Source organism: Oncorhynchus clarkii, chromosome 14, assembly GCF_045791955.1.
Source record: "Oncorhynchus clarkii lewisi isolate Uvic-CL-2024 chromosome 14, UVic_Ocla_1.0, whole genome shotgun sequence".
NCBI lineage: Eukaryota > Metazoa > Chordata > Actinopteri > Salmoniformes > Salmonidae > Oncorhynchus > Oncorhynchus clarkii.
Window position 1 is genome coordinate 24788764 of NC_092160.1, and position 72089 is coordinate 24860852.

A 72089-nucleotide genomic window follows, 5' to 3' on the forward strand; every position below is an offset into this window, starting at 1 on the left:
CGGAAACGCGATATTACAATGATAACCTGCATCTAGTAAACATCCGTGAAGGTAGCCTTCTGCCTTCCACATTGCGATGTGTAATTTCTTATTCATCAGTTTTGAATTTAGAAAAATATAACACGCACCAACTGTAGGCATCTTTTGGAGGTTTAATCATTCATGATGGGAAAATTGTTCCTTTATGTGCAATAAATATTGATTTAGAGCTCATACATAAGTGAATGTGCCGAGACTTCTAGAGTCCCCACACCACCCACATTTTACTCTGTTGTTATCCACTGCTGTCTTTCACAGCTAACATAGCATTGTTCATTTTCAGGAATTACCTCAACTGGATTTATACACCTTTATACCCCCTTCTTCCTGGGCTGTTGGAGTCTAAAACTCTCGCATGGGGAGCCTAACATCTTCCTGCTCCATGTGAAAGCGTGCTGAAGTGGTGACAGGAAAATAGCTGCGAATGTGGGGGGCTGTGGCGCACTTTCATTGTCATGTTTTACTTAGTCTTCAGGAAGGATCTTTCAGGTACTATTTCAGGCGGATGTATTAATAGTGCAATTCAGTGATTATTGATGCTAGTAGAATCTTTCAATACAGTTTAATTATGAATTATTTAGCCTTTTATAAAGGTTTTATGAATGTTGCGTACAGAAGTGTGCCAACAGTAAAGTGTTGCCCACTTGTACTCATACAGATGCACCAGTGAGGAAGAAGTCACAACATTTAGAAATGTCACACAGTTCATAATTGACTATATCCCTGGGGTAACCAAGCGTATAAATGAGACTAGGTCCACTACACTAGCTTCCAGTTGTCTTTAGAGTCAAGCGATTCAAAGGTGAGACAAAGTGAGAGCATGGCTTTGTCTCGTCCGTTATCATCAGATCCGCTCCCAGGTGACTGGGCACCCCAGGATCCTGCTGTCATTTTTATTTGCTCTTTTTGTTGAGAGTTTGTCCTGCACGAGGTGAGCGCCAATGAGGCGCAGCGGGTATGATGGATTCCCGCCCTGGCTCAAATGGGGACACTGTCATAGATTGGCACAGACATTGCAGTGAGCCTCAGAGGCCAAAAGAATACAAAATCACTTACGCCCATAATGTACTACCTCCAAATGGACCTATTGCTATGGATAACGCTTTTGAGTAACATCTTAACAAAGTAAAAGTATGATTCTATCATATGTTAGGATCTCTACACCAGTTCTCTGCCTTGAATTAGTATCCAGTCCCGAACATTGGCTTCATCCCCTAGCATTCTCCAGAGACTAAACAAACCAAAACGTCTCAGACAGTAGCCAAGCACGATTTTGAACATCAGAAGTTGGCATACAACCAAAGCACAGCAAAACACATAAAGAGAAGAACACTGTCAGTTGTGTTCCTTCATAAACCCACCATCTATAAGATTCCCTACCTTTCCGTTGGTACACGGGTGTAGCACAAGGGCATTTAGCAAAATAACAAAACGGTAAACATTACAGGCATCCAGTTTTCTAAGGCCTAAACAGTGAGGCATGGTTGATTTCGCAAAAGTTTCCAGCAGCATTCTCGTACTTCCTTTCGAGACAATCCCAAAAGAGCCACTGTTTCTCAATAAGCAGAGGTACCAGCTGATTGGCCAACCAGCACTCTTCGACAGCAATCACCTGTGCCCTGGCTGCCCAATTACCCACAAGTCCATGGGGTCCTTCGTTACCCAGAAGCCCCAGGGCTCCTGTGCCAATCTCTTAATGAGCATGCCAGACCTTTTCCCAGTATGGGCCTGTAACACTTCAGCCTTGGACTGCACAACTTTACAAAACAAAGTGACTACAATATCCTGTTAGGAACTGAAAACGAATATGATTTCACAAATCTTCCATTTCTGTGTCAAAAGTAAGTTTACCGCAACTTTAATTTCTTATTTTATTCACACTCTGTCTTTCTACTATTTTCTTTCTTGTAGTTAACGTGAAGTAACCTGTTAAATTCAAATACTGTAGTTAATGTACAAATATATTTAAAATGGATATTAAGCCGAATAGATGAACTTGAGTGACTTTGGCATACATAAATACACTATTTTACCCATCTGTTGAATTATCAATTTATAACTTTAGCAATAAACAGGAGAAAACACAAGACTGAGATATGAGCAGAGAGAGAGAGAGAGAAAGCGAGAGAGAGAGTAATAAGATAGGAAAAACAAATGGAAATATGTCATTTCCCAGCACGACTTGCATACAGTCACTCAAGTCTTGCATTATTTAGCATCATTTAAACTGCAACATGTCACACTCTCTTTAAGGACCAATCTACAGGCTCTGTGACAGATGCCCATGTCCACTGTGACCAGACTGTCAAACCTCATCGTTGTCTTGACAACAGTAATCACTACTGTGTAGCTACTGTCACAAATTGTCTCATTGTGGTGCAGTTATGGCAAGGATGTTTTCATAGATTGTTGTCACAGCTGTTGTATGTACCAATCCCACCATGGCTGCCTGCTGCAGGGCACAACATTGAGGAGCGCCAAGATAAACGTGCAGACCCAGATCTCACCCTGTTTACAGACTATCGTCATGGTTGTTGTATTTTGAAATGGCTGTGTCATCCAATGTCTTGTCGGTGTTACGGAGTGTTGAGAGTCGAAAATGTGTGTCTCGGCTCGGAACAGCCAGTCAATACAACAGACTCCCTCATTCCCCTTACCCTCTATGTGCAAAAGTAGAACCAAATGTCTAGCAATAAGTCCCCACGCCATACGCCACCATGCAGTGAGAGAAAGTACTGTTCAGAAAAGTGCAAAAAATGATACCACGAGGAGAAGAAAGGAAGAGAGAAAGATAAGGGAAGAGAAATCAATGGAGGGAGGAGTTGGGGGGGGGTATTGAAAGAGTGCAGCTTCACATGGAACACATTATCATCGCAGTACAAAAGGCCAAATATATTCAGTGCCTTTCAGTGCCACAAAGCTGATTAATGCAAGGTAGCCCCATTGTGAGGAAAATCTCTTCATGGCTGTAAAGCAAGTGATTTCATATCCTTAATTTAAGATTACACTGTAAGTGCATAATCAGCTGATGCTTAATCATAGGCATGGTGCCCTCCATGTTTCCTGCAACCTCCCTGCGCTCACAGCAGCAGAAACAGGTTATGAAAACCACTGAAAAGCCTGCAAGAAATCTCTTCCAAAGTAATCGTCTTAAACAGCCTCGTGAAGACCGTGGCAATACTAGGGGAGTGGACTGTTCAGATATTATGTTATTGCAGTGCCCTGTTTCTGAAGAGCGGAAAAGGGGGAGAATAAGATTGGAAGAAGTAGAATGAGGCAAAAGAGGATGAGCTGGTGGTAATGAATCAATTCTGAGAAGGATTTTTAGAGTACATCTTCAGTTTATCGTTCCTATACTGTAATCATATTACCAGGGGGCCATTGTAATGATCTTGTCATGGATAAAGATACATGCTTCGGATTCCAATGTAAGTGGAAAAGTGATAATTCATTTCTTTTCTGTGAATCTGTAATGTTAGAAAGAACAACTTTGTAAATCCCATATAGTCATTTGCCCTAGTTTTTATAGTAGTTAACAAACTATCCCTCAGCAATTGTGAATTATTAATTTGCTGAGAGTTTGCATTGTAGTCATACAGTTTCAGGTAAACAAGGTGCAGCACACATACAAGAACTCAACCAGCAAGGAATGGCTGGCTTCTAAAGCCATGTGAATATTTGAAGCAATGAGTTTGACTCCCAGGGAACATTAGCTCACATGTTTTATTTTTACCCACCAGGTCCTAAGAGGCCCAAGGAGAAATGTGTAAGTAGACATATGAAAACCAGTAGTCAGATTTCCCGTGCTTTGGAGGAGGAAGAGGCAACCCAGCAGAGTGGGAGATAATGGAGAATTTATGTCCTCTCCCAAAGTTGGAGTTAATTCTCTTTAGCGCAACACTCAGGCGCTAACCTGCACAGTGTATGAAATCCGGACGTGCTCCAAACCAACAGATGCATAATTAATGAATGGAGCTTTCCACCTCACGGCTGGGCATAATTGCTCTTAGCACTGTTAATGTTTTATGATTTAATAGTGGCGGCATCCTAACATTTTGCTGAGATGCCTACCTTTGAATCTCTGAAAGTCACCGTTCGATGCTTTTGTCCATAGAGAGGGCGGGAAATAAAAAGGAATGCTCATGCTTCAGTGACGAACCAACATAGGCCTATTATACATGTTCTGCTTTGAAGAGCAGAGATGAAATGTGTTTTTAAGAACTTTGCTACCGGGACTCGACGGGTCGTCTGGGGACACGCACGCACAGGAAAAGCTAACACAAAGCGTACTCATCAACCACGACTGCAACAATAAAATGTTAAGTTGGAAAGAAATGAACTCAACTACATTGATATTGCTTTTGTCATTAGCATCTATAAACTACATCAATGTAGTTGAGTTTCTTTCCCTCCGACTTGACATTTTTCTGTTGCAGTGGTGGTTGATGCATACACTTTGTGCTATTCACATGAATCACTTCCGAGTCAGTTACTCATATGTGTCTTTAGCCTGCGCTGATTGGTCTATCTAATCATCTTCTCACTTGACTACAGCAACCAATCAGCAACCAGTCATGCTTTGGAGCTTCCAATTAAATTCTCCTTTTTTGGGGGCTAATGAGGGTGCACCCTTCCTATAGGTTAATTATGTTGTTACTGGATTGTTGATGAGATTGTTTGATGAAATATGAGTGCAATAAAATACATGGCCAGCGGCTGTATTTAAATAAGTTAAAAAGATCACATCGGCTTGTATATATCAGCGCTGTCATAACATAAATGTTAACACTGATATGGAGTGGCAAAATAGGTCCATGCAGGCTGGGGACAGGATTGAAAAAGGTTTAGACACAGGTAAGTAGGTGAAGGAGCCCATTCATTCCAAAATGTTATTTCTATGCAAATGAATTAGTAGCAAGATGGAGGTAGTGACTACACCCGTACGTTGCCATGGGGATGAGGATGACAATCTCATAACTAAAGGACAAAAAAAGAGGGATATTAAAGGAACAAAACGTTTTGGGGAAGTTGTTGGAAAAACGTCTGGGAAGAAAGACATGTCAAGAACTTTGATCTAACACGGAATGTTCTATCTTCCTTATAGTGAACCAGAGAATAACAATCAGAAAACTGCCCATCATTTTATTTTTAAATGATTGTTCTTGCTATTTCCTTTTTCCCCTCGATGGAGAGCTCAAACATTTGAGTTGTAGCCCACCTTTGAACCATTGCCAGAGCCTGTTGGTTGGGTGAGGCACTCTGGGTCACAGCTGCCAAATTCAGAGTATGAAAATTAAAATGAACTTGATTGCTGCCTAAAAATGTCTAATCTCATAAGAAGTCTGGATCCTGACTGGGGAGCGCTGGGGAGTGCTGAGACGCAAAACGGCTTTAAAAGCTTTTTTCTATCTTAATGCTCTCGACATCCCTTTATCACAGCAAGTCCATGTGCCACTGGCTGCAAGAGTAACATGCATGCCCGATGGCCTGGCAGGAGAACCCAGTGGAACTATGGGAGGGAACATGGGCAGCCCATTACATTATGTTGCACATTTTCACAGCATTCCAACTGAATAAAACAACACTAAATATTTCAACTCATGAATCTCCTCTGGAATAATTCAGCTTTTGTTTTTTACATGCTTTCCCTACTGTAGTTAATATTAAAGAACCAGTCAGAAACATCTAAATGGATAAAGCATTGTGCATGATGGAGGGTCTCTTGGGCATGTTGGCCCACTAAACAACATAAAAATCAACTGCAGGGTATTCTGAAAGTACATAGCCATGCAGGAATATACACATGTACAGTATACAGTATACAGTAACAATGCAATATTTTATTCTGTATACTTATGTAAATAAGGTATTTCTGTTTTTTAGTTTTAATACATTTGCTAAAATAAAAAAACATGTGTATTTGCTTTGTTATTATGGGGTATTGTAGGTAGGTTGATGAGGAAAATAATCATTTTATTCATTTTCAAATAAGGCTGTAGCATAACAAAATGTAGAAAAAGTCAAGGGGTCTGAATACTTTCCGAATGCACTGTATATAGTGTACACACATGTAACCATGCATTCTTATATTTTGGTTATACAGTTGATGCACCAATGATCTCCTGAGATAAGCCTGGAAAAAATATGCCGATTGATATTTCAAAATTCAATCAATTACATGTTATCTCACTCTCATCCTCATGTTAATATTTTTATTACATAGTTTACAGTATAGAAATAAGCTACTAGGATTGAATGTTTTTTTTTAATCAGCATACAAGATTCTGAACACAAAGGTTGATACATACTGTATACTCTCTCAATAATTATGACATTCAGTTATTAACTTAACCTTCCATTTGTCACATAACTCTCCTGAATGGGCATATTTTATTTCCTTCTCCAGTGTCTCCTCCTTACAAACCAAAAGACGATAACACAATGTTGAAAAACATTCTTGCCTAATTAGTAAAGTCCAAAAACTAAAAATGGCTGCCAGAAAGGATGTTTGTGTGATGAATGAATGGTTCAAGCTCCCTCTGGTAATGGCAGACAAACTACAGAACAGTATCAATGTCCAAAAAGGGGCCAGGGTTGTTGTCCTCTTTCATAGCGGCCAGTGTTTTTTTTCCTGTTTCATAGGGGTCACTGTCGCTGTCCTGTTTCATAGTGGTCACTGTCGTTGTCCTGTTTCATAGGGGTAAGTGTCATTGTCCTGTTTCATAGGGGCCAGTGTTGTTTTTCTTTTTCATAGGTGTCAGTGTCTTTGTCCTGTTTCATAAGGGTCACTTTTGCTGTCCTGTTTCATAGGGGTCAGTGTTGCTTTCCTGTTTCATAGGGGCCAGTGTTGTTTTCCTGTTTCATAGGGGTCAGTGTCATTGTCCTGTTTCATAGGTGTCAGTGTCGTTGTACTGTTTCATAGGGGTCAGTGTTGTTTTCTTTTTCATAGGTGTCAGTGTCATTGTCCTGTTTCATATGGGTCACTGTTGCTGTCCTGTTTCATAGTGGTCACTGTCGTTGTCCTGTTTCATTGGGGTAAGTGTCATTGTCCTGTTTCATAGGGGCCAGTGCTGTTTTTCTTTTTCATAGGTGTCAGTGTCGTTGTCCTGTTTCATAGGGGTCAGTGTTGTGTTCCTGTTTCATAGTGGTCACTTTTGCTGTCCTGTTTCATAGGGGCCAGTATCGTTGTCCTGTTTCATAGGGGTCACTGTTGTTGTCCTGTTTCATAGGGGTCATTATTGTTTTCCTGTTTCATAAGGGCCAGTATCGTTGTCCTCTTTTCATAGGGGTCAGGTGAACCCTAGAGCACAGGTATTGAATTCCACTGTGTTGTTTTAGACTCACAAAGGTCTATGGGGCAAGTATTGTATGACCCCTGGCCTTAGATAATTCTCTAGACCTCCATTTTGCTACCCCCAGGGGTATGCGCAATGCCGTCCGGTGTACGCCAAATGAAATGTGATTCACATTGAAAAAAAAAAATCTTTAAAGGTCTTTAAAAAAATATATATTTACATTTTCACAGTCCATTTATATTTTCAAACGGGGCTAAACATTTTGGTGAGGTTTTTTTCTCGCCTGAGTAACCTTATTTCACTGCCAAAACTAAAATTTAACCATCTAGGGTTCAGAAAAATAACAACACAATGTCAAATACAGCCTAGTCAAATAATAAACATCCAATCACATTAACCCTTACTCTCTCGCGGGAATTCCACTAACAGTGTGTATGTAGCAAAACGTGGCTGCTGCTCATTCCGTTCGGCTGAAAATTGATAAATGGTTAAAAAAAAGTAAGGCCCGAGTCCATAGAGACACATAACAGCTCTACTGGTAGTCCTGCTACTACCAGCAGTACTACACCTGCACCTGTCGACTACACAAGTTGTTCTGCTTCCATGAGCACATCCAATGCTAGCATCAGTAAATCTACATTTGTTGTTAGCCCAGCTAGCATAACAGTTGTGAATATGATGCAGCTGAAGAGCTACTGCCCGCATACCTGGGAAAACACAGAAGAACAGACAGGGACATTGGACCATCGAAGAGGCGCAAATATGATAAGATCTACATTCATTTGGGGTTCACATACAGTGCCTTGCGAAAGTATTCGCCCCTCTTGAACTTTGCGACCTTTTGCCACATTTCAGGCTTCAAACATAAATATATAAAACTGTATTTTTTTGTGAAGAATCAACAACAAGTGGGACACAATCATGAAGGGGAACGACATTTATTGAATATTTCAAACTTTTTTAACAAATCAAAAACTGAAAAATTGGGCGTGCAAAATTATTCAGCCCCTTTACTTTCAGTGCAGCAAATTCTCTCCAGAAGTTCAGTGAGGATCTCTGAATGATCCAATGTTGACCTAAATGACTAATGATGATAAATACAATCCACATGTGTGTAATCAAGTCTCCATATAAATGCACCTGCACTGTGATATTCTCAGAGGTCCGTTAAAAGCGCAGAGAGCATCATGAAGAACAAGGAACACACCAGGCAGGTCCGAGATACTGTTGTGAAGAAGTTTAAAGCCGGATTTGGATACAAAAATATTTCCCAAGCTTTAAACATCCCAAGGAGCACTGTGCAAGCGATAATATTGAAATGGAAGGAGTATCAGACCACTGCAAATCTACCAAGACCTGGCCGTCCCTCTAAACTTTCAGCTCATACAAGGAGAAGACTGATCAGAGATGCAGCCAAGAGGCCCATGATCACTCTGGATGAACTGCAGAGATCTACAGCTGAGGTGGGAGACTCTGTCCATAGGACAACAATCAGTCGTATATTGCACAAATCTGGCCTTTATGGAAGAGTGGCAAGAAGAAAGCCATTTCTTAAAGATATCCATTAAAAGTGTTGTTTAAAGTTTGCCACAAGCCACCTGGGAGACACACCAAACATGTGGAAGAAGGTGCTCTGGTCAGATGAAACCAAAATTGAACTTTTTGGCAACAATGCAAAACGTTATGTTTGGCGTAAAAGCAACACAGCTGAACACACCATCCCCACTGTCAAACATGGTGGTGGCAGCATCATGGTTTGGGCCTGCTTTTCTTCAGCAGGGACAGGGAAGATGGTTAAAATTGATGGGAAGATGGATGGAGCCAAATACAGGACCATTCTGGAAGAAAACCTGATGGAGTCTGCAAAAGACCTGAGACTGGGACGAGATTTGTCTTCCAACAAGACAATGATCCAAAACATAAAGCAAAATCTACAATGGAATGGTTCAAAAATAAACATATCCAGGTGTTAGAATGGCCAAGTCAAAGTCCAGACCTGAATCCAATCGAGAATCTGTGGAAAGAACTGAAAACTGCTGTTCACAAATGCTCTCCATCCAACCTCACTGAGCTCGAGCTGTTTTGCAAGGAGGAATGGGAAAAAATTTCAGTCTCTCGATGTGCAAAACTGATAGAGACATACCCCAAGCGACTTACAGCTGTAATCGCAGCAAAAGGTGGCGCTACAAAGTATTAACTTAAGGGGGCTGAATAATTTTGCACGCCCAATTTTTCAGTTTTTGATTTGTTATGTTTGAAGCCTGAAATGTGGCAAAAGGTCGCAAAGTTCAAGGGGGCCAAATACTTTCGCAAGGCACTGTATATTGGGAGTAGTGCCTTTCGTCAGTCACAGTGTGTTATATGTGCAAAAGAACCATCTCCCAACTCGATGAAACCTTCACTCTTGCACAGACACTTAGAAAAAAAACATGCCAATTTGAAATATAAGCCACAGGAGTTATTTGAGCGAGAATTAAGACGACTTTCGAGTGGTAATACATGTGTAAAAGAAACAGATAACATTAAAAAGAAGGGACTTGAAGTGTCTTATATGGTGAGCTACCGAATGGCTAGGACAGGCAAGCCCCATACTTTTGTGGAGGACTTAATTCTTCCTGCTGCCGCGGATATGGCTGGGACAATGCTGGAGGAAAAGGCCAAAAAAACTATACAAATAATGCCTTCATCAAACAACACTGTTTCACAACTCAGCGGTGGCATGGCAGGAGATGTTTTGAAACAATTACTGCTTCGCATACAAGCCAGTGAATTACATGCGTTACAGCTAGATGAGTCAATAGATGTGGCGGGCCTGGCACAGCTCCTGGTATATGTCCGTTACATTTACGGGGATCAACTAAGGAAGACATCCTGTTCTACAAACCACTGGAAACCAGGACAACAGGAGAGGAAATGTGTTAATTGCTGGACAGCTTTGTGACCTCAAATGGACTTTGGTGGTCAAGATGTGTTGGTATTTGTACTGAAGGCACAAAGACATGACAGAGAGACATAGTGGAGTGGCAACGCGCGTGCAAGCAGTTGCTCCCGACGCCACTTGGGTAGACTGCAGCATCCACCGAGAGGCTCTTGCTGCCAAGGAGAATGCCTGAAGGCTTGAAAGTGTCATGCCCTGATCTGTTTCACCTGTTCCTGTGATTGTCTCCACCCCCCCAGGTGTCGCTGATGAAAGTTTTATGGATGCCACTATTGCTTCTGAGCTTGATATTCCCACTCAGCCTCTCACTGTTCCCATGGATAATAGGGCACTGGACGGAAGCTCTACAGAGGAAGTCACCCATAGTACTGTGCCCATTCAATTACGGGTTTCTGGTAACCACAGTGAGAGAATACAGTTCCTCCTCATTGCATCTCCCCATGTTCCGGTTGTTTCGGGATTTTCCTGGCTTCAAAAGCACAATCCGATAATTGATTGGACCACAAGCTCCATCCATTCCCACTGCCTTCAAGTAGCACAGCCTTCCTCAAGTTGTCTTCCGCAGGATGTTAGCAAGACAGTGGATGTCTCTGCTATCCCCACAGAATACTATGACCTCCTGGAAGAGTTCAGTAAGGCATAAGCTACTTCCCTTCCCCAAACCGGTCCTTATGATTGTGCCATTGATCTTCTCCCAGGCACTCCTCGGATGGGGCCACAGTGTCTCCTGACCACTCCTGTTTCAGCCTCCAGTATTTATGCTGCAGTAGTTTATGTGTCGGGGCGCTAGGGTCAGTTTGTAATATCTGGAGTACTTCTCCTGTCCTATTCGGTGTCCTGTGTGAATCTAAGTGTGCGTTCTCTAATCCTCTCCTTCTCTCTTTCTTTCTCTCTCTCGGAGGACCTGAGCCCTAGGACCATGCCCCAGGACTACCTGACATGATGACACCTTGCTGTCCCCAGTCCACCCGGCCGTGCTGCTGCTCCAGTTTCAACTGACCTGAGCCCTAGGACCATGCCCCAGGACTACCTGACATGATGACTTCTTGCTGTCCCCAGTCCACCTGACCGTATAGCTGCTCCAGTTTCAACTGTTCTGCCTTATTATTATTCGACCATGCTGGTCATTTATGAACATTTGAACATCTTGGCCATGTTCTGTTATAATCTCCACCCGGCACAGCCAGAAGAGGACTGGCACCCCACATAGCCTGGTTCCTCTCTTGGTTTCTTCCTAGGTTTTGGGCTTTCTAGGGAGTTTTTCCTAGCCACCGTGCTTCTACACCTGCATTGCTTGCTGTTTGGGGTTTTAGGCTGGGTTTCTGTACAGCACTTTGAGATATCAGCTGATGTACGAAGGGCTATATAAATAAATTTGATTTGATTTGATTTGATTTGATGACTACACCACCTTGGGGTCGGTTGTATTCTCTATTCGGACCAGAGACCAAAGCTATGGAGGAGTACATAAAGGAGTCTCCACGGGGGCCGTCTGTCCGTCTGCATCTCCTGCCGGCGCAGGGTTTTTCTTTGTGGAGAAGAAGGACAAGTGCTGATTCCCGTGCTGATTCCCGGGGACTTAATGACATTACTGTCAAGAATTGTTACCCCCTACCTCCCCTCTCCTCTGCCTTTGAACCTCTCCAGGGGACCACCATATTTTCAAAGTTGGACCTTCGAAATGCCTACCACCTGGTTCAGATACGCGAGGGATATGAGTGGAAGACAGCCTTCAACACAACCAGTGGACATTATGAGTACCAGATTATGCCATTTGGACTCACCAACAGCCACCGCTGTTTTCAAGGCTTTGGTCAATGAAGTGCTTCGTGACATGCTAAACCGGTTTGTGTTTGTGTACCTTGGCGACATCCTGTTTCTTTCTGTCATTCCAGACAGGTCCTTCAGCACCTCCTGGAGAACCAACTGTTCGCGAAAGCTAAGAAGTGTGAGTTCCACCGCTCTACAATCACCTTTCTGGGATATGTCATTGCTGAGGACAATATTCAGATGGATCCTGGAAAGGTGAAAGTAGTGGTGGATTGGCCTCAACCAACGTCCAGGATTTCTTGGTTTTGCAAACTTCTACCATCGTTTCATTCAGGACTACATCACCCTGGTGGCCACCCTCTCATCCCTCACCTCTCCCAAGGAACCGTTCAAATGATCTCCAGCTGTCGACAAAGCCTTTGTGGACCTGAAGCATCGGTTCACAACAGCACCCAGCCTCATCCATCCGGACCACTCGCGCCAAATTATGGTGTTAGTGGATTCTTTGGATGCTGGAGTGGGGGCCATCCTGTCCCAGCGATCTGCCCAGGACCAGAAGCTTCATCCCTGTGCCTTCCTGTCCCATCGCCTCAATCCTGCTGAAAGGAACTACGATGTTGGCAACCGAGAACTCCTGGCAGTGAAGATGACGTTGGAAGAGTGGAGGCACTGGCTGGAAGGAGCAGAACAGGTCTGGACCGACCATAAAAACCTGGAATATCTCCGGACAGCCAAGTGCCTCAACTCTTGGCAGGCCCGGTGGGCCCTTCTGTTCACCAGATTTAACTTCACCATTTCCTAATGCCTGAGGTCAAAGAATGTGAAGCCTGATGCCCTCTCCTGTCTATACAGTTCCTCTGCCACACCCTCAACCTCTGAAACCGTTCTCCCTACCTCATGCCTTGCTGCCACTGTGGATGGGGTATTGAGAACCTGGTCCGTGTGGCACAGCACTCCCAGCCTGGACTTGAAGGGGGCCCAACTAACCGTCTGTTTGTCCCTAATCCAGTCCGGTCCCGGGTCCTGGAATGGGCTCATTCCTCCATGGCTGACCTGTCATCCAGGGTCCTGTTGTACACTAGCCTTCCTTCGACAAACCTTCTGGTGGCCCACAATGGATCCTGACGTCTCTGCCTTCGTCGCCGCGTGCACTGTGTGTGCTCAAAACAAGACTCCACGGCAAGCTCCTTCTGACCGCCTGCAGCCAACTTCGGTCCCTCATCATCCCTGGTCTCATATATCTCTGGACTTTGTCACTGGGCTTCCTCCATCTGATGTCAACACTGTCATTCTGACGGTAGTCGACCGGTTCTCCAAGGTAGCCAATTTCATCCTTTTCCCCAAACTACCTTCTGCCAAGGAGATGGCCCAGCTTATGGAGCAGCATGTCTTCCGGATTCATGAACTCTCGGTAGACATGGTCTCTGATCGGGGTCCTCAGTTCTCGTCTCAGTTCTGGAAGGCATTCTGCACCCTTATTGGGTCATTGGCCAGTCTGTCATCCGGATTCCATCCCCAAACGGTCAGTCGGAGCGAGCCAACCAAGACCTGGAAACCACACTGAGATGCCTAGTCTCAACCAATCCCACTACCTGGAGCCAACAACTGGTCTGGGTGGAGTATGCCCGGAATACCCTTCCCTGTTCAGCCACGGGACTCTCTCCATTTGAGTGTTCTTTGGGGTATCGAACAAGAGCAAGAGGTCAGCGTACTCTTGGCACAGATGTTTGTCCAGCGCTGTCAACATACCTGGAGCTCGGCAGCACTTCTCAAGTCCAACTGTCACGCCCTGATCTCTTTCGCCTGTTCCTGTGATTGTCTCCACCCGCCCAGGTGTCGCTTATGTTCCCCAGTGTATTTATCCCTGTGTGTCTTGTCTCTCTCTGACAGTTCGTCTTGTATGTTAAGTCAAGTCAACCAGCGTGTTTTTCCCATACTCCTTTTCTATTCTCTTCTTATAGTCCTCCCGGTTCTGACCCCTGCCTGACTCTGGACTTCTCTCCTGCCCTGACCTTGATTCTGCCTGCCCTTCGGTACGTATTGGACTCTGGTTTTGACCTTTTTGCCTGTGAACGACCATTCTCTTGCCTACTCCTTTGGATTAATAAACATTGTAAGACTCCAATCATCTGCCTCCTGTGTCTGCATCTAAGTCTTGCCTTGTGCCTTGATAGAAATACGTTTTGAAAACTACAGTAAAGGCCCCAGAACTCTCGTGTATTTTCTGCACTATGCAATGATATGGGCAGAGACCATGTAAAGCTTTTGCAACATACAGAAGTACGCTGGTTACTGACGATAATTTTAACTTGTCTGACTGCTTGCACGATGACGAGTTTCTCACACGACTGGCCTATCTATGTTTTTTCTCGCCTGAATGAGAGCTTCATCGAAATTGCAACAAGTGGTACTGTGAAAATTGAATTTATTCAGAAGCCACTGCCAGATTTCTGGATTGGGCTGCGCTCAGAGTATTCTGCGTTGGCGAATCGTGCTGTTAAGACACTGATGCCCTTTTCAACCACGTACCTATATGAGACTGGATTCTTGGCCCTCACTAGCATGAAAACTAAATACAGGCACAGACTGTGTGTGGAAAATGATTTAAGACAGAGACTCTCCAATACAACCCAACATTGCAAAGTTCCATGCATCCATTCAAGCACAACCTTCTCATTAACCTGTGGTGAGTTATTTAGAATTTCAAATGAACAAATACGTTTTTATATGTAAGATGCTTAAATAGAGGAACATTATTGATTATTATTATTATATTATTATGTGTGCCCTGTTCCTATAAGAGCTCTTTGTCACTTCCCACAAGCCAGGTTGTGACAAAAACTCACACTTATTCTTAAGTTTAATAAATGTATCGTATAGTGTGTGTGTGTGTGCAGGCTTACAATGATGGCAAAAAAACAACATTTGAGAGTGAGCTGACCCCGGTGCTAGAGGGGGTATGCTGCTGGAGGTTGAATGTTTTAAGGGGTACGGGACAATAAAAAGTTTGGGAACCATTGCTCTACAGCATTGAGTATAGGGCTAGCAAGAAACATGATATTATACGTAAAGAGAAAGACTATGCTTTGACCAGTCCAGTGAATAGCTGAGAATGAATATATACATTACATTCATTAGCCGTTTACCCATTGTTGTGCTGTGGCCAGTGGTCACAAGCTGATCCCTAAATCAGGTAATAACTTCACAACCCTAATATCCTAGCACTTAGCACATCTCACCACAACGTATGGTAGGCTAATGACTGAACCAATGAATGCCCATTTGGCATTCAGCTTTAAGCGAGTTCAAAGGAACCACTCCATGGACACTCCAATGGAAATGCTATTTGTGGTGGCCATAAAAGCTAGTGAATCTCATTAAAAGTGGATGTCTGTGGTCAAACTCCTTTCCTTTCTTGCCAGTGTGGGCAGGTCATGGAAATGAACCAGCACACTGTGTTCTGTGCACGGCACTCTGCATATTAATTCAGCCCAACTCATTTACTAGGTTCTTCTATTCTGCTCACTTGTAGTTGATTATGTAGCACTCTCACTTCAGCAGACAGGGCCAATTTGCTCTTATTCACAGGCAATTCAGAGTGTATTTGTTTAGTTTTCCAGGAAGAGACTCTTCATGTATGCAAAGTCGGAACATGGCTTTCTCAGTCGCCGTGGCAATGTTTACCCTAACCAACTGCACGGGAGCATGGGAATACTTGTGTTCCTCAATGTCAGGGCCACAAACTCTTTGAGGAGCGTATTTAAAAAATATATATTTTCATGCTAAAGGCCTGTAAAAGACGTGATGGGCAAGTGGTGTTCGCCTCCTCTGGTCTTCGGTGGCTCCGGGCGAGGCATCAATAAACAATGAGGATTGGATCAGATGAAAAGCTGGAGGACTTCTTCATTAACTGCCTGTGAAAGCCTGTCTCGGGTGTCAGTCTCCACTTCTCCTTTGATCACAAATGAGTCCCCCCGTCTCTGGGTATTTCAATCCAGAAGGCTCGGTCAGTGATCTGTCTCTTACCGTCTTTCATGTCTCAAGTCTACATGTCTCCTTCTCTACGTGTCACCTCCTGTAATTTCCAGGCTTTTTCAACTTGTCCTCTTAATTACCTGGTATAGGCTCGCATAATCAAAAGAGCAAAGTCTGAGAGAGTAAAAGAGAGTACAACCTGAACGTGCGAAACATGAATTACCAGAATGTACGGGAGTCTTTAACAGGTGACATCTTGATGCCAATTAAACGGGGTGAAACCGGTGTCCATGTTCATCATGGCACAGTGAATAATTTGAAGTGTTCATCCTTACCTTTAGGAGATGTGCTATGACTTTTCTTTGATATGACATATCAGACGATGCACATCTCCTCTCAAACCTTCTTCATCATGCGTGAATGTCAATCTCACCATTGTGTGCAGATGTACAAGCTGTATCACAATCTAATGGTTGTATTCAAATCAAAGGTTTGAACCTTCTGTTTGGACATGGATTATTTTAAAGGTAAATGTTCCTTATAGTTTATATGTACCTACTGTACCTACAATGACGTTGAAAATGTGTCACTACCATCATCGTGAATGATACCTTCATCACCATAACTATCAACACCATCGTTACTAATCACCATATTTGTCAATACCTGCACCATATTCACCAATAAAACCAAGACCACTGAGCAGTGTGAGGACATGGACATCTGCCTCAGAGTCAGAGCCCCATCCTCAGCACAGCTCAAATGTGATGTTCAGGAGGCGAATCTCCCAAGACAATACATGAGTGGAATATCATCCACAGCCATATGCTGCTTCTAAAAGCTTCCTCTGTTCCCCTCTTTGCATTGAGATGGGGGAGTTTAAAGAGGGGCAGCAGCGAACTGAAAGAGCTCATTAAAAGAAGCACATCTAACATGTGTTCAGGAGCCCGCTACTCTTTACCCCTGCAGCGGTCCAATTACTTCCCCCCCCATACCATCCCACTTCTACCCCCTCCTCCCAAACTGCTGACCGGAGCGCCTGTTGTTTCCTCTTTGCCTGCCATTTTAACACTTAGCATCACAGCTTTTACTGGCCTCCATTCGGAATGCTATGGTGTTAGCAATGAAACGCCACATCTGCAGAAAATGGGCCTCCATCTCAGACCGGGCCTATTCTCATTAGTGTCTGGAAGAGGTCCAAAGTTAAATGAAAGGAGAGGGGTGGTGTGGAGGGCAGCAAGGGATAGGGGGAGGAAAAGAGAAGGAAAGAGGAGAGGGGGGTAAAGCAATCAAATGCTTTCTGATGGTGATAGATCGTAAGAGTGCCTCTCAAATAATGGTTCCTTTGGGATTCCCTCTTTTTCAGTTGTGCTGATGTAAGAATTTGATGTGTGGGGATTGCATTTGAGAGCTCCACATGGTTACTGGTGAATGATGGAGAATACGTGTGTGGCTGTGACAGATTTTGACAAGATAGTGATGGAGTCAGTCAACGTCCTGAGGCATGACAGAAGCGTTTATGAGTCTGAATAACCCGTGAACCATGCAGATGATCTGACCCCATGTGACCTTTTGACCCAGTGTGATGTTTTCCTCAGTGTCTTGCATGAACACAGATGAGCATGATCCATTCAAAATAATAACAAATAAATCTACAGTTCAGCCAATGACACCTTACTAAATAAAATGTATTTGTTTAGTGTATACCGACGTACGTAATGTTTCCCTCCCTTGTCTTGAAGCTCCAGCCACTCGCCTCACCCTCCCTTTCCCTCTCTCCTTCACTATTCATTCCCTCCCTCTTATCAATCAGAAGTGTCTGAGCATGGCACCTCAGACATCCAATCCCAGACAGAGATCTCCTGTGAGTATTAAACAAACATACCCCCAGAATAAGGTGGTGGAGGAGAGTTTGATGGCAGGAGAGATAGGAGAACAGACAGGTGAAGGGCTGAAGCGCAGGTCAGAGTGGTAAGGCAAAGAAAGGAAAAGAAGTCCATACCTCTTGACAGAAATAACCATGAGATTAAAGAAGCCGATAAAACCATGGCAATGGAAGAGATGTGTCCAGACTGGAAATCTGAAAATTAGTGATTAGGCAGGGGAGAGCTGGTAAGTGACGAAAGACGGTGAGTGATTTTGTCACCACTCGTGACAGTCCCCCCCCCCCCTGGCACCCTGGTAGCAAGGAGCTGGGTTAACAGTTCTGAGATGGAAGTAAATAACAGAGAGAGAAGGGAGAAAGGAAGCATTTTGCATAGGACCGGCGAGGAATCCTCGTGTGTGCGTACTGTATGTGTGCGTACTGTATGTGTGTGTGCGTATGTGTGTGTGTGTGTGTATGTGTGTGTGTGTTTGTATTTTTGTGTGCATGGCTTCTTGTATATACACTAAAGATTTCTGAAGTGTAATCCAAGTCAGACTGTTTTACAAGTAAAACCGTTCAGTATATCCTATCTCAGGGTTGGGTGATATGCATTTGTGAAACTCTGTCAGTCCACAAGCACTTAGCTTTCAGTCATCCAAGTAACAACCCAGTAGCTCTGCTTAGATACTGCAAATAATGAAAGGAGAGCTGTCTTTCAAAGACAACTTCTGAATGCTCATTACAAAATGATCCAAATCTCAGTGAATCCAATATCTACATTAACACCAAAGAATGCTTTTATCGAAAGGGTAAGACCTATGGTAGCCTATTTGTGCATCTAGTTTTCAAATCACTATTTAAAACTACCAAAAGTCCTCAAACTAGAACTGCAGGCTTCACAAAAGCTAATGTCCATCAGTGCCCCTTCGCTATTTCTGCTTGGGTGAGAGCTGTCTGTGCATTGAGCCTTGCGCAAATCACAGAAGAGACCCCAACACTGTTTAATTCCAACCTGCGATCAATCTCCAATCAACACTGCTATAAAGGTAATCACCAGAAACTTCTGAAGGAGTAGAAAGCCAATTTTCACAGGCTATCAGGGCATGGGATCCCCTCATCGATTCCTGCTGGATTTCTACCCTACAGCACGTTATCTGGATCGATTGTGTTTGTTTATGTGTATCAGGAATTCAACAGAATCTCTGTGGGGGTATGTTTGGCTGGTTGGAATTGGGAAACAGGGTTCATTTCTATTCTCATAAAGTATCATGTCAGCTATCCTTTTCATCAGGCCAGGGTACCCACCATGATACTTACATGTATTATGCACAGATGTTTTAGGCCTATGATGCATGAAATTAGAGTTTAGCTTCTATGGTGCATAGCCTGTGATCTAGAGATAGCTGTTCCAGTTTAGACACATGTACCTCGCTCCCCACCGTAGACTGGGGTTCAATCCCTGCTCTAGCCCTTCAATATGTTTATCTCAACCTCCTGTATCTTCTCTGATTTTCTCCATGTCTAAATAAAGTGTCAAAATACCCCCCCAAAAAGTTAGGTTAGTCAAATGTTATCTGTCGATGGCAACATCAATGTACAGTGCCTTCGGAAAGTATTCAGACCCCTTCACTTTTTCCACATTTAGCCTTATTCTAAAATAGATGACATTGTTTTTTCCCCTCCCACATCAATCTACATGCAATACCTATAATGACAAAGCCAAAACAAAGTTTTGCTAATTTATGTATTTTTTTTAGTTAAAAAATGGAAATATCACATTTACTTAAATATTCAGACCCTTTACTCTGGACTTTGTTGACGCACCTTTTTGCAGAGATTACAGGATCCAGTCTTCTTGGGTAGAACGCTACAAGCTTGGCACACCTGTATTTGGGGAGTTTCTCCCATTCTTCTCTGCAGATCCTCTCAATCTCTTTCAGGTTGAATGGGGAGCGTTGCTGCACAGCTATTTTCAGGTCTCTCCAGAGATGTTTGAGCGCTTTCAGGTCCGGGCTCTGGCTGAGTCACACAAGGGTCATTGTCCTGTTGTAAGGTGAACCGTCAGCCCAGTCTGAGGTCCTGAGAGCTATGGAGCAGGTTTTCACCAAGGATCTCTCTGTACTTTGCTCCGTTCATCTTTGCCTCAATCTTGACTAGTCTCCCAGTCCCTGCTTCTGAAAAACATCACCACAGCATGATGCTGCCCCCACCATGCTTCACCGTAGGGATGGTGCCAGGATGGTGCAAGAGTTCAATCTTGGTTTAATCAGACCAGAGAATCTTATTTCTCACTGTCTGAGAGTCTTTAGGTGCCTTTTGGCAAATTCCAAGCGGGCTGTCATGTGCCTTTGACTGAGGATTGGCTTCCGTCTGGTCACTACCATAAAGGCCTGATTGGTGGAGTACTGTAGACATTGTTGTCCTTGGAAGGTTCTCTCATCTCCACAGAGGAACTCTAGAGCTCTGTCAAAGTGACCATTGGGTTCTTGGTTACCTCCCTGACCAAGGCCCTTCTCCCCCGATCTTGGTGGTTCCAAACTTCTTCCAATTAAGAATGATGGAGGCCGCTGTGTTTTGGGGACCTTCAATGCTACAGACATTTTTTGGTACCCTTCCCCAGATCTGTGCCTCCACACAATCCTGTCTCGGAGCTCTACGGACAATTCCTTCAACCTCATGGCTTGGTGTTTGCTCTGACATGCACTGTCAACTGTAGGACCTTATATAGACAGGTGTGTGCCTTTCCAAATCATGTTCAATCAATTGAATTTGCCACAGGTGGAATCCAATCCATTTGTATAATCAACTGAAGGATGATCAATGAAAGTAGGATACACCTGAGCTCAATTTGAGTCTCATAGCAAAGGATCTGAATACTTATGTAAATAAGTTATCAATGTTTTTTAATAAATTTGCAAACATTTCTAAAAACCTATTTTTGCTTTGTCATTATGGGTTTGTCGTTGTGTGTAGATTTATTCCATTTTAGAAAAAGGCTGTAACGTAACAAAATGTGGAAAAAGTCAAGGAGTCTGAATACTTTCCTTGGGGACTGCCTGTGGTGGTATGACATTTAACTATGAGAAGTCAATACGCAAATGAAATATCAGGATTTGTATCAAGTCAAGAGATTTCTTGGATTTGTGCTTTTGTTGAGGAGGCTGGGCATCTTCCTGGGTCTTCCTGGGTTTTTGTTGGGATGCAGGGCATCCGCCTGGGTCTGACTCATGCAAGTCTTCTGATTCATTTAAGTCTGACTTATTCAATTTAATGTCAAAAGGGCTGCAAAACTTGATAGCAACTTTTGTGGGGGGATGGGGGGGGGTACATTTTTCGCAATATCCCCCTATTCCCCCTGTATAAATTAAATATAGTCATATGAACTTGTAACGTGAACATTAAATGACAGTAACACCCGCCGGATGGTGTTTCCATTTGCTAATGAGGAGCTAGGAACGGTCATGGGCCTTGTAGAACAGCAGTAACATCATGCTCTTGCTGGCAGTACATTCTGTAATATTAAAGGGACATGTATTATCCAAGATTTTGTATCAGAGAGAGTGTGACAATGGAACACTTATTTGAATATTAGGGCGGAAGGTAGCCTAGTGTTTAGGATCTTTAGGCCAGTAACTGAAAGGTCCCTGATTCAAATCCCTGAGTTGACTAGGGGAAAAATCTGTTGATGTGCCCTTGTGTAAAGCATTAAACTATAATTGTTCCAGGGTTTCTGTCAATCTTGACTGATCCCTGGCTCTGACCCACCGGGGTTGTCACCACCATGCATCATGGTCATTTTAAAGTCCTGTAACTGTTTTAGCTTGCATTTAGTAGGAATACTATGTCAATTCATTTGACAATTACATTTTTACAAGAGAAGCAAGATTTCTATCAACTCTGAATTGCAAAGTAAGATTTTGTTATGCAGATAAATTAGACCATCTGTGCAAAGGAATTGATTCCATTACAATATTGAGTAGTATTTTGTGCACAGAGGAGGAAACCAAACAAAGATATCCTTTGGCTCCCCAAAATCACAAGACGCATGGTGTAAGTAAGGACGCTTAACTTCCCTTTTACCGTTGAATCATGTTCCCATCAGTGTGTAGTAATGAAGCTTAACTTCCATTTTACCATTGAATCATGTTCCCATCAGTGTGCAGTAATGAAGCTTAACTTCCATTTTACCGTTGAATCATGTTCCCATCAGTGTGCAGTAATGAAGCTTAACTTCCATTTTACCATTGAATCATGTTCCCATCAGTGTGCAGTAATGAAGCTTAACTTCAATTTTACCATTGAATCATGTTCCCATCAGTGTGCAGTAATGAAGCTTAACTTCCATTTTACCATTGAATCATGTTCCCATCAGTGTGCAGTAATGAAGCTTAACTTCCATTTTACCGTTGAATCATGTTCCCATCAGTGTGCAGTAATGAAGCTTAACTTCCATTTTACCATTGAATCATGTTCCCATCAGTGTGCAGTAATGAAGCTTAACTTCCATTTTACCATTGAATCATGTTCCCATCAGTGTGCAGTAATGAAGCTTAACTTCCATTTTACCGTTGAGCCATGTTTGAAGAATCTAAAATAATAAATATATTTTTTACCGATTTGTTTGCAGTAATGAAGCTCTTCCATTTTACCGTTGGTTATGTTCCCATCAGTGTGCATGATTCCATTTTACGTGTGTTATTTCATAGTGTTGTGTGCATGTATTTACTATTATTCTACAATGTTGAAAATAGTAAAAAAGCTTAACTTCCATTTTACAATTGAAAAACCCATGAATGAGTAGGTGTGTCCATTTTAACTTTTGACTGGTACTGTGTGCATGTCTTCCATTTTACCGTTGAGCCATGTTTGAAGAATCTAAAATAATAAATATATTTTGATTTGTTTGACTCTTTTTTGGTTACTACATGATTCCACGTGTGTTATTTCATAGTGTTGATGTATTTACTATTATTCTACAATGTTGAAAATAGTAAAAATAAAGAAAAACCCATGAATGAGTAGGTGTGTCCAAACTTTTGACTGGTACTGTATGTCCGTCATTATTGTTGGTAACCCACTGTGTAAAAGGGGTAATGCCCTCGAAGCTGGTGTTCTGGTCTAACAACACCCATGCCAATATATCCTCCAAACACCGGCTTCTCGGGCATCATCACTTAAATTTCCCCCTCTCATGTATGAATGTGATTTTGAATGTATTTGTTCATGTCAAAATGTTACAGATGTTTCTGTGTGTTATTTAATCAGCAGCAACAATGTTTAATTAATACATTAATTATGTTATTTGTATATTACATGTTTAATCTTGCTCTGACCCTACGCATTACTCACTAGACTTCGAAATTAGCCGTTTTGCTAGCTAACTTGCTAGAAGGCTGCTCTCTTGCACTAGGTGAATTTGTGATCAGAGCGTGCCCGAGAGAGAACTCATTCACAGCTCCTGTGTGTGTGGGTGAATAGGAACAATGGAAAACTTTTGGGGAATGTGAATGTTGTTGTTATCTAAACACTAAATAGTAATTAATACAAGGTTATACATGGTTTTGTTATTAGGATGAGTTTGCATACTGATAGGAATTAATACATACCGTAGGTAATACATATAGGAACAGTATATACAGTGGGGCAAAAAAGTATTAAGTCAGCCACCAATTGTGCAAGTTCTTCCACTTAAAAAGATGAGAGAGGCCTGTAATTTTCATCATAGGTACACTTCAACTATGACAGACAAAATTAGGGAACAAAATGCAGAAAATCACATTGTAGGATTTTTTATGAATTTATTTGCAAACTATGGTGGAAAATAAGTATTTGGTCAATAACAAAAGTTTATCTCAATAATTTGTTATATACCCTTTGTTGGCAATGACAGAGGTCAAACGTTTTCTGTAAGTCTTCACAAAGTTTTCACACACTGTTGCTGGTATTTTGGCCCATTCCTCCATGCAGATCTCCTCTAGAGCAGTGAGGTTTTGGGGCTGTTGCTGGGCAACACAGACTTTCAACTCCCTCCAAAGATTTTCTATGGGGTTGAGATCTGGAGACTGGCTAGGCCACTCCAGGACCTTGAAATGCTTCTTACGAAGCCACTCCTTCGTTGCCCGGGCGGTGTGTTTGGGATCATTGTCATGCTGAAAGACCCAGTCACGTTTCATCTTCAATGCCCTTGCTGATGGAAGGAGGTTTTCACTCAAAATCTCACGATAAATGGCCCCATTCATTCTTTCCTTTACACGGATCAGTCGTCCTGGTCCCTTTGCAGAAAAACAGCCCCAAAGCATGGTGTTTCCACCCCCATGCTTCACAGTAGGTATGGTTTTCTTTGGATGCAACTCAGCATTCTTTGTCCTCCAAACACGACGAGTTGAGTTTTTACCAAAAAGTTATATTTTGGTTTCATCTGACCATATGACATTCTCCCAATCTTCTTCTGGATCATCCAAATGCTCTCTAGCAAACTTCAGACAGGCCTGGACATGTACTGGCTTAAGCAGGGGGACATGTCTGGCACTGCAGGATTTGAGTCCCTGGCGGCGTAGTGTGTTACTGATGGTAGGCTTTGTTACTTTGGTCCCAGCTCTCTGCAGGTCATTCACTAGGTCCCCCCCGTTTGGTTCTGGGATTTTTGCTCACCGTTCTTGTGATAATTTTGACTCCACGGGGTGAGATCTTGCGTGGAGCCCCAGATCGAGGGACATTATCAGTGGTCTTGTATGTCTTCCATTTCCTAATAATTGCTCCCACAGTTGATTTCTTCAAACCAAGCTGCTTACCTATTGCACAGTCAGTCTTCCCAGCCTGGTGCAGGTCTACAATTTTGTTTCTGGTGTCCTTTGACAGCTCTCTGGTCTTGGCCATAGTGGAGTTTGGAGTGTGACTGTTTCAGGTTGTGGACAGGTGTCTTTTATACTGATAACAAGTTCAAACAGGTGTCATTAATACAGGTAACGAGTGGAGGACAGAGGAGCCTCTTAAAGAAGAAGTTACAGGTCTGTGAGAGCCAGAAATCGTGCTTGTTTGTAGGTGACCAAATACTTATTTTCCACCATAATTTGCAAGTAAATTCATAAAAAATCCTACAATGTGATTTTCTGGATTTATTTTTCTCATTTTTTCTGTCATTGTTGAAGTGTACCTATGATGAAAATGACAGGCATCTCTCATCTTTTTAAGTGGGAGAACTTGCACAATTGGTGGCTGACTAAATACTTTTTTGCCCCACTGTACAAGGATAATTAATGGTGATAATAGATAGAGGGATACGTGATGCATTTAAAAAGGTTAAACATTTTGTCATCGCATTTCATAGTGTAAATTTAAAGAGGGATAATAAAGGATTAATTGAGCCATTATAATGTATAAATGAGACAATACTGGTTTATTGACCAATTGTAATTTGAGAGAATATATTTTGTGCATTTGTGAAACATTATATTTTGTAGCTATGTAAATGGTTGATGATTTTATATGAAAAGACTCATTACAAGTGACTTGAAGCTGAAGCTACATCTCTGTGTGATTTATTTATATATTTCCCCCTTTCAGGGGTATAACACTTGAAGCATCTGTGCAGCAAGAAAACCGCAACAGCCGTCCTTGTGAAACCAATGCATATGAATGACATTGATTATAATAACAGAAATGTAACCTACGGTGTCAATATTAGGACACCCTCAGTCTCAGCAAAGTATCACCTTAGTAACTAATGATAATAAACACAGCAATTGTTCAATATTACACTGTCAGTGTAATGAAATAAGTCTGGCTGCTGTAATTGTTAAGTACACTATCCCTTTAAGGAGTCTTAGGTTTAATTTTAGAACATCCTCAGTTGTGAGCCAAAGGTTTCAGTCTAGAACATCCTCAGTTGAGAGCCGTAGGTTTCAGTCTAGAACATCCTCAGTTGAGAGCCGTAGGTTTCAGTCTAGAACATCCTCAGTTGAGAGCTGTAGGTTTCAGTCTAGAACATCCTCAGTTGTGAGCTGTAGGTTTCAGTCTAGAACATCCTCAGTTGTGAGCCGTAGGTTTTAGTCGTGTATACTATTATAGAGAGAAGTAAAGTGGTGTAGTAGACTCCACATTGTTTTACACAGGGGCAGTGGATGTCTCAGGGAACATCGTCAAGAGCCTGCTAATGAAGGAGCAATTACCCCCCTTCATAATGTAGTGAGTTGTGCCATTGTGTCACCCACAGTGTCTGCCCCAGTCTAATACTGTACCATCATACCATCATTTCCCAGATGGATGTCAAGTAATATGAGGGGCTGTCAGGGGATACAGTCAGTTCCATGAAGGAAATGACAGCATGTTCACCGTAATGATCTCCGTGAGATACGCCCAGACCTCTCAATATACTACTAACTCGGATTATGTCAATCAACTAACGCTATCCTCAATACAAGGTGGACTACCGCCTGCAAAAAGCAGCATACTCCAGTAACACTAGATCACGTTAAGGACGACTTGTAATGGTATGATTATGCACTAGGTTGTAACAGCCCATGATCTACCTCAAGATCTCACCATAGTCAACCAACAATATACCAAAGACAATAAGGAGACATCCAAAATCTCCATGTGTACTTCAAACTTCCCAGAATGCATTATCCATTAATGGAGCGTCAATGTACTTAGGAGTTGGCTATGCATGTTAATGGGGATTTCATGAAAAGACAAGGTAAGAAAGATGGGAATGTATCCAAGGTTTGGTATGTTAATTGTGGTGCCTATGGCTATGTGTGTACAGGGAGAGCTCTCTTAAAGAAGAACAAAGTATCTTTCACTATCAGACCCATTGTTGCTGACATCAAGAGAAGGTCTGTTTGCCACAACAACATTTTGGACATCATTGTTTTATTCATTCTAAACACATTTTCTTATACCTTATTAATGAAAGAGGGGCCAACCATAGAGAAGCTGTAAGATAGTGGTTTATATTGAGTCTGCAGTTAGTTGAACCCCCATCTGTAACGATCTTCTTCATCTGAGGAACAGGAAGGATCAGACCGATATGCAGCGTGGTACGTGTCCATGTTAAATTTATTTCAACTGAACACAAAATAATAATAATAACGTGAAACAATGAAAATCGAAACAGTTCTGTATGGTGAAAACACAGACACAGAAAACAACTGCCCACAAAACCCATGTGGGCAAGAGCTACCTAAGTATGGTTCTCAATCAGAGACAACGACAGACAGCTGTCCCTGATTGAGAACCATACCCGGCCAAAAACAAAGAAATACAAAAACATTAAAAAAAGAACACAGAACCCTAGTCACACCGTGGCCTAACCAAAATAAAAAATAAAAAGCCTCTCTATGGCCAGGGCGTGACAGTACCCCCCTCCCAAAGGTGCGGACTCCGGCCACAAAACCTGACTCTAAAGGGGAGGGTCAGGGTGGGCCTTCTTACGGCGGCGGCTCAGGTGCAGGACGTGGACCCCACTCCACCTCAGTCTTGGCCCACTTAGGTGGCGCCTCTGGAACGGGGACCCTCGCAGCGGGCCCCGGACTGAAGATCCTCGTAGAGGGCGCCACTGGACTGAGGGGCGCCTCTGGACTGAGGGGCTGTGATTCTGGCAGCTCCGGAGTGAAGGGCGGCTCTAGCAGCTCCTGACTGACGGGCGGCTCTGGCGGCTCCTGACTGACGGACGGCTCTGGCAGCTCCTGACTGACGGGCGGCTCTGGCGGCTCCTGACTGACGGGAGACTCCGCCGGCTCCGGACAAGAGGGAGACTCCGGCGGCTCCAGACAGGAGGGAGACTCCGGCGGCTCCGGACAGGAGGGAGACTCCGGCGGCCCCGGACAGGAGGGAGAACCTGGAGGGAGGAGACCTACAGGTGGCCTGGTGCGTGGAGGAGGCACCGGATGGACCGGGCTGTGGGGGAGCTCTGCTGTGCAGCCTTGGCACCATTCCTCCAGACTGGATGACCACTTTAGCCCGGACCCTCCAAAGTGCAGACACAGGTTGAACCGGGCTGCCTCCCAAAATGTTTTTGGGGGCTGCCTCTCGTGCCTGTTGCGCTGCCTTACCTCATTTCACCGCCGCTCAGCTTTCGCTGCCTCCAGTTCTTCCTTGGGGCGGCAATATTCCCCAGCCTGACAGTCCAGGAGTCCAGAACCCTCTGCTCCTTGTTACCACGCTGCTTGGTCCTTTTTTGGTGGGTAGTTCTGTAACGGCCGTTGGTGGAAGAAGGTGAGGACCAAAGCGCAGCGTCGTACGTATTCGTAATTTATTAAACAGAACTGAGCACTAAATACAAAGTAACAAAAAGAACAACCGAAACAGCTCCGTCAAGGTGCAAAACACAAAACAGAAAGCAACTACCCACAGAACCCATGTGGGCAAGAGCTACCTAAGTATGGTTCTCAATCAGAGACAACGATAGACAGCTGTCCCTGATTGAGAACCATACCCGGCCAAAAACAAAGAAATACAAAAACATAGAAAAAGGAATATAGAATGCCCAGCCTAGTCACACCCTGGCCTAAGCCTAGTCACACCCTGGCCTAAATAGAGAATAAAAGCCTCTCTATGGCCAGGGCGTGACACCGTCCTCTCTCCATAACATTGTTTGTGATGTCTACGGGCAGATGAAATAATCACATCAGTAGATACCTGTTGTATAAATGGTGTGTAATTCAAATCTAGAGATACTGACTGAGGCCATTATCCTCATGCTATACTGTTGAGGCATGATATGGAGACAACAGAGTTGAGAGGGTGATGGAGTTTGGAATGTATCTCCGTATGCACAGACAACACAGAGGTAAACAGAATGAATTAGGATCGAAACGACCAGGGCAATCTCATTTAAAGTCAGAGAGGGGTTTGACTCGGCTCTTAAATCTCTCACTTCATCTGTGCATAATTTTTATGGAGCACAGTTTTGCACACACACACACACACACACACACACACACACACACACACACACACACACACACACACACACACACAGGACCAACAGGCTCTGAAACAGCTTTTACCACCAAGCCAAAAAGACTGCTAAAGCCAAATAGTCAATTCATTGTACCCAAACTATCTGCACTGACTATATCTTGCACTGACCCTACACATTATTCACTAGACTGTATATACACATATATGCCTAGTCACTTCACCCTGCCTTCATGTACATATCTACCTGAAATACCTTATTATGATCTATCCTGATGCCTAGTCACCTTTATCCTGCCTTCAAGTACATTTCAACCTGAAATACCTCATATTTCTGCACATTGCTCTGGTACTCCCTGTGTATAGCTCCATTCTTCTGTATTTTATTTTATTCCTCTCGTGTTACTTACTATAACCTTTTTTACATATATTTTTTTAACTTTTTGGGAAAGGTTTGTCAGCAAGCATTTCACTGTAAATTCTACACCAGTTGTATTCACCTCGTGATAAATAACATTTGATTTGATTAGATTTGACACACACAAATACGTATGTACGCAAAAACACATGCATGCATTTTCCCATTGGAACAAACACATGCATGGCAGCTCATTAATATGCCGTTTGCGACCGTACACCCCCAGAGCAACTCAGATGTGTCAATCTCCCTCTGAGCTTTCACCAGCTTCAATTTCATCTGATCTCAAAGATTTATGAATTCTCGACAGATAACACGTCCCCTCATATCATGGTTAAGCCTGTCAGAGAGAGTAGAAGTTTTCAATTTTATGAGTACCCCCCACTTAAACCAAACTTGCTACTGTGTGGCCCGCTTTTCACCTCTTCCTTCTTTAGCTCAAGCCACCAGTGTAACCAATTAGGATTCCTTTATGTCTGTACTCTCTTAGAAAAAAAGTTGCTATCTAGAATCTAAAAGGGATTTTTTTCGGCTGTCACCATAGGAGAACCCTTTGAAGAACCCTTTTTGGTTCCAGTTAGATCCCTTTTGAGTTCCATGTAGAACCCGTTACGCTTCGATCACACCGACAGCATCATTGAGCAAAATGGTACGCAGCATCATCTGAATATGTGTGCAACAAAAGTTTCACCTTCTGCTACCATTTCTGGCAAGCCATCTACGCATACAGTTTGATGCATACGTTCGATAAATTCAACATATTCATAACACAAAATAAACTGCTACTGCAGTGTTCCATTGGAAATTAATGCACTTCTGGTGTACCAAAATGCAATGAAGCTGTTGGTGTGATGGAAGAGTTACACATGGTTCTACATGGAACCCAAAATAGTTCTACCAAAAGTGGTTCTTTTGGGACAGCCAGTTTGAGCAAAGTTCAGGCCAATAACAGTCCAGTCCGAGCCTTATACTCTGTATACATATCACATACACATTGAGAATTCTAACTTTCATTTTATATTTTAGTTAGCGATGCATTCAAAAGCATGGGGAAAGAGGAGGTACTAAATCATTGCGTTGTAACTCAGAGCTATATGAATATATGAATCTCTAGAGTGGTGGGATCATTCTGTGGTAGACGCCCTTTGTTGTTTGACAGTCTGTAGTCTTCACTAATGGCTCTCTCTGCTAAATGATTATGGTTGAACTCACTCCCACTCCACCTGATGTGCAGACACACACACACACACACACACACACACACACACACACACACACACTAAATGCACCCCTCCCTTCCCAGTCAACCCTGGAGCTGTTCATCTAGAGCCACTGCCGGTGAGGGAAGTGTCACCTTAACCAGAATGAATGGCCTCACTCTGAAAACACAAATTGCGAAGTAAATAGATTAGTGTGGAAAGTTCCTCCATACCCCTCCATCTTCTCCACTCCCTCCTCCCTTTCATCCGCCTTTACCCATCCACTGAGGAGGGAGGGAGGGGCATTCTATCCTACTTTCCTTGGCTCGTCATCAAAATCAGCTACATGCACTAACTAAGCATGCACACACACACCAACACACACACACCATCCCTTGCAATCAATATGCAATTTCTCCTCAGTGTATAAAAGATGGCCGTCCCACTTGTTTTGAGTAATGGGGCATCTACATGAAGAGCAGCTATAATTCTCATAACTGCGCCGGTAGCCCCTAAATTGTGATAAAAGGATTTCATCTTGTGGGCAGATGCCAACACTGAAGGGAGAAAGGCTGTTATGATTTATACCCATTTGCACTGTTTCATCTCTTCCTACTCGTTGCAAAAACAAAAGGAGAAAGTTATTATCTGATGGCATGCATTAACAAAGCACTTGGTTCCTCCTATCTCAACTTGCCTAAGAGATTCTATTTTGATACAATACCAAGTTTTTCTCCACAAAGTCTCTCATCTTCTATTACATTATTCACGTTCTTTAAACTCAGTGTATATTCATAAAAACTTCTGCAAAATGATACCTGAGAGATTGAATCTTAGAACTTTTTCAATTTGCCTGGAACTTAAAATGCTACATGATTTTTCTGTTATTGGTTGTTTTACATTTTGTCAAGTTGAGATGAATCCTTAGCCATAAGAACACTGAGTCGATACCATAGGTAATTGATCATTTCCTACAAAGAGCAAGCCTAAGATAAAACAAAACAAGAGAACAATGCTTCAAAATAATTAGAAACATTGTTTAAATAAAAAATAAAAAGATAACAATTCTCCACAAAGTAACTGCAGCAATTGATGGTTTGCAACACTGTAAGGGCAACAATTAAATTACCAAACAACCCGGTACTCCATCCACAACACAATGGCACAATGGCCCTTGTATTTTTGGGCAGCCACAGGCATTTCTTTCCCCATGACGAGCCTCATCATCCCTGACCAGCCGTGCCCCGAGGGCCGCAGTTTAAGTCTTAAAAACCGGGGGCATAACTTAATGACAGTATTGGAGAGGCTCATGGATTGTCTGAATACAATTACGTCCTTCTGCCAAACATGTAGGATAATGCCCATTCAGAGGAAGAATGGAGGATTAGGGTGGCGATGAACTTGGAAGAGGTCCACCTTTCCCAGCGCGTCCCTGGGCTGGCGACGAGGAGCTGGGCGGGGGCTGTCTGGAGGCTAGGCATACTGAATAGACTGAAGACAGACCTTAACACGGTGTTGGAGATTCACAGGGTCATGCGGTTGCTCCCTGGTTTTGTGTGATTGAGGCATCCTTCTATGTTTCACAGTATTTTGTTGTCGGTCATTTCCATTGTTCACAAACCTTTGTTGTAGCATTTCCTGGTACAGAAGTAAACATTTGTACAGGATTTTTGTCTATGACTATACTGTCATGTGAACATGAAACAGAGACAGACAGACATAGATAGATATGTGGAGAGAGAGAAAGAATAGAGAAGGGGTGAGATGCAACTTCTCTGCCATTTTCTCTGTGTTTTCCCATTTTCAGCGTGCCAGCGGTATTTAGATGGATTTGTCCAGGTTGGGTGAGTGATGGTTGAGGCTTTTAACAAGTTCGTTTTCCAGTCCAGCTTCCCTGTGATTGCTGCCAGACAGCGCAATCCTGGGAGAATTAAGGCTTGCTATCTCAAGCGCCGCATTGTATTGGAAATCTCCCCCAAAAAAGATTTAGATGTTGCATGTCTTCTGCTGATAAACCTCTCCATACATACAGATTCAGAGAGAGGGAGAGAGAGAGAGATGCATGTAGAGAGAGAGAGAGAGAGAGAGAGAGAGAGAGAGAGAGAGAGAGAGAGAGAGAGAGCATGTAGAGAGAGAGCGAGAGAGAGAGAGAGAGCGAGAGAGAGAGAGAGAGAGAGAGAGAGAGAGATGCATGTAGAGAGAGCGAGAGATATGGATGGAGAGAGAGAGCGAGAGATATGGATGAGAGAGAGAGCGAGAGATATGGATGGAGAGAGAGAGTGAGAGAGAGGGATGGAGAGAGGGATGAGAAAGAGAGAGCGAGAGAGAGAGAAAGAGAGAGATATGGATGGAGAGAGAGAGCGAGAGAGAGGGATGGAGAGAGAGGGATGTAGAGAGAGTGAGAGAGAGGGATGGAGAGAGGGATGAGAAAGAGAGTGAGAGAGAGATACAGAGACAGAGATACAGAGACTGAGATACAGAGAGAGAGAGAGATACAGAGAGAGAGGAAGACTGTCTGAATAGGCTGAATACTTTTTATGTGGTACTTGAGCCTCTATTCTATGACCAATATTTAAAGACACACACACACACACAGGAACATCAAGCACCATGCTGTGCCTCTTGAAATATAAGTGACCTGCACTGGTACCAGTGATGTAACGGTAAACTATTAATTTCGATCCAGTGGGCGATCAAAATAAGATGATCACCCACTGGGGGGCGCAGGCGAACATAAGGAACAAACCAGTGTTCATGATTCCACTCATTCCCAAAGAGGCAGCTGTGATTAGAACTGAGTCAGATCAAGAATATAAGAGTTCTGAGTTTTGGTCAACCCTAGGAGAGCAATAATAAGTGGGCAAACGCTAATGAACTAAATTAAAAGATGAGTAAACACTAATTAACGAAATAAAAAGGTGAGTAAACAATAATTAACTAATTAAAAGATGAGTAAACGCTAATTAACTAAATGTAAAGGCGAGTAAGCTCTAATTAACTACATTAATAGGTGAGTAAACACTAATTAACCAAATAAAAAGGTAAGTAAATGCTCCACTACATCCCTGATTTGTACCAGAAGACCACTTGAGACAGAGCTGCAGTCTGTGTCTCCCTGGTGTGAGGATACAGTATGCATGTCTTTACAACAAGCTATAACGTCAGCTAGGTGTCACCCGGTCAGTGTCAACAAGTCGGTGTCACCCAGCCACCTCCACCGTCTGGAGGCTAACAGGGTTTGGCTGTCACCTCCCCTGCTTTGGGCCTCTCCTGCGAGCGTCCCTGTGACACCTACCGTGACCCACGGTGGCGCTGTATCCATAGGCATAAGGACACGTCACCCTGTGGGGCTATGTGTCACTCGGCAGGATGCTCTGTCACCAGGGCCAGTGTCACCTGTCTCGGCCCCTGTCTCACCTGCTGTCAGCCTTCAGCAGGGGGACCATGTCACTGCTACAGGCTGATGCCTCTATCACAACTGCCTGATAACAGTGGACCACAGAACAGAGAGGGGTAAAGGTAAGAAAGGTTTGCTTTGTGAGTTCAGGCTGAACTTGTAGACTGAAAAACATTCCATGTCATTGCCAATGTTTTCAGCTTGAGTCGGTAAATAGCAAATATTACACCGTCCACAGAGGTTGCAAGCTTGTCACATCCCACTTGTTTGGATAGTGAAACTTAAATCACCACACGTCAAGGTGGTGTCGTAGATGAATTTGTAATGAATGCTGTCGTAAACGGTTACGGCAGGCATCAGGTTATGTTTATGACAGCCTTACGAAGGCTTTATGAAGTGGGGTAAAGGTAAAGCATCCCTCACAGCTCTGTCCGTCCCATTTCCTAATAACAGACACATTTCAGGGGAGTGTGCTCCTTAGGTAACGTATTCATGGGCGAGACACTTGGCTCATTTCACACCTCAGGTGGATGGATTGCTTCACTCCTGCCTAACAATCGAACTGGTCATTGTTAAACAAGGTACAAACTCAATTACAAAATGCCACGCGCTGACAATTTATTAAGATCATAGCCACCCAGAGTCCCATGATGGGATGCAAATGGCATCCTATTCCCTATATAGTGCACTACTTTTGACCAGGCATCATAAGGCTCTAGTAAGAAGTAGTGTACAGAAGCATTGTGTCAAGAAGCAGTGCAGCTTGGTTGGGTTGTGTTTCAGGGGGACGCATGGCCCCGACCTTCGCCTCTCCCAAGTCTGTACGGGAGTTGCAGTGATGAGACAAGACTGTAACTACTACCAATTGGATACCATGAAATTGGGGAGAAATAAGGGGTTACATTTTCTTTTAAAGAATTATAAAAAATAAGTAGTGTACTATGTATGGGATAGGGTGCTTCATCTGTGTGTAGTCCTGTGTAGCTCTTTTGGCATGGCACTTGCAAGGTCGAGGTTGTGGGGTTCGATTCCCTCAGGGGACCAGTATGAACATGTATGCACTCACTACTGTAAGTTGCACTGGATAAGAGCGTCTGCTAAATCACAAGAATGTGGTAAATATGTTTAATTGCTTCTCTTGCTTCTGTGTTGACAATGCTGTACTTGTGTTGGAGTCATGGGAAAACTTCCTGATTGTGCACATACATTACCTGATTGTGGATGCGATTTACCTTATTGTTGTCTTGTCTATATAGACCACTGTAGGGCCGAACAGAGAAATAGGCGTCTATGGAGACCACTGTAGAGCCAAACAGAGACATAGGCGTCTATGGAGACCACTGTAGAGCCGAACAGAGACATAGACGTCTGTGGAGACCACTGTAGAGCCGAACTGAGACATAGACTTCTATATAGACCACTGTAGAGCCGAACAGAGACATAGGCATCTGTGGAGACCACTGTAGAGCGGAACAGAGACATAGGCGTCTGTGGAGACCACTGTAGGGCCGAACAGAGACATAGGCGTCTGTGGAGACCACTGTAGAGCCGAACAGAGACATAGGCATCTGTGGAGACCACTGTAGAGCCGAACAGAGACATAGGCATATGTGGAGACCACTGTAGAGCCGAACAGAGACATAGACGTCTGTGGAGACCACTGTAGAGCCGAACAGAGACATAGACGTCTGTGGAGACCACTGTAGAGCCGAACAGAGACATAGGCGTCTATGGAGACCACTGTAGAGCCGAACAGAGACATAGACGTCTGTGGAAACCACTGTAGAGCCGAACAGAGACATAGACTTCTATATAGACTACTGTAGAGCCGAACAGAGACATAGGTGTCTGTGGAGACCACTGTAGAGCCGAACAGAGACATAGACTTCTATATAGACCACTGTAGAGCCGAACAGAGACATAGGCGTCTGTGGAGAGCACTGAGAGCCGAACAGAGACATAGACTTCTATATAGACCACTGTAGAGCCGAACAGAGACATAGGCATCTGTGGAGACCACTGTAGAGCGGAACAGAGACATAGGCGTCTGTGGAGACCACTGTAGGGCCAAACAGAGACATAGGCGTCTGTGGAGACCACTGTAGAGCCGAACAGAGACATAGGCGTCTGTGGAGACCACTGTAGACCCGAACAGAGACATAGACTTCTATATAGACCACTGTAGAGCCGAACAGAGACATAGACTTCTATATAGACCACTGTAGAGCCGAACAGAGACAGCAATATCAATAGAGGTGCCACCACTGCCAGGTTTCTCTCTCCTTCCTCACCTAGGGGCCCTCCCCAGGACATAATATGCTAAGTCACCACCCTGAGGGGCCTTGTACATACCACTCCTTCCTCTCCCCCTGTAGTGGTTCATGTTGGACTGCTTGTTTGGGAGACTTACTGTAGCCCAGCCGCAGCCCTTCTCTGCTTTGTGCTGTGCAGTGCAGAAATAAATGTGCGTCATAAATCTAGCATATGGCCCGCTCGGGGGCACCGGCAGGTTTAGAACCACTTTGGGGGGGTGAAGGTAGAAGATGCACTCACAGACTGGTCAAGGCATTAAAAAAGGCCATATGCCATTAGAGTGGACACACCATGGCATAATGCTGTATAATTCCCCTACTTTAGACTGATGAATTATTCATTTACCCTGTAGGGGACTAGGGAATCTCCTGGCCATCTAACACTAGGAAGAAAAGAGGGAGGCAGTAATCGGAGGTGTGTGGGTGTGTGTGTAGTGAACACATGTTAGTGGGAAACATAAAAGGCCATGGGGTGAGGAAATAATAAATCTGGTCCCTGGAGAGCTTTGTTGGTCCCTGGAGAGCTGGAGGGCTGTGTTGGTCCCTGGAGAGCTTTGTTGGTCCATGGAGGACTGGAGGACTGTGTTGGTCCCTGGAGGGCTTTGTTGGTCCCTGGAGGGCTGTGTTGGTCCCTGGAGGGCTAGAGGACTGTGTTGGTCCCTGCAAGACTCTGTAGGTCCCTGGAGGACTGTGTTTATGCTTCTGCCTCTACTTTAATTTATTCATCTAGGGATTTACCTTTGATTATCATGTGGTTGCAAATTATCTTAGGGAGTTATTTATCTCTTATGAAAGTATTCACTTTCTCCACATTTTATTAGTTTACAGCCTTATTCTAAAATTGATTAAATCGTTTTTTTTCCCTCATCAATCTACACACAATACTCCATTACAACAAAGAAAAAGCAGATTTTTAAAAAATGTTGCTAATTAATAAAACTATATAAAAATTATCACATTTACCTATGTATTCAGACCCTTTACTCAGCACTCTGTTGAAGCACCTTTGGCAGTGATTACAGCCAAAAGTCTTCTTGGGTATGACGCTACAAGCTTGTCACACCTGTATTTGGGGAGTTCCTCACATTCTTCTCTGCAGATCCTCTCAAGCTCTGTCAGGTTGGATGGGGAGTGTCGCTGCACAGCTATTTTCAGGTCTCTCCAGAGATGTCTGATGGGGCCAGGTTTCCTCCAGACATGACGCTTGCCATTCAGGCCAAAGAGTTCAATCTTGGTTTCATCAGACCAGAGAATCTTGTTTCTCATTGTCTGATAGTATTTAGGTGCCTTTTTGGCAAACTCCAAGTGGGCTGTCATGTGCCTTTTACTGAGGTGTGGCTTCAGTCTGGTCACTCTACAACAGTGGTTCCCAAACGTTTTATAGTCCTCTACCCAAAGGTTTTATAGTCCGCAACCTCCAGCTACCCCCTCAGCACCAGGGTCAGCACATTCTCAAATGTTGTTTTGAGAGTATACAATACATTTATTAAACAAAATAATGAGTTTTTGTCACAACCTGGCTCATGGTAAGTGACAAAGTGCTCCTGTAGAACCAGGACACAAATAATAATAAAATAATAATCAAGAATTGTTCTCTTTATTTAGCCTTCTTACATATAAAACCTTATTTGTTCATCAAAAATGTTTTTGGGGCCTTTTCCCCTAGCATTGTCCCAGCCATATTCGTGGCAGCAGGAAGAATTAAGGCATCCACAATAGTATGGGGCTTGCCTGTCCTAGCCACTCGGTAGCTCACCATAAGACGCTTCTAGCACCTTCTTATTAATGGCATCTGTTGCTTTTATACATGTCTTACTACTCGAAAGTCGTCTTTATTCTCACTCAAAAAACTCCAGTGGCTTATTGTTCAAATTGTCATGTTCCGTTTCTAAATGTCTGAACAAGAGGGAAGGTTTCCCACGAGAGAGTAACGGTTCATGTGATTGGATGTTAATTATTTGACGAGGCTACAAGTTTTTGGCATTGTGTTTCGCCGAACATTAGATGGTTTAATATTATTTTTGACAATGAATCGAGGCTACTCAGGCGAGAAAAAAAACTCACCCAAAGTGAGTATAGCCCCATTGGAAAATATAAATGTTCTGTTTGAAATGTACAGTTTTTTGTGTGTTAAAAAAAAAAAAAAAAGACATTTTTATTTGGCTTACCCCTGACGGCATTGTTTGGAATGATCAAACCTGCTCTACAATAAAGGCCTGATTGGTGGAGTATTGCAGAGAGGGTTGTCCTTCTGGAAGGTTCTCCCATCCCCACAGAGGAACTCTAGAGCTCTGTCAGAGTGAGCATCGGGTTCTTGGTCACCTCCCTTACCAAGAACTTTCTCTCCCGATTATTCAGTTTGGCCCGGGCGACCAGCTCTAGGAAGAGTCTTGGTGGTTCCAAACTTCCTCCATTTATTAAGAATGATGGAGGCCACTGTATTCTTGGGGACCATCAATGGTGCAGAATTTAGTTTGTTCCCTTCCCCAATTCTGTGCCTCAACACAATAATGTCTCTGATTTCTATGGACAATTCCTTTGTCCTCATGGCTTGGTTTTTGCTCTGAAGTGCACTGTCAACTGTAGGACCTTAAATAGAAAGGTGTGTGCCTTTCCAAATCATGTCCCATCAATTGAATTTACCACAGGTGGAATCCAATCAAGTTGTAGAAACATCTGAAGGATGATCAAAGGAAACAGGATGCACCTGAGCTCAATTTCGAGTCTCATAGCAAAGGGTCTGAATAACTATGTAAATAAGGTATTTATGTTTTTTAAATGTAATACATTTTTAAAACCTGTTTTTGCTTCATCATTATGGGGTGTTTTGTGTAGATTGCTGAGGAATTATTTGAATTTAATCAATTTCATTTATTATTATTATAAAAAAATAAATGTACCACCTTTTTCTCCCCAATTTCGTGGTATCCAATTGTTAGTAGTTACTATCTTGTCTCATCACTACAACTCCCGTACGGGCTCGGGAGAGACGAAAGTCGAGAGCCATGCTTCCTCCGAAACACAACCCAACCAAGCCGCACTGCTTCTTAACACAGAGCGCATCCAACCCGGAAGCCAGCCGCACCAATGTGTTGGAGGAAACACTGTACACCTAGCGACCTGGTCAGCGTGCACTGCGCCTGGCCTGCCACAGGAGTCGCTAGTGTGCGATGAGACAAGGATATCCCTACTAGCCAAACCCTCCCTAACCCGGACGAAGCTAGGCCAATTGTGCGTCGTCCCATGGGCCTCCCGGTCACGGCCGGCTGCGACAGAGCCTGGGCGCAGTGGTCTAAGGCACTGCATCACAGTGCTAGCTGTGCCACCAGAGACTCTGGGTTCGAGCCCAGGCTCTGTCGCAGCCGGCTGTGACCGGGGGGTCCATGAAGCGACGCACAATTGGCCTAGCTGTGATGTAGTGCCTTAGACCACTGCGCCACCCGGGAGGCCTATTTAATCAATTTTAGAATTAAGGCTGTAACATAACAAAATGTGGAAAAAGTCAAAGGGTCTGAATACTTTATGAATGCACTGTATTGCCCGAGGTGAAAGAGAGGATTTGAGGGTTAATACTATTGCTTGGAAACCTAGCCATAGAGAAGGATAGATACACTAAACACAAAGACTGTTTTAGCCTGGTCCACGCTATTGAAGGCTTTCATCATTTAAAAGTAGTCAACTGCTTAGGACTTCATATGGGTTAATTTAAGGAGAGATCACAAATTTGCATTCAGGTCAGCAGGAAGGATCGGCCAAATGAATAATACTCCTGAGCCACCGGTCCAGCACTGCAGGTAGCAGTTAATCACTCCAGCTCAGTAGGCTGTATGCACCTGGTAGGCGTCATGTACCTTTTTACGAGTTAGTTTACGAACAATCCATATACTCATAGAAATAGAAGGGAAACTGTAGTACATTAAAGTGGAGATAGCCCTCCATAGCGCTGCCCATGCTGTCACAGAAGCGATCAACGGCAAAGATAAGTGTGCCGTCTTTCGATCTCTGTGATCATGCTCTACAAATTGGGCCAGCATTTACTTCCAGGCCAAGGGACCCACCTCCTGAATAAAATGCACTCAGACAATACAACTGGTAAGACTTTTTACACAAATTATTGTCTTTATGAGTATATAAAGGACTAGCACAGGTGGATAGTGTAGATAAGTATTGATGTGTTTGCTGAATTGAACACATTTTCTGAGCTCTATCAAAGACTTCCTCCAGCTGTTTCATGCTCAACAACGTGACTTAGTGAAAAGAAAGAACAGGGTGAATTAATGGTAAGGTACAGTGCCAGGAGAGACACGAGACACTGGGAACTAAAAACGGAATAATTTCGGAAAGATAAGGAGTGAAAACCTCTAGCCAGTGTTCCATATGTAGTGCCATGGGTATGTCGCAAAATGCGTTCATTTCGGTATCTGTCCGCATGTGTTACTGAAGCCTATGAGCACAGTTTGCAACTGCATACAGACTACACCATGAACAAAACAAGCCAACAGAACTCATTAAAACATAGTTTGTCTTGAGCATGGTGTTGCAGAGACCACTCAAGGCACTTCCTTCCTACTGTTTCGTCAGCAAAGAAAACAAGGGGTGAAGCCTTAGCGCTGTGCTTTGTTTTTCTCAGCCACTGATATTTGTGTGAAAAACACTATACTGAAAGAACTGATTGATGTGGTGGTGGTTGTTTTTTCATTTTCGGTCTTCATTTCTGGCCAGGCTAGAATGTTCTCAGAGCGTATCCTATCAGGTACCATTTGAGACGTTATCAAAGGCTATGTTCTTACTCTAAGTAAAGGAGAAAAATAAGTTCTGTGAGAAGCCATTGTTCCAGGTCCATCGCCTCCACCACATGGTACTCATAATGAACCCATTTCAAACTAAAAACATGTTTCTAGGTTCATCCTCCGAGTCTAAGGCTGTCTAAGACAAGGACGCCAGGAATGCGGTGTCCCTTTTCGGATTTGGAGCCTAGATGGATCAAACGTGCCCTTCTCTCCTTGACTGGAACAATGCTGTCCAGTGTATTAGATTCAACAAGGGCATCCATTGCGAGCCATCTGAGAAACTAGACCCAGACCGGCTCAAGCTAAGCAGACACTTTCTCCTAGATCACTTACCCATCTAAAGCGAGAGACTTGTTCACCGCTAAGCGGGTGCGATGTAATTAGGCCCAGGAACACAAAGGAACCTACACTCTGAACGAGAGGAGATGGATGGCTCGATGACTCATTAGGAGATCAGCCATTAGATAAGAAGGGGTGTCCCCCAGGCCCCTGCAATGCACCTGCCAGCAGGTGACCCCCCCCCCCCCCCCACCTAGTCCACTCCTCACATTCCCTGGTCCTCAGAGAGTATAATGTAATGGGGCTGATAATGGAGGTAACGAGGGGGGTGGGAGAACATTCAACATAAATGTGTGTTTCCGCAAAAAAAGAAAGGGGGACAGAGTGTCCCTATCAGTTCCTGAGAATAAAAAAATATCAAAACAACAGTGTAAAATATGTGAAAGACATTGATAGATGATGTTGGATTGTGTTTCCCACTTTGGAAGCACTTCACTTTCGTATAATAGGGCCAGATTAAACCGCTAGTTGATCTGAGGCTTGACATTGAAGGTATGCATTTAGGTCTCATTTCAGAACAATAAAGAAACGTTGCTAGCGTTCTAAAGACTAATGATGTTGACAGGAAGACGAATTGCAAAGTGTCAAAAGCTGCCACTCATTTGACAATCACAACCTGTAAGAGCTGCCAACAACCTCTTTAGAAAATATTTTGGTACACAGCTAAATTACACACCAATACTCTGCAAGAATGCCACACTTTTTGCCACACATTAAATTAGAATAACATTCCTGCCATTGTTATAGCTCACATTCTCACAGTTTCTTATAGGAAGACTCAAGGGGAAAAGGCCTTTGAAATGACCATTTCCTTGCACATCATACTGTCAAAAGATCAAATTGAATACTATTTCACTTCCACCTGAAAGATGTTTTCCTTGTCTAATTTAATTCCCTTGGCAAGATTGTATAATTCCTGTAAAATACAATGTTGTAATTGTTGCTGCATGATAACACAATACATTAAGTTAAGAATACTAATTTGATCTACAGGATTATGTTACCCGTGTGGGTGCAATGATATTGTTTAAGCCATTTTGTTTCCACAAAGCTCCCATTGTGTGATGCAAACAAAGAATGTACACAAAGGTATTGCTGTTGAAATTAGGAATCCATGTCTTTACACCAAGGATATGTTCTCCCTATCCCTTTTCTCCCAGTCAATATACCCTGCCCAGGTTGAGCTCCTTTCAAACTTTCGTCCACTTTGGCAGAAATGACAGCTGAGCAAAATGCCAAAGCTTCTCCTTCTCTTCTGAGACGGCTAAATGGAAGGGTTGTCAAAAGTGCACCAGAAAAGCCTGTCAGGTCAGGCAAAATGCAACGGTTACGCTTCCGAAATTCACAGCCCCTAGCCCTCTCTGTGGTATGGAGGAAAGAGGGGAAAAAAGAGGGAATTGACGATGAAATGAGTTTTTGAATATGGAGTGGGTCTTTCTTAAACCTGATTCTTCTTGGTCTTGCCCCAGAAATTCGGTTTTCACATACTGCAGAAATGTATCACTGGCAATTAAGTCTATCCATCCATCCCTGTGAAAGAAAAAGAGAGTATGTGATACAATCCACAAAGAACAGAAAATAACACTTCTGAGTAGGCCTACAGCTGAACTAAGGGTGCAGACTGAAACTAGAAATAACTAGGATTTTAACAGTATTTATTTTCATTGCCTGACTATGCATAATTGGCTTCTAATCAAACTGCCAAAATAAATGCTTATAAGCAGTGTCCTTCATGTTGTATAAAATGTGCATGTTTCATTCAGTAATTAGTGTTCATCGTCACATTATTACAATGACACATTAGCGAGCGTAAAGATCAATATGCACGCTCGTTGTGCCAATGGGCAAGTCACCATGCGATGGCTGAAGCGTTCGCCAAAGCTTTCATAGAAGCGATGTAAGCACTGATGCAGGGCATCCTATCCCGCGGCAGCCATCCTCCAAGGGGTTATCAGTCGATTAACTTATTTCCCCGTATTAACACGAGATTCTGATTCTGATGAGCCATTATCAAGATAGGGCTGAAGGAAACTCAATTAGCGAGTTTGCGGCCTCATGCGTATTCTCACTTCACCGATGTGTTGCTTTGTCTGCAGTCTTCCACAAAATACCCAAGACTATTATGAGCAAATGGAATAGGTTACGTTTTATAGGGCAGTGATTTGTGGTATATTGCATCAAGTTTAGTCAATGGTAAATTAATTCACATTAAAAAGGGGGGAAAATACCTGTATATACATAAACACATCTTACAAGATAATGATTTGATAAGTATAAGCTTAAGGTTGAAATAATTATTTATAACTGTAAAAGGAAGTATTCACTGTTGGTATTTTGCAACGTGCTGGTTAGTGTCTTTACTACAGTGTCGTCACAACCCTCAGTTTGACCTCACATGATAATTCCTTCTCAAAGTTTCCTTCTGTGGCACATCCATTTAATATCAGTATTGTCTCTTGATTCTCCCTCCCACCCTCTCTCTTTACTTTAAATCCAGCATTAGATTCACTTGGTACTGCTCATGCTTGTAGGCAATAAAACAAAGTGTTAAAGTGACATGTAATTACCCTTGCTCTCTTTTGAGTAATTAAGTCACTGCTGCCTATTATGTGGAAATGTATAAGGAAGTCAGGTGATCAATAACAGTGAAGGATAAAAACAAGCTAATTTCTCAATGCTTGGTTCGCTGAGTCATGCCATTTCCAAGGCATTCTGTTGTTATAGAGGTTTGTTTTATTATCCATATATAGACACGCACACACGCACACACGCACACACACACACACACACACACACACACACACACACACACACACACACACACACACACACACACACACACACACACACACACACACACACACACACACACACACTTCTTATACACAGGCAGGATCCAACATTAATAAGTAGCCACTATGTTCTCATAAGAGCTTTTGGGAGTTTTAGTAACATGTCATGAGAGTATTACCTGGCACCACTTTATATAAGGTTACTCTTATAGCCTACCTGTAATCAGGCCTACTAGAAACAGCATTGCATTAACACCTTTGCATTGTGTTGCATAGCTAGCAATGATTTATGTAATAAAAATAATAATACAATTTATTAGTATGCAGTAACAAATCCTTTACTAAAGTAATACGTATCAACTGTAGAAATTACAACTTTACTACATATCAAATCTGACTCTGTACTTCAAAAGAAACCATTTCAAGTTAAGTATCACATGCTTTTTGGCACTTTTTTAAAACTCTTTAACCCCCCTAAGGTTGATGTTTGCACCCCGTGGAAAATAATGAGCATAATGAAGAAATCCTAAAATCTGTCAATTTAAGCTGGAGATAATTTAGCATTTTGGATGCGTCTCAATCCACTGCATCCGCCTACAGTATGTGACACTTCCACATCTGCCGTGAAAGGTGACAGAGCTGGAGCAGTGTTTGTCAGACCACGAGATATCCTGGAAATTGGTCATCTCACAAAATCATCTGTAGCGTTCTAAATGTTTGGCCTACAAACTATTATGACCCCCTGTGGAAAGGTGAGACTCTCACAAACACGGTTGTTTTGCTGTAGGACACCCACCGGCCTTACAAGAGTCATCTGAAGGTCCTCTTGTACCAGTTGAAGAAATTATGGAAGTACAGTATATATGGAGATTGGTTAGGGCCAAAAATAAGGGGTTCAACACATGTATAAAAAGCATTTAAAAATACAAATTGGATCTTTCTCATATCTCTCAAATGTAGGACAGACACTTAAGAACAAACTCTCTTTAGATATTTTTTGGAGGGGACTAACTGTTGTTCCATGAACTGAGTCTGTTATTCTATGCGTACTGTATGGCCCAAAATATTTTATTATAAAATACTTTTTGTAAATATTTTTTTGACACTTCAAGGGGCCTTGAAAATCAAAATCAAATAGCAAAATGATCCTTGTTATGACCTTCTTAAAAAAAATATTCAAAAAATTCCATATACATTGCATTCGGAAAGTATTCAGACCCCTTGACTTTTCCACATTTAGTTATGTTACAGCCATATTCTAAAATTTATTAAATTGTTTCACACAATACCCCATAATGACAAAGCAAAAACAGGTTTTTTAAAATGTTTGCATTTCAAAAAAATATAACATTAAGTATAACAAAAATATAAGTATTCAGATCCTTTACTCAGTACTTTGTTGAAACACCTTTGGCAGTGATTACAGCCTCGAGTCTTCTTGGGTATGACACTACAAGCGTGGCACAACTGTATTTGGGTAGTTTCTCCCATTCTTCTCTGCAGATCCTCTCAAGCTTTGTCAGGTTGAATGGGGAGCGTAGCTGCACAGCTATTTTCAGGTATCTACAGAGATGTTTGATCAGGTTCAAGTCCGGGCTCTGATTGGGCCACTGAAGGACATTTAGAGACTTTTCCCGAAGCCACTGCTGCCTTGTCTTGGCTGTGTGCTTTGAGTTGTTGTCCTGTTGAAAGATGAACCTTTGCCCCAGTCTAAGGTTCTGAGCGCTCTGGAGCAGGTTTTCATCAAGGATCTCTCTGTACTTTCATCTTTGCCTCGATCCTGACTAGTCTCCCAGTCCCTGTCACAGAAAAACATCCCCACAGCATGATACTGCCACCACCATGCTTCACCGTACAGATGGTGCCAGGTTTCCTCCAGACGTGACGCTTGGCATTCAGGCCAAATATTTAAATCTTGGTTTCATCTCATGGTCTGAGAGTCTTTACGTGCCTTTTGCAAACTCCAAGCGGGTTGTCATATGCCTTTCACTGAGGAGTGGCTTCCGTCTGGCCACTAAAACATAAAGGATTGATTGGTGGAGTGCTGCAGAGATGGTTGTCCTTCTGGAAGGTTCTCCCATCTCCACAGAGGAAATCTAAAGCTCTGTCAGAGTGACTATAGGGTTCTTAATCACCTCCCTGGCCAAGCCCCATTGTTCAGTTTGGCCGGGCAGCCAGCTCTAGGAAGAGTTTTGGTGGTTTCAAACTTATTCCATTTAAGAATGATGGAGGACACGGTATTCTTGGGGACCTTCAAAGCTTCAGAATCCATTTTGTACCCTTCCCCAGATCTGCGCCTCAACACAATCCTGTCTCTGAGCTCTACAAACAATTCCATTGACCTCATGGCTTGATGTTTGATGACATGCACTGTCCACTGTGGAACCTTATACAGACAGGTGTGTGCCTTTCCAAATCATGTCCAATCAATAGAATTTACCACTGGTGGACTCCAATCAAGCTGTAGAAACATCTCAAGGATGACCAAAGGTAACAGCATGCACCTGAGCTCAATTTCTAGTCTCATAGCAAAGTGTCTGAAAACGTATCTACTAAATCAGGTATTTCTGTTTTTATTTACAATACATTTGCAAAAATGTTTTAAAAAACTGTCTTCGCTTTGTCGTTATTGCGTAGTGTGTGTAGATGATGAGGATTGTTTGCACATTTTCAGAATTAGGCTGTAATGTAACCAAACGTGGAAAAAGTCAAGGCGTTTCTTTCCGAAGGCACTATAGCTTATTACAACCCCCCCCCCCCCCCCCCCCTCAGCCCCGGGTTTAAAAACGGCTTAAGCTCTTAAGGGTTAAAATCAAAAACCTGCATGCTGAATGACTTTGGAATTGAACCTGTGGAGTGATTTCAGAGCCATCACATGAAATAGGAATGTTTTCTGGGTAGACTGAAAAGGACAATTCAGGGACAGAGATAGAGCAAAAGCGAGAGGAAAGAAAAGAGAAAATAGATGGGGAGGCAGCATAAACACAATGTGTGCCCCCCCTGCTAAATGAAAATCCAATTTCGAAAAGGCTTGTGGAGTTTATGAGAAAGAAGCAAACAAAAAAAGAGGGTCTGAAATTGTCTAGATAGCTGTGAACACTAGCAACGATGAGCTCTCACAAAAGGCATTGCAAATCCTAAGGGCCTAAGGAGAGACAATGATCTTCAATTACCAGCTGCTCTGTTCTCAATTTTAGACAAGAGCAAAAAAGGGGGGAGGAGAGAAAGAACAAGAGAAAGTGAGGCAGTGGATTGGAGAGACAGATATTCGAGGGAGAACGAGGGGGATAGAGAAAGATAGAGATTAAAAGAAGATGGGGGAGCAGGGAGAATGAAAAGTAAAGGAGAGATGAAAATGGAAAAACAGAGAGAACGAGTGAGTGTGTGAGAGGGGGTAGAGAGAGAAGGGTTATGATCTTTATTCAAGCCATAGACGAAGGGAGGACGCTTCTCCAGGATTCCATTTCCAGTCTGCGCTGGTCTTAAGAGCTGCGGCCAACGCTCCATTTGCAGATCATATCATTTGTAAACACTCTGTTCTCACTGTATTACACTCGTCTGGCAGAGAAAGCAAGAGGTTTTTTTATCCGTCGTTTGCATTGCAAAGCAAGCAAACAATAGGCTGCTCCGGCAGCTGTGGTTACGCAGAACTGAGACAGCAGAAAGCAGCACAGAGGAGTGTACATGAGGGGACTGAGGCCTAGGCCATGATTCAAACACACTGCGAAGTCCCATTAGTGCACTGCACTTTACTTAAAGATGCATTATGCAGAAATTGCTGCACCATTTCCTGGTTGCTAAAATTCCATTAGTTTGCCTAATTTCAGTTAATGTGACTAAACCAGCAAGTATAGTGTAGAGAATCATTGTACCATCCTAACCGCTGTGAAATGTATTTTCCGTAACCAAAAGTATAGTATTTTCAGCTGTTTGAAGCTGATGTACAAAATCGAATTTAAGATCAGGAAGCTTAGAAATAGCGCACATAGATTAAATCTACTGCTTCTTGGACTTGCTTTCAATGGGAATGACAGATCGATTACACACAATTCTTTGTGAATTTGGTCGGGTCGCCCAAAACGTTACACATTCCATAGTTTTGCATGACGATGTAACTGTGTTGACTAAGGTGTTGATTTCTATAATTTCTACTGATTGGGAAAAGGAATGTATAGTAGTTTTCACATGTCACCTGTTGATCCTACCTGGGTTGCTTAGATCAGCGGTTCAGAAGGAGATGAGATAAGCATGAACAGGATTTACAGGTTCCCTCTACAAATAATAAATACTAAACAATTTGATTTTGTTCGGACCCTTTTAAAGCCTCACATGGACAAGCTTTATCACTCGTCTATGTGACCTGATACACTAGATGCGTCCTTTTTTGATGGTTGTTGGTCGCTACTGATACACACTCCCATTTCAGTCAACGCAACAACCTGTAGAGGGTTCTAGTTGTTTTTCTACATTTCGACCCACTACTCACACCCGGGAACCCTTGATAAAGTGACTCCTGCTTCTTCCAAGATAAGCTGCTATTGTAGCAGCTGAAAACCTCCAATGACAGTGTGCTTTGGTAACCTGGGAGCAACGCCCACAGTGTAGCAACACTGTGAGAAGAGGGTTAATAAAACATGAATAAGACTAGTCTCTCTCTCTCGCTCTCTCTCTCACACACACACACACACACACACACACACACACACACACACAGTGAAATGTCAGCGTCTCTACCGATGAGGGCTAATGAGTCGGAAGCACACACTCATCGTGTAATCTCGGTGTATTGACGCTTTGGGCGTGCCCCACCACTGAGCCACAATGGGAGCTGATTGGCTTGGAGACTTCACGGGAATCAATTATGCTGCATGCTGATATGGCTGTGGATGTCTCACCACAGGAGAATACCAAGACTTCCCTCTGTGACATATCTAATGCATATGTAGGGATGGAATCAATCTGAATCATGTATGCCATTTCTCATGTCAATCCACAGTTGAGAAATCATTTCCGGACTTTTTGCCGGTAGGAGGAGCATTTCCTTATCATTGTAATGTCTAAATCTGTTTTAAGCTGGAGGGTCTGTTTGGTATTTGGCCTTTATTTTTCCTGAGTATATTGTCTGTGATTGAGCCATACAGAACCCTTGCCACACTAGCAGCATGCAGTCGTAATGCTAATTGCTGGCTAAAAGCCAATCTCTTTCTCCTTCCACCACCAGCCAGAGAGATTTGAGTTCAGTAGTTTTGACTCGTAGCACGTTTGACACTACCTGGCAACATCATTACCTGTGGGTATGAGAATTCGTTTCAGAACTTGAAACACAAAGCCTGCAGATATAAAAGTGCGTCTTTAACCAGCGGAAAGTGCCTGAGGTCATTATTGTCTGAATAAAATCGGGAATATTTTTTTGATTTTGATATCTCGTCAGATATAAGGGGGCCCCACTTATTTATTTGGCTGGCCCACGAGGGAACAAACAGTGTTTAAGATTCATTGCCAACTGTCATGTTCTCCGGTCTCTTCCTTCGTCCCCATTTGAAAGGGAAGCCTGAGGGGTTCCTTAACAACAAAAGCCCCATTAGTAAACTGCCTTAATTACACACACTCGCTCCGTCTCTGTCAGTGAGCAAAGTTACATGCACACAATAATACGATTATTGTGGATAGTCAGATTAATATAATAGTTTGATTAAAACGTTTACATGTTTTGCAAGAAGAACGATTCCCTAATAATCCTGTTTACATGGACACATCTGAAATCAGGCTACTGGTGGGATAAATGCAGAAAAGCGCCAATCAAAATAAACATTCTACCACAGTGACCATGTTATTTTTGCAAAACCTTTTTGATTCTGAGTACGAACATATAGAGTTTGTATGTGAAAACAATTTCTAAGATGCATACTTTCAGTTTTTCCAAACTCACTTCATTCGTGCATAAGGAGGCTTGCGATACCGGTGCTGGCACATACACAGATGAAATACTCCGCTGGAACTCCAATTAAGCAGTTTACATGTCCTAAACATATAAACGATTACTCAGAAAACCAGGTGTTTTTATCGGCTTATGCCTACTTCAAAGTTTAACCTTACGCCGATTAAGTTAAGATAAGCAGCATCTTTACATTAGTATTTCCATACTTGGCATTTTGCCATAAATCAGTTTAATATCAAATTATTAGTGTGCATGTAAACATGCTCACTGTCTCTCTCTCTATCCCTCTCTCTCTCTCTCTCTCTAACATGCCTCTGCCCATCCTCTCTGTCTGTTTCTTTGTCTCTCCGTCTCGGTTTCTCTTCTGCATTTCTCTCCTACACCCCCCCTCTTCTTTTATTCTCTCCCTCCATCTCTCACTCAATCCCTCGGCAAGCGTGAACAGGTGGCCACAGGGACCCCGGTACTTGAAATTGATTCTTTCATGTTGCTGCATTAAATTGAAACCAATCCCCTATGCCTAAACTCACACGTCCCCCCCCCCCCCCCCCCCCCCCCCCCTCCCACATCTACATTTGGAGTATGGCAAGCGCACAGAGCCCAGAGTGCTGGCAGGGGAGGACGGGTGATGCCGTACACTGCAACAGAGGGGACATCTTTTGAGGATTTGTATAAATCCGGAACTGTGTCTCCCAGCTAAAACACAAGAGGGCGGTTGGACCAGAACAGGAAAGCACGACAATGAGCTTTCTTTCATGCAATTGTACTAAAATGTACTATAGCCTTGCACTCATCACAATTCTGTCTCCACAGCAGGGGGAAATTGCACAGCCTGACATTAAATATATTAATTTCACAATGAGCAAAAATTACAATCTTTCCATCGGATTTGATGGCTGCATAGCAGTGTCACGCTAGCCTTTTTGCTGTGTCACCATGGCAATGCAAGCACTGCTGCCCTATCGAGGGAAGCGCAGTGGGGCATCGCTCGCGGCGTAAAGATCTGCAGTGATTTCTATGTGTTTACGGCATGATTAATAGGCCTCTAACAGTTTCTCACTCGGTGGTGTAGTCTGGGAAAGAGAGGGCATGAGGACACATTACCCATGAGGCCCTGGGAGAGGGTCCCATCATTTGAATGTAACATCCAGAAAGGATGTCACCTCTCTGCATGGCAGCCCAGCTCACAGCAACAATAAAGGTGTCCAATAAAATCAGGCTGTGGTCGGTACAGAATCAACGGATTGTTGACACACTGAGGCTTTCACAACAAATACCAGCCAATGAGAGTCTGGTTTATTTTTTATTTTTTTTTTTTTTTATTTTTACCTTTATTTAACCAGGCAAGTCAGTTAAGAACAAATTCTTATTTTCAATGACGGCCTGGGAACAGTGGGTTAACTGCCTGTTCAGGGGCAGAACGACAGATTTGTACCTTGTCAGCTCGGGGGTTTGAACTCGCAACCTTCCGGTTACTAGTCCAACGCTCTAACCACTAGGCTACGCTGCCGCCCTTATAGACCCTGGGAAGTCACAAAGGATGACCCTACTGGAATGATTTTAGTGACAGGATGCCACTCTGTTCAGGGACTATTCAGATGCCCCCTTACTTGAGCAAAGACAATATGGCACAACAACTGGACAAAACCTGGAAGGATGTGTTAGGTAGAACATACAAGTTTCTGTTTTTGGGATCAACGACGACAATTGCAATCATTGCCAAAGCAGTGTTGGCCTATATTTTCTAAATATAAATCTTATTTGGTCATTGCTTTATGACATTGAGGCTTGACTTGACGCAATGCATTTTATGTTCTGTTTTTAGTCATACTACATGTATTTTTGGTTCTGTTATTTGTTGTAGACCTATACCTACCTATTAAGTGGCACTTTTGTATCCCTCTTCTTGTTTCTTTCCGTTTCGGTTCTTTCTGTAGTGTAAAGCGCATTAGTTTGCACAGAAAATGTGCTATATAAATACAGATTGATATTATTTGATTTGAAAAAGCTTCCCTGCTCTTGGATTAATTATGCTCTTTGTATATTTACAGGATTAAGTTGTGTGGCATGTGGCATACAGTTTTTATGTTTTCATCATGATGTGCATTTAATAAAATATAACACATCCACTCCAGAATGAAATATGAAGACACAGTCAGCTAAGCCCAACTAGTGTGGTTTAAGAGCACAGTAAACAGGCTTAGGGCCCACCACCTAGGTAGCTCTCACTCGATGCTGGCTGTGAATACACATCACATGTTTGTTATTCCTTGGCCCACCTCCCTGGCTAATGCAGTTCTGCATTGGTGACTCCACACCCCCACTCGGGAGAAGGGCTTTCTCCCATCTATGCATTAAGTTGACTGAGAGTGAGATGAGGCGATGGTGATAGTCTGCTCCTCGTGATAACTGCACGCCGCCACATCTGCCTTAATGAAACTCCCCAGATTTCCATCAATCTTTTCCTCTGTTTTCCTTTCTCGCTCTCTCTCCATCTCTCCCTTTCAATCCCCCCCACCTGCTCTCTCCTGCTGCCTGCCCCCTTCTCGCTCTCTCACTTTCCCTTCCACCCATACACCTCCTATTCTCTCTCTTTTCCTTTCTCTCCTCCTCTTTTTCAATCTTCCTTCCTTCCTCCCTCCCGGCCTGCCAGTCTTTCTCTTACTGTGCCCTACGACCCCGACACACTTCCACCGCCCCTCCTCATCCTCCCCTTCCTCTCCCTGGATTCTTAGCATAATATCAGGGCTAATAGCTTATTGTCTGTGTGCTCCAGTGCTGATCAGACCCTTTCCTTTCTCTGGTGAAATAGGGCTATGTAACCTGAAGCGTTCCCCTGCGTGAGGATGCTCGGGGAAAAAAAGAGTCAAAATGAAAGGGAGGACTGATCTCCGAAAAGAAAGGAATAAGCTGATTCTTAGGGAAAAGAAAGACAAAAGATGTTCTGCATGACAGGGGGAGAGAGAGAGTGAGATCAGAGGTCCAGCATTAATTTATGATGAACTTACAGAAGGTTTCCATGGTAAAGCTGTTCTTGTACATTTTTTGCCTGTAATCACTGACTAGCCTATATTCATCCTAACTATCTCAAAATGTATTACAAGAAATCATAGGCGGAGTTGACACAATTTTCAGAACAGGTTGAGTATTATTTTTGGGGTTGGGGCACCCTGGAGGTTCGGGGGGCCGCCTGATAGCATAAGAACACGTCAGAAGCAATGGCAAAATGTATAGAATTGCAGGAAATTCGCATTAATGGTCAGGTTTGGCTACGAGAAACGGTCCAACTCCAATTTTCAAACGGAAATGGGGTGTGCCTTTGGTGGTTCATCGATGTGTCATTCTGGTCATCTGCACCTCAACCAACATAGCTACTGTAGGTCATTAGCTAAGCTAGCCACTTTAGCTAGCCACTAACTCCTCCAGTATGTGTTGATGTGATGTAGCTAGTTCATTAGCTAAGCTAGCCACTTTAGCTAGCCAGTAACTCCTTCAGTATGTGTTGATGTGACATAGCTAGTTCATTAGCTAAGCTAGCCTCTTTAGCAAGCCAGTAACTCCTCCAGTATGTGTTGATGTGAAGTAGCTAGTTTGTTAGCTAAGCTAGCCACTTTAGCAAGCCCGTAACTCCTCCAGTGTGTGTTGATGTCATTTCACAGGATATGTTTTTGGATGAAAGCTGTGGAGATCGGTAAGAAAGTCAAATATCTTATTCATCAGTTTTTGTTATTGTTGTTATGCATTAAATGACCTGGTATGATGGTGCTGATGATGTTTATATAGTTTAAAGCCGTTGTTTTAGTATTTTTTTGTCCAGAGTCGACCTTTAATGTAACTGTCCAGTGCTTGTATGTAACGGTGTGTAACGGCGTGTAACGGCGTGCTGTGTAAGGACACAGGGACAAAAAACAAACAAACAAGTAACAAAAACACAGGGTTGAAACCCAAACAAAAGAGCGAGGAGTACCTTGAATAAATACACACACACACAATGATTAACACACAGGACGAGACCCGTAATCATGTCAGCAATCCACAAGGGCACGAAAGCCCAAAACACACAGCACAGGTACTCACACGTACCAACGGACATTGTAACAATAATCGACAGCTCCATGGTGAACAAAGGGCACATATATACAAATACAAGCAGTGTGAATAGGGGCCAAGTGTGCGCAATGAAAGTTCCAGAGGGATCCCTGACAAGAATTGTATGTGCATATACCGGTCATAAAAATTGTATGCTTTTTCTCCAATTTATGCTTTGGCCACAAATAAAATAATGTGTCTGTCGTAGCAGAATCAGAATCCTTTAGGTAACATTGATAAATAAGATGTTTTATCAATTTCATGAGTATGCTTAGGTGGGAAAAGTTACTTGGGCCCCATGTTCCCTCTGAGGTTGCCTTTATCTTGACCTAGAGGCTTACTCTTCTCTCTGTAAGCTTGTTCAGGAGGGGTTGTATTTTTTATGGGAGTATCTAGAAACTGATAATTGATATATGCCATTGTCTGAGGTAATGTTTTGGTTCTAAGTGGTACCAAGAACGAGATAAGAACTTAGTTTAGGAGACCAAACTGAATGATAATTTACAGCCAATGCTGTCTGGCTATGTGTGTCTTTGCTATAAAGGATCTCAGTTGCCATTATGTAAGCACTCTCAGATAATTAATTAATGGACACTGAATTGATCTGAGAGTCACAGGGCTATGGTGAAGCTCATATAATTAAGGATGGACTTTATGATAACTCTGACTTGTGTGTGGTTTGCTCTCTCATGATTTGGTAATACAGGAAATTTCCACGACATTTGGCGACGAGGATGGGATGTGAATCTTCACTCGGTGACCGTTCCTGACGATCTTGGTAAATACATCGTGCACTTGGGATCTTAGGGAAACCACACTTCGGGAACGAAGCAGATGGACCAACCTTTGATCTGAGTGCAAGCAAGCCGAGTGGATACCACATCTCGAACTGAGTTTTTTTTAAAGAAAGAGGTGAGCGAACCACACACTTGATGTGAAGTTTTTTAATATGCCTCTGTTACGTATTCTCTGAGTGTGAATTCCTTTGTAAGGACAGCACCTTGGAAGCGTAAACAGGGCCGAGTCAGAGGAGAGTAATCTGAGAGTTTGTGAACCACTGTCCGGTTGCGCGTGACCAAGAGCTGTCCTGACACTGAATTGATCACAGTGGGGATTGATGCGGTCTGTGGGGGTAAGGGGCCAGGGGACTGTGTGTTCTGTGTGAAACATGGTACTTGGTGAAGCCCTATTGGAAGAAGGACCTCATTCTGTGTGTCTGTGTGATTGTCTAAGTGACCCTCAGAAGTGGTGAATTCCAATTATTTTAAATGTGCTAGTCAGGTATGCCCTGGGTTACTCTGTGTGAGTAATTTGTTATGGGATCACTAGGTAAGATTTGTCTGACCGTTCTGTGTGAGCGGGGTAGGTTGACTCTGTGTGAGTAACCTTTCAAGTATGTTCTGATGTTCTGTGTGAACATCTGACCAATCCTGTGTGGGTTGATCCTTAAAGTTCTGTGTGAGTACCTAACATTTTCTTACGTTTAATATGGATTCTGTGAATATTTGAAATTATGATAAATTGCATGTGTGTATAATCAATTACTAGAGATTTGATAGTAATGCTGAGAATATAATTAGATACAATTTAAACCACCCATTCGTAGACGTACGTAGGTTTTGAATTGGTATCTTTAATGGATAATTTGATAAAGATGAGGGTTTTTCTTTGTCCACTTTTGGTTATCTTACCCTAACGATGTAACTATAAAACACATATTGATTATCTCCTTCTGGGTACAACATTTGAAATAAAACTGCCCTTAAACTAGGGCTATTATTTTTCTGGGAATTGCCGATAGTGACGCGTCTTGATTTTACAAATACAGACAATTGTAAAGTGGGTTTATTTGCGGAGAATCTTAGTCATTTACATAGCGTTGGTGGTATAGTGATGAGCATAGCTGCCTTCCAAGCTGGAGGCCTGGGTTCGGTTCCCAGTCAATGCGCTAACTAAGATCTGAGTTTTTGATTGTAATTAAACTATTTGTATGTTTTGCCTGGAAAGTTATGGTCGCCAGTGTTTGTATAAGATATAAACTGAACGTTTTAATAGCTTGTTTGGTTCAAATTGATAGAAGGGATACATTTAACTTTTTAATAAATTGTTTAGGTTAAATTGATAGGCTAATTCATTCATTTAAAAATAATAACGAAGCAAATTTTGATGCAAGACGATGTCTGTTCACTAAATTATCTGCTGGAATAATGTATTGAGAAATGAATCGTATTTAAATGACTGATTCAATAGAGGAGAAAGTTGCCTAAATTAAAGAAATTCTAAATAATAGAGGAGAGATAATGGCGATAGAGAGGTGCCCACCGAAAATGTTTTCATTCTTATAGATTGACTGACACATGTTATAATTTTGGCGCTGCGTGTGTTATTTTTAAAGTCTTGGACATTTCATAAGTGTGAAGAGGAAAGAGAAGAGGAAGTTATAAAGTTTGGTTTTAAAGCTTACGATAGAGGTAAGGAAAAATGTTGAAATGAGAGGGGTTATATTCTTGCCCACTGGGAAAAAATAAATATGTTGAGCTGAAAGTGATGTAGGTATGAGTAAGGAAACATTGTGATAATGTATTCTGATGGTTATTGATTCTTGGTTTGATTGTTTAGGTAACACCAGTGAATTTGAGCAGGTAAGTTCATGTAGTCTAACATTATAATCTGTTTCCATTATGTGGAACAATGTCAGGTCATTAAAGTTGATTGCAGGTTGAGTAGTTTGAGAGCCTGTTGGCAGAAGACTGAATGGGTATTAATGTTGAAAAGCAAGCTTGGGCCAAACTAGTAAGGTAGTATGTTAAGTGGGGGAGTATCATTAATTTAAATTATAGTTTGGTTACCTCTATAGTCAAAACAATTGCATATGTTTTGGGAAATTAGCTAGGTTGAATTTGGTTATTTGTGCTTTTCCCCTGATACATAGACATCGGTCTCAGGGGCATCAGTTGTTTTTTGAGAAACATGCTGATTGTGTTTTATTTTATTGAGATGTAAACACGAGTCTCTGAGCAATTTTGTCATCTGAACCATTATAGTAGTGAGTTCTTGTGTAGTTTGTTTGTTATTTGCATGAAATTATCACTTTATCATCTGCATACATTGGAACTTCAGACCCTGTACAGACAGAAGGAGGATCATTAATGGATGTGCTGAACAGTATTGACCTTTGGGGAATGAAAACTTTATGGATATGAGTGGAATTGTTTTTTTGTTTTTTTTTGAGACAGCGCTAACTTTTGAAAGATTTTAGATTTGTTAAAAAACAGGATAGTTTTTACTAAATTTGTATCAACAGGTTGAAATTATTAGATTGCTGATTAAATTGGTTTGTTTATTTGTTTACTGTTTATTGTTGATTTTATGTGTTCATTTTACTTAACCATACAGTACATATACATTGATGTTGATTAAAACTTATGATTAATGATTTGAGGTACAGTGGAATTATCATTAGGTTTGGTTTATAGTTCACTTTTGAGTTTCTGAATCGATGTAGTGTAATGAATACTAACAAAGTGTTTTGTGTTTTTCTGGGAAAATGGGTGTTTCAATGTCTCTCTTTGAAATGTTTCCTGGGACTATAATCTTGGGGAGAGGGAGTGAGATTGAGGACATAAACGACCAAATTGAAAAGGGCCTGGAAGTTTTTGTTTTATCTTAAGGTTTGCAAATACACACACATAAAACATTTGTTATGACTATTTGTTGGTGTTTTTAAAATACTATGTTTGATTTGCTTTTTATTTCCTTTGGGTTTGGTGAGTTTTCCATTTGTTTTAGTGCAAAGGTATCTTAAAGCGGCATGCACGCAAATGGAATTTTAATTTGTTTTTATTTTCTGAGTTTTAATTAAACACGTTAATTATTTTGATAAAGGAATGTTCTGGGAACCTGGGATACAACATGTAGGAACTAATTGACTATTGTTTGCAATTTGTCTAATATAGTAAAAACCACTTATTTGAAGGGTTTTGTATGACCTATGACCTTTTGTATGACCTATGACCTCTTGTGGCTTGATCACCCACATTGGAAAGCCATTTGGATAATTCATTTATGGTCATTTGTAATACTGCTTTCAAGATAATTTGTGTAATTGATAAATATGTTTGAGTTTATAGCTCTTGGCCATATTTGTAATTTAGACCACTAAGGGTTATGCACCTTTAAGTCTATTTTCCTATGACCATATGGGTTAAATCATTTTTCTTTGTAGGGTTTTTTCATTTCAGTGATTATAATTTGATTAGGTTATTTGAATTCTTTTGTTTTATTTTTTTCCAGTAGTAGTTTTGTTTTTTACACTACTCACATACGGAGAGATATGTGTAAAAAATGGGGGAGGATTCAGCTTTTTGTAGGTTTTGAATGGAAGTTTATACCTTGAGTGATATGTGAAGGAGTGTATGGTATTGTATTGTTGTGTTTGTTGTGTTTGTTTTGTTCTATTCCTGAGGGGTATAGTTCTAATTTCTTGATCCTTGGCTCTACAATGGAGTTAACAGTGAGATGGGGAGTATAAACCAATTTGAAAGAATAGTTTCAATAGAATGTGTTGTTATTCTCTTTGTAATATGTTAAGATATGTGTATTAAGAATAATTGGTAAAAGTAATAATTTCTCATGTAGTTAATGAACTGAACTAAACTGTTGTTCTGATCTGTTCTTTCGAGGTTCTCATGAAAAGTGACATCAGACGGTATCTTAATGCATGGAAGAGATAATTGGACCAAATAGTGTGTGTACCTCAAAACCCCCACTAACTGGCTGAAGAAGTGACAAAGGCGTTGAAGAAAGCCCTTCTGAACCACTTCTACCGAGAGAAAGGAACCAAGCCAGAAATCGGTGTACAGTATCAGATATAAGCTATCGACTGCTTTTCTTTCATGCTTCTCTCAGGAGTGTGAGAGGACAGTTCACATGGAGTGATCATGGAGAGATATCTTTTCTAACCTTTTCTTGTGATACTGGTATATTGGTTGACGAATGGACAAGACATAATGAGTTGTAAAGATGCGACATTGACATTGGAACATTATCATGGGCCATCCACTTTGAACTGTAAAGCTATCTGAAGAAGAACGAAAAGGATGCCAGAAGAATCAGTGCCTGAGAGGGGGGGTTGGTCAACTGTGCCAATACATTTTTTTTTATACTTTTGTGGTATCAGGTTGATTGTAGAGGTCTACACCATGTAAAATTATAGTAATTTAGATTAAGAATGCATTGAGATACTGATCTGTATTATATTGTATCACGATTAAAAAAGTTAATGGTAGAATTATGGGATAATTATACTGAATGAATGTAAAATCTGCTAATATTGATGTGTGTTAAATTGAGGTTTTTACTTTGAGTGATAAGACCAATTTGAATCACTGAGGTATGTCATTCTACATTTTGGTTGGATAAATAGTTGTTAATTATGATTTGGAATATGAATGATTTCCCTGACCTATTCTCTATTCCTGACTACATCTCTGAGCATGAGGACTTAGAGGGATGTCTGTCCTATATGTTGTGATGAGGTCTGTGTTGAGATACTAGTTCTCATGTAATTTAGGTAACATTTTTATGTTATGTTATTATTTTCCTTAAATGGATTATTCTGTGTCTTGTAGAATAAAGGTTGTAAACTTAGTTTCAGGAGGGAGAAAGCTTACATAAGCTAAGGTATTTGACATTGAGGGTATTTTTATTTTCTTTTAAATATTGAGTATGTAATTAATGTTCTGATTCTCCAGAAGGAACAATGTCCCTGAGAGGGGAATGTGGTAGCAGAATCCGAATCCTTTAGGTAACATTGATAAATAAGATGTTTTATCAATTTTCATAAGTATGCTTATGTGGGAAAATTTCTTGGGCCCCAGAGAGGGGAGAGGTCAGGCTTGTCTTCATATGTAAACGTATCTTTTAAACCATGTGAAGGGATGATTGAGGGGGAACCAATTATCTCTTGGCTCCACAATGTCTGTGTGCCAGTCACTCCCTACTTTTCCCATTGTATGTTCCCTCTGAGGTTGCACTTATCTTGACCTAGAGGCTCACTCTTCTCTCTGTAAGCTTGTCCAGGAGGGGTTGTATTTTTTATGGTAGTATCTAGAAACTGACAATTTATATATGCCATTGGATGAGGTAATATTTTGGTTCTAAGTGGTACCAAGAACGATATAGGAACATAGTTTAGGAGACCAAACTGAATGATAATGTATAGCCAATGCTGTCTGGCTATGTGTGTCTTTGCTATAAAGGATATCAGTTGCCATTATGTAAGCACTCAGAGAATTCATTTATGGACACTGAACTGATCTGATAGTCACAGGGCTATGGTGAAGCTCATATAATTAAAGATGAACTTTATGATAACTCTGACATGTGTGTGGTTTGCTCTCTCATGATTTGGTAATACAGGAAATGTCCACGACAAGTCCAAATCAAATCAAATCCAATTTTATTGGTCCTATACACATATTTGCAGATGTTATGACTGATGCAGCGAAATGCTTATGTTCCTAGCTCCAACAGTGCAGTAATACCTAACAATACAAAACAATACACGCAAATCCCCAAAATAAAAATAAAGGAATAAAGAAATATAGAAATATCAGAACAAGCAATATCAGTGTCTGGAAAATACAGTACAAAACATTAGGATTACCTGCTCTTTCCATGACATAGACTGAATAGGTAAATCCAGGTGAAAGCTATGATCCCTTATTGATGTCATATGTTCAATCCTCTTCAATCAGTGTAGATGAAGGGGAGGAGATGGGTTAAATATGGATTTTTAGGCTTTGAGACAATTTAGACATGGATTCTGAATGTTTGCCATTCAGGGGGTGAATGTGCAAGACCGGTTCTACCTTTGACCCGGATCCTGCCAAAACAAGATCCGGCACCTCTCAGTTTTGGACTGTTTAGTTCCAAATGCCATTTGCCAGGATCCAGTACCTCCCATGACATGAAAAAGGATTTCCAATGTAAGCACCCTCTGTAATTCTCCTGCCCCCTAAGAAACATCATATGAAACCGTGCCTGATATTCTAATAATTGATTAGTGTTGAATCAGCCACGGTATATGGTTTGCGCAACATTGTAGCTTATATAAACCAACCTGTGGCCGTTGCTGTGGTGAGAGAGAGAAGTGTGGCTGTATCTCTCTCAGAACTAGAATGAGATTCACTTTCTATGATCTCTCCCCCTCTCTCTGCTCTGATAGACATGAGCCTGCAACTCTCATCTCTCCAGTGTTGTACTTCATAATTTAGTTCCTTATAGAATCATAGTTGCGCGGAGGAGAATGGAGGTGCTGCAGCACACCTTATGAATTGAAATACATTTGCCAAAGCTATAGAATTACTGCTGTCTGTTCAGAAATAAATTAAATAATTGAGAATACTGCACCAGGAGTAGGCCTATAATTTAGCCAAATAGGATCAAAAGCTTAAAAAAATACCAAATATGTTATCAACTACCAAATATGGCTATTGAGCAAAGAACATTGCTTGTTTTCTATTGTGCAATTGACTGTACGTTTGTTAATTCCATGTGTAACTGTGTTGTTGTTTGTGTCGCACTGCCTTGCTTTATCTAGGCCAGGTTGCAGTTGTAAATGAGAACATGTTCTCAACTGGGCTACCTGGTTAAATAAAGGTGAAATAATAAAACGAATAAAAAAACATTGCTTTAGAAAGTGAAACATGAGAGAGAGAGAGAGCATCAGCCATCGCCAGTGAGTGAGCTGCACATCATTGGATGAGTCAAGGAAACTGGAAAGCTTTTTTAAGACTATAATTTCCACTTTATATTTTACAATATGTGTGTCTCCACACACCTAGGCCTAGGCTTTTGATGGATTCAAGACAAGGTCATTTATATTGAGCTCAGATTCTCTGTTTGTCAGTGTCAAAGTAGCCTATACTTTCGATCTTTTGTGAGGTATTAAAATAGATTCTGCTGAAGTCTTCTGAAAAACCCCCTCTCGGCTCAATGTTCCTCCCAACTTACAAATGAAGCACTGGGCAAGAGAAAATAGTGCCTTTGAATGGGCTATGGTAGTAGCTGCCAGTCACACGTTTGAATGTGGCAAGATCTGTAACGATGCTGGGTTTTTCACGCTCAATGTTTCTCGTGTGTATCAAGAATGGTCCACCACCCAAAGGACAGCCAGCCAACTTGACATGGGCCAGCATCCCAGTGGAAAGCTTTCGACACCTTGTAGAGTTCATACCCTGACAAATAGAGGCAGTTCTGAGGGCAAAATAGGGTGCAACTAATTATTAGGAAGGTGTTCCTAGTGGTTTGTACACTCAGTGTAAATATGCATGTAGGCATTATGGACAGTATATGAATAAAAAAGGTGTGTACAGAAGTAGTTATATTGGATGATATATAGTAGTTACTGTATATTGGATGAGACTCAACTGATTATTTTCATAGGTTAGATCAGCTTTAATATTGCAAATAGATTGTAGCTTCCATCAATGTAATTGTCTGCATCATTTCCAATACCCCATATACATTTTTGTAAATATATACTGAACGTATGTACATACTGTACAGGCATACCAACATAAACTCAGCAAAAAAAGAAACGTCCCTTTTTTAGGACCCTGTCTTTCAATTTTGTTTCGTAAAAATCCAAATAACTAAACAGATCTTCATTATAAAGGGTTTAAACACTGTTTCCCATGCTTGTTCAATGAACCATAAGCAATTAATGAACATGCACCTGTGGAACGGTCGGTAAGACACTAACAACTTACAGACGGTAGGCAGTTCAGGTCAGTTATGAAAACTTAGGACACTAAAGAGGCCTTTTTACTGACTCTGAAAAAAAACAAAAGAAAGATACCCAGGCATGCTGCAAGGAGGCATGAGGACTGCAGATGTGGCCAGGGCAATAAATTGCAGTGTCCGTACTGTGAGATACCTAAGACAGTGCTACAGGGAGACAAAACGGAGAGCTGATCATCCTCGCAGTGGCAGACCACGTGTAACAACACCTACACAGGATTGGTACATTCGAACATCACACCTGCGGGACAGGTACAGGATGGCAACAACAACTGCCCGAGTTATACCAGGAACGCACAATCCCTCCATCAGTGCTCAGACTGTCCGCAATAGGCTGAGAGAGGCTGGACTGAGGGCTGATGTCCTCACCAGACATCACCGGCAACAATGTTGCCTATGGGCACAAACCCACCGTCGCTGGATCAGACAGGACTGGCAAAAAAATGCTCTTCACTGATGAGTCATGGTATTGTCTCACCAGGGGTGATGGTCGGAATCACGTTTATTGTCGAAGGAATGAGTGCTACACCAAGGCCTGTACTCTGGAGCGGGATCGATTTGGAGGTGGAGGGTCCGTCATGGTATGGGGCGGTGTGTCACAGCATCATCGGACTGAGCTTGTTGTCATCACAGGAAATCTCAACGCTGTGTGTTACAGGGAAGACATCCTCCTCCCTCATGTGGTACCCTTCCTGCAGGCTCATCCTGACATGACCCTCCAGCATGACAATACCACCAGCCATACTGCTTGTTCTGTGCGTGATTTCCTGCAAGACAGGAATGTCAGTGTTCTGCCATGGCCAGCGAAGAGCCCGGATCTCTATCCCATTGAGCACGTCTGGGACCTGTTGGGAGGGCTAAGGCCATTCCCCCCAGAAATGTCCGGGAACTTGCAAGTGCCTTGATGGAAGAGTGGGGTAACATCTCACAGCAAGAACGGGCAAATCTGGTGCCTTCCATGAGGAGGAGATGCACTACAGTACTAAATTCAGCTGGTGGCCACACCAGATACGGACAAACTTTTGATTTTGAATCCTCCTTTGTTCAGGGACACATTGTTAAATTTCTGTTAGTCACATGTCTGTGGAACCTGTTCAGTTTATGTCTCAGTTGTTGAATCTTGTTATGTTCATACAAATATTTACACATGTTAACTTTGCTGAAGTTTATATAAAAAAACTCTACCAGTCAAACGTTTGGCTACATCTACTCATTCAAGGTTTTTTTTATGTTTACGATTTTCTACATTGTAGAACAATATTGAAGACCTCAAAACTACGAAATAACACATATGGAATCATGTAGTAAAAAGTAAAAAGTGTTAAACAAAATAAAAAATATTTTATATTTCAGGATCTTCAAAGTAGCAACCCTTTGCCTTGATGACAGCTTTGCATACTCTCGGCATTCTCTCAACCAGCTTCATGAGGTAGTCACCTTGAATGCATTTCAATTAACAGGTGTGCCTTGTTAAAAGTTAATTTGTGGAATGTCCTTCCTTCCTAACGCGTTTGAGTCAGTTGTGTTTTGACAAGGTAGGGGTGGTATACAGAAGATGGCCCTATTTGGTAAAAGACCAAGTCCATATTAAAACAAGGACATCTCAAATAAGCAAAGAGAAACGACAGTCCATCATTACTTTAATCTTAAGGATCCACCCTTTTTTTTTCAATTTTCTCCTAAAATGTCATACCCAAATCTAACTGCCTGAAGCTCAGGACCTGAAGCAAGGATATGCATATTCTTGATAGCATTTGAAAGGAAACACTTTGAAGTTTGTGGCAATGTGAAATTAATGCCAGAGAATATAACACATTAGATCTGGTGAAAGATAATACAAAGAAAAAAACATTTGTTTTTTTGTATTTTGCAAGAGAAAGGCCATCATGTATTATTCCAGCCCAGGCACAATTTTGATTTTGGCCACTAGAAGGCAGCAGCGTATGTGCAAAGTTCTAGACTGATCAAATGAACCATTGTATGTCTGTTCAACATGTTGTATCAAGACTGCCCAAATGTGCCTATTTATTAATACATTTTCAAGTGCATTCCCCTCAATCAATAGCATGGTATTATTTCACTGTAATTGCTACTGTAAATTAGACAATGCAGTTAGACTAACACCGATCCACCAATCCTGTAGAGATTTAAGATATGAAAGTCAGTCGATCCCTAAAATTTCAAGAACTTTGGAAGTTTCTTCAATTCGTAAAAACCATCAAGCGCTGTGATGAAACTGGCTCTCATGAGGACCGCCACAGGAAAGGAAGCCCCAGAGTTACCTCTGCTGCAGAGGATGAGTTCATTAGAGTTATCTGCACCTCAGATTGCAGCCCAAGAAATGCTTCACAAAGCTCAAATAACAGACACATCTCAATATCAACTGTTCAGAGGAAACTGCGTGAATCAGGCATTCATGGTCAAATTGCTGCAAAGAAACCACTACTAAAGGACACCAATAAGAAAAAGAGACTTGCTTTGGCCAAGAAACACGAGCAATGGACATTAGACTGGTGGAAAGCTGTCCAAATGTGAAATGTTTGGTTCCGTGTCTTTCTGAGATGCAGAGATGGTGAATAGAGGATTTCCGTATGTGTGGTTCCCATTGTGAAGCATGGAGTGGGAGGTGTGATGGTGTGGGGGTGCTTTGCTGGTGACACTGTCGATGATGCCATCAATCCCCTGAAACTTATCCAGAACGCTGCAGCCTGCCTGGTTTTCAACCTTCCGAAGTTCTCCCATTTCACCCAGCTCCTCTGCACACTCCACTGGCTTCAAGTCGAAGCTCTCATCCATTATAAGACCATGGTGCCCCTCCCTGCATTCAGGCTATGCTCAAACCCTACACCCCAAACCGAGGACTCCGTTCTGCCAGCTCTGGTTTCTTGTCCCTCCCACCCCTAAGGGAGGCCAGCTCCCGCTTAGCCCAGGCCTCTTCTCTGACTTGGCCCCCCAATGGTGGAAAAAGCTTCTCCCGGAAGCTATGAAAGCATAGTCCCTGCCCATCTTCCGAAAGCACCTGAAACCTTACCACTGCTAAGAGTATCTAAAATACCCCCCCCCCCATAAGAAACAAACCTGATCCAAAACATGCACTTGACTCCCCCCACCCCCCACTCTGACTTTGCTGATAGCTACTTTGATGAAAAGTGTACATACTATGCCTGTAATATGTGGTTGTCCAACCTGGCTATTTTAAGATGAATAACTATAAGTCACTCTGGATAAGAGCGTCTGCTAAATTACTAAACTGTAAATTTATATTCTCTTGAAGAATGAAAAACAAATTCTGATTTGATACCACAAAATCAAACCAAAATAGCACTGAAAATATCTCTATATTGAAAATACTGTGAGAAAGTTGTTCAGAGATTAGATTATAAAAAAATGTAAAAATGTAAGGTACAATATCCCTCCAGATACCCCTCCGCTTAGCCTTACATATAGCCCACCAGATATCTCTCATATACCCCTCGAAATACCACTCAAATAACCCTCCATATATCCCTTCACAAAGCACTCCAGATAGTCCTCCATATAGCCCTCCATATACCCCATTGTATACCCCTCCGTATAGCTCTCTGTATACCCCTCCGTATAGCTCTCTGTATACCCCTCCATATAGCTCTCTGTATACCCCTCCTTTTAGCTCTCTGTATACCCCTCCGTATAGCTCTCTGTATACCCCTCCGTATAGCTCTCTGTATACCCCTCCATATAGCTCTCTGTATACCCCTCCGTATAGCTCTCTGTATACCCCTCCGTATAGCTCTCTGTATACCCCTCCGTATACCCCTCCTTATAGACCCTCCATGTACCCCTTCCGATACCCCTCATATAACCCTCCATATAGCCCTCCAGATACCCCTCTGTATAGGCCTCCATATACCGCTCCAAAAACCACTCATTATACCCCTCCAAATGCACCTCCAGATACCCTTCCATATAGCTCTCCATATAGCTCTCCATATACCAATCATATACCCTTCAAAAACCCCTCCATATACTCCTCCAGATACCTCCTCCATACATCCCTCAGCATTAGTTTCTGTTTTCCCCTCCGTATACCCCTACATATACCCCTCCATATACCCTCCCATATTGCCATCCATGTACTCCTCCATATACCCCTCCATATGCCCCTCCATATTACCCTCCATATACACCTCCATATACTCCTCCATATACTCCTCCATATAGCCCTCCATATAGCCCTCCATATACTCCTCCATATAACCCTCCATAAACTCCTCCTTATACTCCTCCATATACCCCTCCATATACTCCTCCATATAGCCCTCCATATACTGCTGCATATACCCCTCTATATAGCCCTATATATACCCCTACATATACCCCTACAAATAGCCCTCCATATACCCCTCAAAATAGCCCTCTATATACTCTTCCATATACCCCTCCATATACCCCTCCAAATACTCCTCCATATACCCATCTAATTAGCCGTCCATTTACACCTCCATATACCCTTCATATACCCCTCCATATATCCCTCATATACCGCTCCATATACCCCTCATATACCCTTCCCTATATCCCTCATATACCCCTCCATAAACCCCTCATATAACCCTCCATATAGCCCTCCATATACCCCTCCATATACTCCTCCATATAGCCCTCCATATAGCCCTCCATATACTCCTCCATATAGCCCTCCATATAGCCCTCCATTTACCCCAAAATATAGCCCTCCATATACCCCTCCATATTCCCCTCCATATAGCCCTCAATATACCCCTACATATAGCACTCCATATACCCCTCCAAATACTCCTCCATATACTCCTTGATATACCCCTCATATATCCCTCCATACACTCCTCCATATACTTATCACTATACCCCTCCATATACCCCTCAATATACTCCTCATATACTCCGCCATATACCCCTCTATATAGTCCTCCATATAGCCCTCCATATACTCCTCTGTATACCCCTCCATATACTCCTCCATATACCCCTCCATATACCCCTCCACATAGCCCTCCATATAGCCCTGCATGTACTCCTCCACATAGCCCTCCATATAGCCCTCTATAAACTCCTCCATATACCCCTCCATATAGCCCTCATTATAGCCCTGCATATACTCCTCCATATAAACCTCCATAAACCCCTCCATATACCCCTTCCATATACACTCATAACATTTCTCCATATATCCCTCCCATATACTCCTCCATATACTCCTCCATATACTCCTCATATACTCTTCCATATACCCCTCATATACTCATCCATACAGCCCTCTATATAGCCCTCCATATACCCTTCCATATACCCCTCATTTACCCTCCATATAGCCCTCCATATACCCCTCCATATACCCCCCATTTACCCTCCATTTAGCCCTCCATATAGCCCTCCATATACTACTCCATATACCCCTCCATATACTCCTACAAATACCCCTCCATATGCTCCTCCATATATCCCTCCATATACCCCTCCTTATACCCCTCCATATAGCCCTCCATATAATCCTCCATATACTTCTCCATATACTCCTCCATATACTCCTCCATGTACCCCTCCATATACTCCTACATATAGCCCTCCATATACTCCTCCATAATCCCCTCCATATACTCCTCCATTTACCCCTCCATATAGCCCTCCTCCGTATACAACTCCATATTCCCCTCCATATAGCCCTCCATATACCCCTCCATATAGTCCTCCATATACCCCTCCATATCCCCCTCCATAAACCCCTCTATATACCCCTCCATATACCTCTCCATTTAGCCCTCCACATACCACTCCATATACTCCTCCATATACCCCTCCATATATTTCTCCATAAACCCCTCCACATACTCTTCCATTTACCCCTCCATATACTCCTCCATATACTCTTCAACAAACTCCTCCATATACCCCTCCATATACTTCTCATATACTCTGCAATATACCCCTCTACATAGCCCTCCATATACTCCTCCATATACACCTCCAAATTTCCCTCCATATACTCCTCCATATAGCCCTCATATACTCCTCAATATACCCCTCCATATACCCCTCATATACTCCTCCATATACCCCTCCATATAGCCCTCCATATACCCCTCATATACTCCTCCATATACCCCTCCATTTACCCCTCCATGGACCCCTCCAGATTCCCTTCTATGTAGCTCTCCATATTCCCTCCATATACTCCTCATATACTCCGCCATATACCCCTCTATATAGCCCTCCATATAGCCCTCCATATACTCCTCTGTATACCCCTCCATATACTCCTCCATATACCCCTCCATATACCCCTCCACATAGCCCTCCATATAGCCCTGCATATACTCCTTCATATAGCCCTGCAAATACCCCTCCATATAGCCCTCATTATAGCCCTGCATATACTCCTCCATATAACCATCCATAAACCGCTCCATATACCCCTTCCATATACACTCATAACATTTCTCCATATATCCCTCCCAAATACTCCTCCATATACTCCTCCATATACTCCTCATATACTCTTCCATATACCCCTCATATACTCATCCATACAGCCCTCTATATAGCCCTCCATATACCCTTCTATATACCCCTCATTTACCCTCCAAATAGCCCTCCATTTACCCCTCCATATACCCCCCATTTACCCTCCATTTAGCCCTCCATATAGCCAATCCTATACCCTACTGTATACCCCTCCATATAGCCCTCCAGCTACCTCTCATATACTCCTCCGTATATACCCATTTATACAGCCTTCCATGTACCCATCCAGGAACCCCTCCATATACCCCTCTAAAAAGCCCTCGATATAGCCCTCCATATACTCCTCCATATACCCTTCCAATACTCCTCCATATACCCTTTCAAACAGCTTTCCATGTACCCATCCAGGAACCCCTCCATAAAGCCCTCCATGCACCCCTCCATGTACCTCTCCAGATACCCTTCTATTTAGCACTCCATATACTCCTCCATATACTCCTCCATATACTCCCCCATATACCCCTCCATTTACTCCTCCATATAGCCCTCCATATAACCCTCATATACTCCTCCATATATTCCTCCAAATACTCTCCATTTACTCCTCCATATACCCCTCCATATACCCCTCCATGTAGCCCTCCAGATACCTCTCATATACCCCTCCATATACTCCTCCATATACTCCTCCATATACTCCCTCATATACCCCTCCATGTACCATTTACTCCTCCATATACTCCTCCAGATACCTCTCATATACTTCTCACTATACCCCTCCATATACTCCTCCATATAGCCCTGCATATACTACTCCATATACCCCTCCATATACTCCTACAAATACCCCTCCATATGCTCCTCCATTTATCCTTTAATACAGCCTTCGATATACCCCTCCTTATACCCCTCCATAAAGCCCTCATATACTACTCCATATACTCTCCATATACTCCTCCATATACCCCGCCATATAGCCCTCCATATAGCCCTCCATATAGCCAATCCTCTTCCCCTCTGTATACCCCTCCATATAGCCATCCAGATACCTCTCATATACTCCTCCATATACCCCTCCATATAGCCCTCCATATATCCCTCCATTTACCCCTCCATAGAGCCCTCCAGATACCCTTCTATATATCTGTCCATGTACCCCTCCATGTACCTCTCCAGAAACCCTTTTATACAGCTCTCCATGTACCCGTCCAGGAACCCCTCCATGTACCCTTCCATGTAACCCTCCATGTACCCCTCCAAATACCCTTCTATATATCCCTCCATATACTCCCCCATATACCCCTCCATTTACTCCTCCATATACCCCTCCATACATCCCTCCATATACTCCTCCATATAATCCTCCATATACTCCTCCATATACCCCTCCATATACTCCTGCATTTACCCCTCCATATACTCCTCCATATACTTCTCCATATACTCCTCCATATACTCCTCCATGTACCCCTCCATATACTCCTAGATATAGCCCTCCATAAAGCCCTCATATACTCCTCCATATACTCCTCCATATACTCTCCATATACTCTCCATATACTCCTCCATATACCCCTCCATATACCCCTCCATATAGCCCTCCATATATCCCTCCATTTACCCCTCCATAGAGCCCTCCAGATACCCTTTTATACAGCCCTCCATGTACCCTTCCAGGAACCCCTCTATATAGCCCTCCATGTACCCCTGCATGTAGCCCTCCATATACCCCTCCAGATACCCCCCGTATAGCCCTCTGTATAGCCCTCTGTGTACCCCTCTGTGTACCCCTCCATATTGCCCTCCAGATAGCACTCCAGATAATCTTCATATAGCACCCCATATACCCCTCCAGATACCCCTCCATATAGCCCTCCAGATAGCTCTCCAGATAACCTTCATATAGCCCTCCATATACCCCTCCAGATACACCTCCATATACCCTCAAAAGAGGCATAATAAGTCAAACTCTGTAGAATTGTGCTTTGAAAGCCCCCCCTCCATATACTGATTGTCCCCCCCCCCCCCCCAATATCTTCACAAATTCACAAATTTCTCCCTTGCAACAAATATAATCCACACTGTGCTTATCTGTGCAGAATTAGTTGGATACATTGTAATTGATAATAGTGGATTATTTTTGGTCTGTCTAGGCCACCGTCTTCTCAGAAGACCTGACATGATTGTTCTACTGTCTTCGGGTGGGTGAGGAGAGTGGAGAGAATGGTCCTGTGTGGCTCAGTTGGTAGAGTATTGTGCTTAAATGGCAGAGTTGTGGGTTAAATAGCCATGTTATTCTTAGTGCTTATTGTTATTCACTGTGTAGTTATTCCTCATGTCACTATTTCCATTTTATAAATGTTTTATCTTCATCTTCATCTTCATCTTCATAAGTATATTACTGTTAGTGTACACCTATTGTTTACGTAGCGTGACAAATACCATTTTATTTTATTTGAAAAAGTATGAAAATGTTTGCTCTGGATAAGAATGTCTGCTATTTGACCAACATTTCAAATGTAGAGACCGGGTCTTAGGGGACCGAACATCTCCATTCCACTGAGGTATTCTGGGAAATCAGAAAAGTACCATGTGACATTTCCCCAAATAATATCCTGCTCATCACGCTTTAATAGGGAATGCATTTTGCTAAACCAATACCCATGATAGTCCATTGAAGCTTCTCTGTACTCCAGACGACTGTCTCTCAGCTTGAACAATCGGTG